The following is a 72089-nucleotide window of genomic DNA, read 5'->3' as shown; positions in this document are numbered from 1 at the left end:
GCCAGAGGAAAGACGTCTCTCAATGCCAGAGACTGGTGAAAAGGAAAGGAATTGTTTATTTAAAAGTTACACAGACTTAGAGTAATGACTTAATGTCTTCAATAAGATACTAAAGTCTTCTAGAATACCCACAGATGCACAGTCCGGGGTACCGTGTCTCAGGAAAAGAAGTAGAAGTCCGTGATTCAGGCTCCCGGCACCATCAGCTGTGTGGCTGCTGCAATCTCCAGTTAATCCAAAGCCATGAGGCACCTTCTCATGGCCCACCAGCAAGAGTTCTTTCTCCCCTTTTCTTCCTGGCAAAGTCTCTCCTGCTACCTAAGCCGCGTGGCAAAAAGAAGCACCCCAAAACCACATGGTCCTCTCTACTCTCCTTCAGAACCTCGTGGCCCTCTCCCTTTCCCCTCAGAACCGCATGGTCTTCTCTCTCTATGGCTGCCGGGCCTAGGTTTAAATCCCAGCGCCCATCTTCCTTTGTAGCCCCATTTCCGACTCCTCCTACAGTCAGTTACAGCTGCCAGCATCCCCGTATTCTTCCAGCTTTTCGGGGCTGCCATAGTAAGTCTGGGCAGGTGTGGCCCCATGGCGTGGAGCCAATCATCTCCAAGCTCTCCCACAGGCCCTGTAACCAGGGGGAGTTGCTTCCCAGTCCCATCTTGGGTGGAATTTGGTCCCATCCTCCTGGCTCAAAGCATGGCCACAGCTATTTAACATATCTATGAAACCAGTTAAAGGTTATAGATATGTTAAATGACTGTGCCAGGGGTTAGCTGCAAAGCTCTTGCTACCCAAAACAGCTCTGAATGGCCCTGTTCCATGTGTCCCATCCCCCCTGGTTCAGGCTTGTGGGGGTGAGGACATCCTACATACCTTTTTCTAATATTTCCTGGACACCTTGAGTTCTGGACCCCATTACAAATCCCTTCTTGGGGCCCTCCTCTTGGCTGCATCCTGCTTCAAGGTGACTTCTAAATTTTCTTATATTTATTTACTCATTTTAGTCCATCTCTTTGTTTTTAATTCTACTTTTGGGAAATATTCTCAACTTTATCTTCCGCCGTCTCTAATGGATTTTAAAATTTGGCTTAGTATCCTTTACATTTATAACAGCTCTTCTTCTTGAATCATTGTTGTTTGTCTTTTAAATAACATCCTGGATTTCATAGGTTCATTTTGAAATTTTTCTACTTTATGGATTGTCTAGTTGCGCCGAGTTGTTTGTTTATTTTGTTCTTTTATCTCGGAGACTTTCTTTAGGTTGGCTCTCCATTGCAAGTAATGGCTATGCACAAAAACATTGATAAGCTCTTTAGGAATGGTGTTCAAAACTGGTGTTCTTCATTGTAGGGAAATTATTAAGGAACCAGCTGTCAGTATCTGTTACTCCAGAGATAAATGTTTCATTCTTCCTGGGTAATATAAATTGGCTAAAAGCATTCTGAGAGCCAAGCAGGACCTACACGTAAGTCCTTGATTCTCAGCCTAGTGTCCCTAAGTTATTCAACTCCTGCAGAGTATAAAGATAAACTTCCCTTCTCCCCATACGGAGGAGAAATAGCCTGAATTTGCAAGGAGGGAGAGGAGACCTGGTATATGCTTCCTGTGCTGTAGACTCTACCATCCCCCTTGGAATCAAATGATGAGTGAAAAACACATGTAGTCTTGTTATTATCATGATAACCTGTGCTTGTAACTTAAGGAATTTGGAGCTTTGTTTCTTTCCAGCTTATAGAAAAAGATATTCTAATTAATGGCAAAAAGTAATGTAATATTGTAACTGAGACAAGTGCTAGGAAGGAAAAAGGAACAGGTAAAAATAAAATCAATAACAACGGCAATCATAGCCATAACAACCTCTTATTCCTATACTGGAGAAGTAGGGACCGAGAGGTTTGACCTAGGGTGGGAGTGGAGGCATTAGCCAAGATCTGAAAGCAGAGAAGGAGCTGATGAGGGCGCAGGGAGGGGAGAGCACAGATCGCCTCCAGAAGGAACAACTTCTCCCAAATACCTGTGGTGGGAGGCAGTGCAGGGAGACCTGCAAGAAGGCCAGCGTGCCTGCGATGGAGTGAGAGTGAAGCTACATGCGGTTGTGACTGCGTTAATGTGCACTAATTAAAACTCTGAAATCAAGGTTGTTTTTTAAGCCTTTCGTTCAACACAAAACCTTGTTATTTTATTCATAAACCCAGGATTTCTGCACAAAAATAAAAATCACTTTCACTTGTTCTTTGATTAACTCTTGATAGACTTTGATTTAAATTCTTATCCTAAATACACTTACAAATTTAATATATTTGATTCCCGTAAACATTTCAAATGCTTGACAGGGAAATGTTATGTACCTAACAAGCAAAATATTTCTAAGCCCTATAGCTATGCTTATAAAGTTAGTTAGCCAAAATTATACTGAAAATAAATTACATTCTGATAAGCATTCAAATACACACAACACAATTATCTTAAAAATTATCTTACCCATGTCAGTAGTTTAATAATAATTAAACACTTAAAATTAAAGATAACAACTTTAGGATCTCTAGTATGTTAAAGTCTATTAAGTGTTTTAAATTCCCTAAGCTACAAAGATTATCATGATAATAATAAAATATATTCCTAAAGTGAAAACAGTTTATTGAGGGTTTGATTTGCTTTGGAATTTATACACATTTCTGTATCTTATAGACTATTTGGATCAGGGGTGTCAAAGTCATTTTCACCGGGGGCCGAGTCAGCCTCGCAGTTGCCTTCAAAGGGCTCATTGTAATTTTAGGGCTGTATACACGTCACTCCTCCTTAACCGTTAAAAAGTTGAAATTGTACTTCAAGATTGTGGCCATAATATGATTACAGGGTCAAGCATTTGTGAGCATAATATGGTTACAGATTAGGGATCTTAGTCAAAAATGAGAGACGTGCGTGCCATTTTAGGGATGATTCTACCGAAGTCATAATTGAACTTGCTTGTCTATTTCACATACCTCAGTTTGACCAGCTGTGTGAACGGTGACCCCAAACCCATGCATTTTAATGGGGATGTAGTTTTTCAGACCTGGATATCATGGGTTCTTTGGATGTCTTTTATTTTTAATTATGTGTTTTTAATGATTTTTTGTATCATTGACACTATTATAGATGCCCCGTTTCCTCCCCCTTTGCCCACTCCCACCTACCCCTGCCCCTCTTCCCCTCTGGCCATCACCACACTGTTGTCTGTGTCTACAGGTTATGCATATACTATATTTCGCCATGTATGATGGGCACTTTTTCACCTGGATTTTTGAGGAGACAATAAGGATGTACATGATACGTGAGTAGTACCTGAAATTCCTTCTATCTGTTCTTGTGTTTTACAATTATGTGTTACATAAAATTTCTGATACCACAATAGGTTTAAAAATAAATGCTAAAATTCCTTTACAATACAAAAAATAAGTATCTAAATGTAAAAAAATAAAAAATCAATTTAAAAAATTAAAACAAAAGATATTTTTCCTGAAAGTTTGGGCCAAAAATATGGGTGTGCATTATACGCAGCAAAATAACGGTATGTTCTGTGTCTAATCCCTTCACCTTCATTCATCCGGGCCTTTCCACCCTCCCCTCTGACAGCTGTCGGTCTGTTCCATGTTTCCATGCCTCTGTTTCTACTGGGCTCATTAGTTCATTTTGTTCGTTAGATTCCACATATAAGTGAGATCATATGGTATTTGTCTTTCTCTGAATGGCTTATTTCACTTAGCATAATAATCTCCAGGTACATCCACGCTGCTGCAAAAGGTAAGATTTCTTTCTTTTTTATGGCTGAGTAGTATCCCGTTGTGTAAATGTACCACAGCTTTTTAGTCCACTCATCTGCTGATGGACACCTGGGCTGCTTCCAGGTCTCAGGGATTGTATGGTAAATAATATGGGTGTAATACTTTATCATTTTAATTTGAACATTTCAGCTAAAATGTCATATGGCGTGCTTGAGTGTGATATTGTTATGTTACAGAATTACATGCTTATGATTTTGTTGAAAAAGATTTTGTAATAAAAAGGGGGTGTTATTTGTGCCTGGACCCTGTATTCTTTTGAATTGGTATTTCGGAATTCTAAGGATAAGTTCCCAGCAGTGGTATCACTGAGTCAAAAGGCAGTTCCATTTTTAGTTTTCTGAGGAAACCCCATACTGTTTTCCACAGTGGCTGCACCAGTCTGCACTCCCACCCACAGTGCACCAGGTTTCCCTTTTCTCCGCACCCTCGCCAGCACTTGTTGTTGATTTACTGATGGTAGCCATTGTGGCAGGTGTGAGGTAATGTCTCACTGTGGTTTTAACTTGTTTCTCTTTGATGATTAGTGATGTTGAGCATCTTTTCATATGTTGACCCAGTGTATGTCCTCTTTGGAAAAGTGTCTATTCAGGTTCTTTGGATATCTTTTAGATTTTACTATAACCTAACTTTTATTGTAACTGATTTAAACTTTTTATTTCATTGGAGTCAATAGAATTGTATGATTTGGCGAAATCCTGCATTACCCAGCTACCCCCTTGTCCCAAGTCTGACCATAGGAGACCTTAGAGGCCGTTGGAATAATTTAGCTTTGTCACCCCTAAGAGCAATGGGGAGCCAACGCAGAGTTTCAGCAGCAGCATGTCATAAAATTTGTGTTTTTGAACAAAAAATGGTTGCCGTATGTAGAATTAACAGGAGGAATTTGAAGTAAGTGACAGAGACCACTTATGAGGCTTTTGCAGTAGAGGAACTGAGAGATGATGATAAACTTGGTTTATGCTGATGAAGAAACATGACAAATGGGAGTTACTTTGTGAGCAGCATCAATAGGACATGGTGATGGATTGAATATACGCAGTCACAGAAAGAGAGGTGTCCCCTGTGACTCCCAGGTATTTGGTATGAGTGACTGGATGAATATTGACACTGTCTGTCTAGGTATTAAGTAGAGGAGAAGAGCAGTTGGTTTTAAATTTTTATTTATTTTGCTTTGTTCCATTTTTGTCAAGGGAGGGGAGAAACGATGAGCCCAGTGTGGGCAAACTGAATTGAAGGAACGTGGAGCACACAAGTGCAGATGGTCTGTAAGCATCTGGAAACGCATTTCTAGATCCTCCTTTGGTTTCCAGCTATGGTGATAGAACCCAGAACTTCCCACAGTGACGTAATTACACACATAATTTGTGTTTTCAAAGGCTTTCTCTGTTGGCCATGTTTCACAAAAGAAACCTGTAACGTGCAATGTGTCCAAAATAAACTTCAGCATTAGAGCTACTGTTCTGACCTTGGACTTTCTGCTCTCTTGTTGATTAGTGATGGCACTTTTTCTTCTTCTTTTTTTTTTCACTTTTTTTTTTATTGTTGTTCAGTCATGGCATTTTTTAAATGTCACTTAATTGATAGGCACAAGGTTGTAATCCTATTTTGGGAATAATGTATGAGGTTTTTGCGACATTGATATAACCTGGCAGCCAAGGAGAGTGGGCTGGAATGTGCAGGTTTGAACAATGATGACTTCGCTGTACTAGTCAGTGGGGGCGGTAGATGCCACTGAGTGAGCATGTGTACTGTGTGGCCATCACATTCAAAATGATTGAGCGAGTAGAGCAATGAATCTGCATCAAATTTTGCATTAATCTTGAACATTCCCCTGTGAAACTATTCGGATGACTCAGAAGGCCACAGTTATGGGCAACTGGTGATTGGCAGCTTCACCCTAACAATGCGCTTGCTCATGCACCACATCTCTTGTGCAGTTTTTTGACAAAACATCAAATCACCCAGGTGACTCAGCCCCCCTACAGCCCAGATTTGGTGCTCTGCCACTTCTGGCTTTTCCCAAAACTAAAATCACCTTTGAAAGGGAACAGATTTCAGATTGTCAATGAGATTCAGGAAAATACGACGGGACAGCTGATAGCAACTGGGAGAACTGTGTGAGGTCCCAAGGTGCCCGCTTTGAAGGGGACTGAGGCGTCATTGTCCTGTGTACAGTGTTTCTTGTATCTTGTATCTTTTTCAAAAAATGACTCTTTTTCATATTACATGGCTGGATACCTTCTGGAAAGACCTCATATATTTATTTGAACTGATATTCAGAACACTGTTTACATGACTTTATTTAGTCTTGAATTCTGTGTGTTGTTACTTTGTTTAATGATGCCGAACTATTTAGAAGTAGGTAAATAATAAATCTTTAAGCTTGGGTGGCCCGTTTACAGTCAATTGACTTCTACCTTCAGGAGATGGAAAATTAATGAACTCCATCCCTTCTGTGACAACAGGTTTTACTCGGTTCTTTCCAAGTTTTTGTGAGGAATTCTTTACCTTCTTTACTTAGCCAGGTCTTCCTGACCATGTTTTTAACTTACGGAGTCCCTGCCATTCAAGACATGGGTTTCTGGTTTGTGCTCTTTGCCGGTACACTTCCTATGCACAGTGGCTTGAGTGACATTTTGGTCTGTCACATACTTCGTTTTTCCAAGCCCGAGCATCTTTCGTTCTTATTCAGAATAAGTAGTTGGAGCTGTTCATGGCAGTTCTCTCTTCCTTTTCTTTCTTCCTTTCTTTCATTTCTTTATTGTAAGATATCTGAGGGTATTTGCGAGGATGGAGTCCTAAAAATAGCTTGTCACTAAAGCAAACCTTTATAACATGGTAATTATTTTGATTTTTATACAGCTGTGGGAAACGATTTATCTGTTCTATTCAAACTATTTTTCTGATTACTGAAAATGAGAATATAATTATTATTTATTAACTACCATCAGCACTTTTTCCGGGATACAGAGTATTGCTCTTTCTATACAATGCAACTTTTGACTAATTAATTAGAATGTATGCCCATATTATCAAGAGTGTTTATGTCTATATTTGGAAAGAGGACAAGAACACTTTGAGACTTCTTCCATGTAAATTATTTGCAAGTCTGGTTCCATAGGTTGTATGGGCCTTGACGAATCACCTCGAGAATAAATTGGTTACTGACAATAGATGATGAATAATAACTCTTAAGTATTCAGTGTCTGTTAACGCGAAATCTTTGCTTTGCAAATGGTGAGTGCTTAGCAGAAAATGAAAGGCAAACCACTATATGATTTAAACAGTTCTTCAAATTAGTTGTGATACAGTTTTCAGGAACCAGGAGAATATAGCAAGGAGTCTTCCTAACCTTGCAGTTACTTTTTGGAGCGTTGTTAGCTAGAGGAGGACAGGGGGTGAGATGATTCCAATCCAATTTTAATAATATACAGTGAACCAAGCTAGAGAGGGTTGGGAGTTGAGATCAGAGATGGAAGAAAAATGAAAAAAAGCCCTGAGAACTGCAGTTCAGAGGGACAGACAACATATGAAGTGCAGATAAAGCAGAAAGGTCCCCAGAAGAGGGGAAGCAAGTCCAAGTGAGGCTGTAATACTGTAAGAGACCACATTGCCTGGGACTGGCATCTACAAATCTACAACCTAGGCTTAAAATTTCCCTTTCCTTACCTAGTCATGGGAAAAGCCCCCAGGGATCATAGGCGCAGGTCGAGGGAAACATAGCAGTGTGAGAGGGGGCAGCTTCAGGTGGTTAGCACTCTGTCCATGCAACTTACTTCTGCTTTCAGAGGCCGGAAGTTAAGTTTGACACCTGGTCAGTAGAGGCCCAGTAGGCAAAGAGGTAAAAAATTAGGCTGTGGTTTTTTCTGAGTGACTGACATTATATGGAAGAATAAGGGTGCTTCAACATGGGGAAGCAGAGAAGAGTGTGAAGGAAGCTGAGGGGATCTCCTAGTTATTTGTTCTGCAATGCCCAGCGGTAAAGCAATGTAGCCCATTACTGGAAGTAAACAGGGAGACTGAGAGCTCAGACCCTGCAGCAATTAAAACTAGACCATACCTCCCAGGAAAACATCCTCAGTAGCAAATAGCTGACTACTAGGAGTATTGATAAGTACAAGAAAAATGATTTTATGTTTTATGAATTATACATTTTTTGCATATTTAATCCGAACAGTATTAAGGAAGAAGTGTTTAAATAGTAATATCCCCAAACTAGTTTGCCTTGTTTGGTGGTAAACTATGTTTTAGTGTGTTACCCAGGAAGTATCAGAGCGCTTTAGAAACAGAAAACTTTTTAAGTTTGAACTCCAAGTAGGAAGAGACTGCCAGTCAGAGCGAATATACACTCCTGTCTGTTCCTCGCCCCCCTGCCCCGCAGTTCTTGTCACTGTGTTCAGGACCATGTGCTGTGTTGGGGAAAGAATAAAGTCATCCAAAAATCCATGAGCACAGAACGCTCATGTTAAGGAAATTGAGTCATTCTTGCCCTTGAATCCCCACTTCTATCCTCTCCTGAGGTCTTCGGTTCTTTTTCGCATGGCCTACAATACGGTTAGCATGTGCCTTGAATCTCTCCCGTTAGATGCGGATGGCTGACATCACAAATGAGTTAGGACATCTTTCCCACTGAAGTAGACTGTCTGCACATTGCTCAGCCTGGCGCTCCACACAGTGACTAGTATCAATCCTGAAATGTGTCAGACGGAGAAAGACAAATGCCATATGATTTCACTTACATGTGGAATGTAAAAAATAAACAGAACAGAAAAAAAACCCCTCAGAGATACAGAGAACAAATGGATGGTTGCCTGATGGAAGGGATTTGTGGAGATGGGTGAAAAAAGGTGAAAGGGATTAAGAAGTACAAATGGCCAGGTATAAAAATAGTCATGGGGATGTGAAGCGCAGCATAGGGAATATAGTCAATGATATTGTAATAACTGTGCATGGGGACAGGTGGGTGCTAGGCTTATCGGGGCGATCACTTTGTAGGTTATATAAATGTCTAATCACTATGTTGTACATTTGAAACTAATATAATATTGTACGTCAGCTGTATTTGAAAAATAACATTTAAAATTGGGTTGGAACTTCATGTAAAATCTATTTGATATCTCCAGTCTCCAGTAACAAGAAAAAGAATTAGATGCTCTGACCAGTATCACTCCGTTGCTTGGGCATCGTCCCACACAGCAAAAGGTCAGCAGTTCAGTTCCCAGTCAGGGCACATGCCTGGGTTGTGGGCCAGGTCCCCGGGATGGGGTGCATACAAGAGGCAACTGATCGATGTTTCTCTCTGGCATCAATATTCTCTCCCTCTCTTAATCCCTCCCTTCCCCTCTCTCTAAAAAATTAAATAAATAAAATATTTTTTTAAAAAGAATTAGAAAAAACTATAGGAAAGGCTAATCCCCTGCTCACTCATTTCTTACTGTGCTGACAGCAAAAGTATCAGGACAGACAGTTGTGTCTGTGTGTTCTAATGCTAGGGAACAAAGGAAAATACATTCAGAGTGAGGGCAGTAGAGCAGAGACCAAAACAATCTATTAACTGCGCTGGGCCAGTGTTTTCTTTCCCAATTCACCCAGTACCAGGAAGGCCTGCTTAATAAGCACCTATTGTGTAAAAGCAATGGGTTATTATCTCATGTGATAAAATTGACAAATTAAGAAGTGCTTGGACGTGCAATTATATGACTAATCATTATTCAGAGGAAAGGTAGGGTGATTAAAATCATACATACTACACCATGCTTAGAAAGTACTTCAATTACACTATGGGATTATAATACAAATAACTAATGACAAAAATACACTATTAAGAATACCACGAGCCAGAAAAGAACCAGACAAAACACACTAATTTCCTTTGATGTTAATCCTAAGTAAACTTTATTTTCCCATTATTGAGCTACAGGAACCATACCACTAACCGTCAGCATCAATGGAGTTGAGATTCTTCAGACCTAGTTTTCTATTCCAGCTTCACCAGACTCAATAGCCTCATATTTTCTGAAACCACACTAAGGAGAAAGTTTTCTATAGAGCTCACCTCTGATAGGGAGCAAAAGCTGAATATTTCTACACTATTTTAATTCAGTGGACACTTTTATGTCAGCAAGGTTGCAAAGGATGAATATAGTGCTTAAAAAATCAGAACCCTTACTTTCAAAATGATTCCATGAGAAAACCACATACCAATATAAACTATGCAGCAGACAAATGAAATGTTTTTGAAACTTCTTCCTGGGAACTGCTTCATAGCGTGCCTATGAGCCAAAGAAGTAAACATAGCCGTATCATATCATTCTTAACCTAAAATGATAATGTCCAGTTTATTCACCTTGTCTTTACTATCCTTGGCTCTGAGAGAGTTTTAGTGTTTTCAAAAAGGTAAATTCGTCCCTAAAAACCAAAGAGGGCAAACTGTGGGCCCCAGTATTTGAAGACAATTATAATGAAGGTCTGCCAAAATACTTTGTGGAATGGTTACTCCCCGGAAACGCTGGTAGCTTCCCAATGTAAGAAATGTGCAGTATCTACTTCCGGTCAAGATGAAGGTGTAGCTAAACATGCTTCACCTCCTTGTGCAACCGCAGAAAGGATTACAACTAACCTCAAAACAAATAACACCCAGAACTGTCAGAAAGTAGAGCTGTATGGAAGTCCAATAATGAAGGATTTAAAGAAGCCACATTCATCCAGATGGGCCGAGTAGCTGGGAGAGGCAGCATGGTGAGGAGAGGTGGCGGGGGGAGAACAGGCGGTCCCACATTCACGTGTGGTGGGTAAACATCAGGACAGACACCTTGGGAGCAAGCGATCGCAGCCCCAGGCCAGACCGCAGAGCCCAGGGTTCCAGCACCGGGAAGATAAACCCCTATTACCACTGGCTGTAAAAACCAGTAGAGGTCGGGACTGCAGAAGAAACTGCCGGATTTTTAGAAGAGTCTACTTAGAGGACCTGCATAGACTTAGAACTCATACTACTTAACCTAGCTTAATTATTAGAGTTAATGAACGGTACAATTAAAGAAAGTGCGATAGACAAAGGAGTTGGACTATAATTAGGTGGCTTGCCATTTCCTGCCTTCATAGAACTGAGGTAGAGTACCCCTCTTAGTACTGATTGCTATTAGGAGTTAGAATATAACAGAGTGAAATACTGGGTTGGCCAAAAAGTCTGTTGTGTGTTTTCCATAAAATAAAAGACATATTTTTCATTTTTAGCAATAACTTTATTGATTTGGATATTTTGAGTATGTAGGCTATCTCTTGCTATTATTGGCTTCGAGGCCAGGGGGGCTGCTAAACATCTTTCAATACATAAGACAGCCCCCCAGCAAAGAATTACTTGGTCAAAATGTCAGTAGTACAAGAAACTTTGCAAACCACTTTTGACACGTTTCATCAGTCACAGCACCTTCTCCATACACTGCACAAAATTTTATTGCATTTCAGTTGCATTTTTACCTTTCTTGAAATAATAAAGCATAATATGCTGAAAATGTATATTTTCTTTCATCTTTAATACTAAAGTGACTGCACAAAAATTAACCATGCTGATATGATTTTTTAAAAAATGCAGGCTGATATGACAGCTGTCACAATACAATCTAACAAAAATGCTTTGAATGAAGTTAAAGACAGCTAAACACTACTGGAGCCATCATATGGAAAAAACGTAACCGACTTTTTGGCCAACCCAATACTTAGTTTCTCTGACTCCATCTTGTTCAAGCCTGCTTTGTTCCCATGGCCTTCAGGCTAATAGCTTCTGATCAGTCTTGCATGTGAACGTGCTAATCATTAGCGGAATTCTGCCTGCATCTTGAGTTTTATGAAAACAAACCCCTTACCAGAAAGCGCCTCTCCTGAGGCGAGAAGCAGAGTGTGTATTGTTCATCAAAGATCTGTAGGAACCTCTTGAGTGGACTCCCTTCAACTAGGGTCAACAGACTAAGCACAATCTCTGTCTGACCCCTGCTGGCATCCAGATGTCTCCGGTTGTCAATCACCTCTTGCCCCTCCCGTTTCCACTTCCCTTGACATAAAGAAGCCTGAATTCTGTACTTTCTTAAGATGGGTTTGAGGCACCACTAGGCCTCCCATCTTCTTGGTTGGTGCCTTCTCGCCGAATAAACCTTGCCTTGCTCTAAACACTGACATGTTGAGTTTTGGCCTTTTGAAGCCACAGACTGGTTGGGCTCACGGATTTTGGTTTCCGCCCACATGACCCCAGTGGGCCAGTAACTCACTTATTCTGATTTCCCTCCGTTAAATGAGCACAATAGTAGTAATTCTACCTGCCTCATTGGGTTAACGTGAGTTTCAAATAAGATGATTCTTGCACATGTATTTTGGAAACTTAAAGCCATTTACGAACTACATGCTGTGTGGTGTTGAGGTTTAGTTGTTTCATTGACATTAGCAGTTTTGTTTCCCCGATGTGATTATAAGTACCTTGAGCATAGAGATGAACTTTAATGTTTTTATCTTCACCTCCATATAGTGCTGCATATATGATAAATATGTGGAGCATTTATTGTTTTAATATTTTCACTTACGTGTCTATAGTGCTTCATAGTTGCAGAGCATCTTCACATGCATTCTATCCATGGCGCATCTCCATTTTTACATTCCGGAGGACTGAGATTTGGGGAGACACAGCTACTTTCCCAAGGCTACGCTGTTGGGGTTGTGGGAATTGGCACACAGGTGCAGTCTATGGCTCTCTTCAGAGTGTGATTAGACCTTGTGCAATCCGAGTGCTGCCAAAGAGGTGCTTTATTCTGGGGAGTTCATGAAGTTTGGGTTTTAGAAGGAATTTGACTTTGTTAACCATGTCAGTTCCCTGGGAGTGACATTTACTCATTCTCTGCTTTACAGCTGGCTGCAGCTGTGCCTTTGACAGCTTTACTTTCTCTTGCATTATAACAACAAGTGTAGTTGGTATATGGCACATGCCCAGACTGATGTGTGGTTTGGGGCTTCTCCATTTCAATGCATCTCAGTTTTTAATTTTTGAGATTGTAAATTTCCCCAGGTCTCTGTTGGGCTATTCTTTTCCTTTTCTGCTGCTGCCCGGTTTTTGTACTTGTCACTGTGAGCTAGAATTCCCATCGGAAAGTAACCAAGCACGGGCGAGAGAGGGTGACCGATTTCAGTCCTAAAATGTGATACTTTTTCACCAAATTGCACAAAATGTTGTAGATACGAGATTGGAGTTTTTGAACAAATGTGCATTTTTAAATTATCTGGATACTGCCCCCTCCGTGTGCTCCTAGTCCTCACTTAGTACTGCTTGTGCTATCCAAATTAATCCCAAAGAAATGTAAACGGTCAGCGAAAAACATTGTATCCTAACGTTAAAACTGAAATCTGAATTTAGGTCAAAATGTGCTCCTCAAAATCACCCTAGAGTTTTATTAGGAATAAGGGTATTGGTGATGCACTGGGCTGCCGACAAGCCCTTCATGCAATTCTCATCAGTTTCTATAATGATTTTGACATTTCATCAAAGCTCAGGAGGAAATCAGGAGTTATTTATTTGACTTTAAAAATCACGGCATGTCAGAATGTACGCAGGTGACTACAAATGCAATGCTTTGAAAGAGAAGAACTGCAGTGGGTGTGCGTCACAGCGAAAATGAAAACAAGTGTCAATGTGCCAGCCACAAAGTGACAGCCTTACACAAGGTGCTTAAGTTTAATGAATTATATTTCATTTGGCTAGAGTGACCAGGAAATTGCAGAGATGGGAGCTCATCATAGAAAAGAACTACTTAATTATTTTTGGATTTTAGACTTTATTTTACTTTTTTAAATGTTTTGTTATTCTATTATAGTTGTCCTAATTTCCCCCCTTTTCCCCCCTTCCACTCAGCCCAGCCCCCGCTCCCACAGTCCATTCCCACACTGTTGTCCATGTCCATGGGTCATTCATACACGTTCTTTGACTAGTCCCTTCCCCTTCGAAAAGAGCTACTTAAGAAAAAAGCAAACAAAATATAACCAGAGACATGGAAGTTCAGAACAATATAACAATAGCCAGGGGAGAGTGGGGAGGGGACAGTAGGGAGAGGGGATTAAAGGAACTACTATAAAGGACACATGGACAAAATCAAGGGGGAGGGTGGGGGGGGGGAGGGTGGAGGTGGGGGAGGGAGGGGGTTCGGCTGGGGTGGGGTGGAGGGATGGGGAGAAAAGGCACACAACTGTAATTGAATGACAATAAAAATTAAAAAAAAAAGACCTACTTAAAACAAGAGTCTAGAGGAAGCTAATGTAGTTTGAAAAGCAGCAAAATTATATCACTACAGTGTTAGGAATAATAAAGCAACTGCGATTTATTTGGTGCATCAGTGGGCCAGATACTGCACACCAAAGCATGCCGTCTGCACTCTCTCTGCTCTTCCATTTAACCTTGTGAGCGTGCTCCATTTACTACTGAGCATACAGACTCAGGGAGTGAAAAGTTGAGATTTGAACCCAATACCTATCACATTTCAGAGCCTAACCTTCTACCCTTCAACTATTATACATGGGTGTTGTGTCAGGTGTGACCTTGGAGAAGAACTTCCCCTCTCTGGAAATTGATCCATACTTATAATGAGGAGACTTGACTGTGGGTTTTCTTAACTCTAAAGTTTTTTTTTTTTTTTTTTTTTAAGAAACAATGGGTACGTGGCTCTTCAGATGGGATGATGTGTTGTAAAGAAGTGGGGAGAGCTGATGTGAAAAGAGTGTGCAGGCTCGGTAGGAACTGAGAGCTTGCATGGACACTCCAGCTCTGTGATGCGAGCCCTTCCTCTACTTCTGGCCAGTTTACATTTTTCTCACCACCCTCGTTTGTTCTTCTGGGCTTGAGAAAGGCCTAGAGGGATGGAGAAGAGTATCTAGACATGAGAAGAGAAGATTCTCCATTGTCATTTCCTCTTACTAGCGCACTAGTCCTTGGAGGTGAGCACACCCGACTGGAGTGGATCCAAAGGAATGAGGACAAGGAGAAAGCGCTATAATGAGAGTCAAGAAACTGGCCATTGAGAAATGCCGATGTGGAGACGAAGAAAATAGTTTATTTTTTCCCTCTCTCCCAAGTTTTCAATGTAATTTAACTGTAATACAGTTTTAGATATTTACTTTTACAGAAAAATTAGATTATATATGTAAAAAACAAAAAATCATCCACAATCCCACTGTTTAGAGAACTCAGTATTTTTATGTATATTGTTCCAGATTTTATCAATGTCCAGATTTAAAAAATCTTACTAGGCTATCATTAGAGCGTTTCATAATAGGATTTTCCATTTGAGCAAACCTTTGCAATCAATCACCTTTGTAACTGTATTCCAGGGCCTCGAGTGATGTAGAAATACATGTTACACCATTGCCCTTAATATTGTAGTATGGAGTACTCGTTACCTGCCCAGATAAGAAATTCTACTACGGGATATTCCTGTGGAAGGTTCCAAAGACGAGTATGTGGCATATTATGAGGCATTTTCCTTTCTCATTCTGATATTTCCAGAATGCTTCTCCGTTTCTCAGCGCCTTCAGGCAGCAGTGGTGATGGAGTGGGGGAAACAATTCCCATTACTCAGATTGCTATTCTATATGGTGAGAGTTTGATATTAGTAATCTAGACTGAAAACGGGGAAGATGGCATGGGTAATTCCCTATTATCAGCCTCTGACCTGTGGCTGGCAGCTCATTGCTTTTTTATTCACCAACTGTCTTTGCTGAGCATACTTTTGAATCAGTTACGGACTAAAATATGTAGTTTTATTTCTCATCATATCTATGAAAAGGAAATTCTTCAAGAAGGTACTCCAAATTATATATTTTTTTCTTATTCTCTATTTGCTTTCTCGCCTGGTATTTTTCCTTTTCCATTTTTTTTTTTTTTTACATTTTAGCCAATTTAAATTTTTCTCTATTGATATTACTAGCCCCGCAGCCATGAAATAGTAAGATTTAGACTGATGTTTATTCTCAGTCAGTGCAGTTGAGGTATGTTGTTGCTGAGTGTATTCGTTACCTGAGGTTGGAATAACAAATTACCCTGAAATTCATGCCTTAGAACAACAGAGTTTTTTCTCTCTCACATCTCTGAAGACTGAACGTCCCAAATCAGGGTGTTGGCAGGAACATGCTTCAGCAGCATAACTCCAGCCACTGCCTCCATCTTCACAGGGTCTTCTTCTGTGTGTGTGTGTGTGTGTGTGTGTGTGAGAGAGAGAGAGAGAGAGAGAGAGATCTCCCTCTCCTTTCTTTTTAAAAATTATTTTTATTTTCTCCATTACCATTTATCCCCCTTGTACTCCCTCCCCCCTGCAATCACCACACTGTTGGTGTCCATGTCCATGAGTCCTTTTTCCTTTTTGCTTTATCTCTCCACCCCATAGCCTCCTCCCCACTAGCTGTCAGCCTGCTCTCCATCTATGAGTCTGTCTCTATTTTGCTTGTTAGTTCAGTTTGTTCAATAGATTCCACATATGAGTGAAATCATATGGTATTTGTCTTTCTCTGCCTGGGTTATTTCACTTAGCATAATGTTCTCTAGGTCCATCCATGCTGTCACAAAGGGTAAAATTTTCTCCTTTTTTATGGCTGATTGTTATTCCATTGTGTAAATGTCCCACAGTTGTTGTATCCACTCATCCACTGACGGCCACTTGGGCTGCTTCCATATCTTGGTGATTGTAAATAACACTGCAGTGAACACAGGGTGCTTGTGTTCTTTCAAATCAGTGTTTTGGGTTTCTTCAGATCTATTTCTAGAAGTGGAATTGCTGGGTCAAAAGGCAGTTTCACTTTTAGTTTTCTGAGGAAATTCCATACTGATTTCCACAGTGGCTGCACCAGTCTGCATTCCCACCAACAGTGCACTAGGGTTCCCTTTTCTCTGCATCCTCACCAGCACTTGTTGTTTGTTGATTTACTGATGATGGCCATTCTGACAGGTGTGAAGTGACACCTCATTGTGGTTTTAATTTGCGTTTCTCTGATGATTAGTGACATTGAGCGTCTTTTCATATGTCTATGGGCCCTCTGTATGTCCTCTTTAGAGAAGTGTCTGTCTACTCAGGTCCTTTGCCCATTTTTTTAATTGGATGGTTTGTGGTTTTGGTGTTGAGTTTTATAAGTTCTTTATACATTTTGTATATTAAATCCCTTTCCTATTCTTTTTGCGATTGTAAATGTTTGCGATCTTTGCGTATCCTTCATATCAATTGCTCATTGGTTTTATTTACTTACGCATTTATTTATTTATTTTTATTTGGCAATTACAGTTGACATGCAATATATTAGTTTCAGGTGATTTTCAAAAGAGTAATTGGTGTTAATTTGCATAGCCATTGTTCTCTAAGGTGGGCCTCTTTTAATTTTTAAAGATGTCTTTAGTGTTCTCAAGGTCAGGCCGATTTTACAATACAGTTTTCTTGAATATTGTATCATAGTGTTCTGAGAGAGGCAGGATTAACACTCCTGAGGAGCAAAGATTTCTGAAAACCCTTTTGATGGAAACGATCATTCACCACGATCAAAGTCTCCTCCTAATCTGTACTTATTTTGAAAAGCTTAAAACACATTGTTCCCCGCAGCGTGTCCCCTAGAGACATACTTGCATATCTGAATAGAAGGCATGTACCCGAATATTCATTTTAGCATTATTAAGGATAACAAAAAATTACACGTATCTTCAGTGTTCTATCGGTAGGAGAACAGATAAGTTACATATATTCATATACGGAATGAACTACAGCTACATCCATCAGCGTGAACGCATCTCAGAAGGGTCAAACAGTTGCTGCATGATAAGCATGGTAGGGTACCACTTTGACAAAGTTTAAAATCATGCAAATTGTATCCATTCGAATGAACTGGGTTATCCTTCTTTAATGAACATTCCCAAATCTCAGGGGCTTAAAGCCATGGTCTGTGCAGCACAGATTATCTGGGGCGTCTGCTCTTGGGTGACTCGGAGGCCCAGGCTGATATAAGCTTCATCTTGTCACATGCTTCACCGATCACTTCCCCAATGGGAAGGAGATAAAGTGACTTGTATGGTAGTTCTCAAAATTTCTGCCGAGAAGTGACACATTTCATTTTCACTCACATTTCATCATTCAAAACAAGTCACGTAGCCACACTGAACTCGAAGGGGACTGGGAAGTCAAATCTTACCATGTGCTTTGAGTGAATAACTACCTACCAGAGAAAGTGTACTTTATAGTGCATATGGGTGTATACAGTGTGGTAGAGGTATGCGGAGGTGAATGGAAATACTGAATAACCAAATTCAGATTAGTGGTACCGCTGTGCAGGGCAGAGAAGAAGGGCACGGGGTGGGATGGGATGGGAACGGGATAACTGGTGTGCAGTCTCCACCCTGCCCGCTCTGCTCTCTGCCTGGGGACGCTGGCCTGTATGAACGGCATCACTGGGTTCTCTGTGTTCTCTAACTTCATGTTGGGCTTAGATAATGGGGGACCTAGAAAGACATGAGAGAAAGGGAGGGAGGGAGGGAGAGAGAAGGAGAGGGAGGAAGGAAGGAAGGAAGGAAGGAAGGAAGGAAGGATCCTTCTGGCTTCCTCTCTCTGAGGTCACCTCAAATGGACTATGTCCCTTGACAAGAGATCTCTGCTACTCTCAGAGTGGCCAGTTTCGCATGATTAGCCTTTGGATTCCAGGCCCCTCTCTCTTTCTTACCCATTTGGTCCTAGGAGTGGTAATAGTTTAGTTGCTACTCATCCCAGGTTTCTGCACTATCCATTGTAGTTCGCTTATACCCATGACTTTGTAAACAGTCCCCTTTCCCTCAGACGCTCCTGGAATGACCCCATACTGTGTGTGTCACTGCGTTTCTTATTGGGACTCTAATGGACACATGATGATAAATAGGGGGTTTCATTTACATCCATGATGTTTATTTCATATGCTCAATTATTGGCACATAGCTGTTCGTTATAATAGTTTCTATGCTTTTGTATGTAAAAATATTTCATAGTTAAAAAACAAACTGCACAAATTGTGTTAAAACACACTGTAAACATCATAATGCCCTCACCCTAAAAAAACCCCTTTAAAATGTCACTTTTAAACCTATTCTATTTAATTTCTGCAGCATGGTGATTTCAGTTGGTTTCCATTCCTTTTTCTTTTGTGATTTTTTTCAGTTTCATAAAAACATGTAGTAGGAGTGCTGTTAGGTGACCTCTGGTTAGTCTACAAAACACGTAATACTCACAATACATGCCAAGGTCATGGCTGGTTGGCATCTCCTTGTGGCTCTTTACCCTCCAGTTGAGTTGTATGCTGCCCAAGAATCATTTGTATGTTCACAAATCTTTTTGTATACTCATTACATATGATATTATAATTATTAAATTAAATGTCATAGAAATCAATGAGACATAACTATAAAAATAAAGGTCTTTTTTTGTTTTTCCCTGGCTAGTGTGGCTCAGTGGATTGAGCACCGGCCTGTGAACCAAAGGGTCGCTAGTTCAATTCCCAGTCAGGGTACATGCCTGGGTTGCGGGCCAGGTCCCTGGTTGGGGGTGTGCGAGAGGCAACCACACATTGCTGTTTCTCTCCCTTGCTTTCTCCCTCTCTTCCCCCTCTAAAAATAAAAGACAAAAGACTTGCAGTTTCACCCTGACTGGTGTAGTTCAGTGTGTTGAGCTTCATCCCGCAAACTGAAGGGTCGCTGGTTTGATTCTCCATCAGGGCACATGCCTGGGTTGCGGGCCAGGTCCCTAGTTGGGGGCATACAAGAGGGAACCAATCAATGTTTCTCTCATACATTGATGTTTCTCTCCCTCCCTTCTCCTCTCTCTAAAAATAGATAGTTTTTTAAAATATATTTTATTGATTATGCTATTAGAGTTGTCCCATTCCCCCCCCCTTCTCTACCCTCTTCCCTGCACACCCCCTCCTGCCCACATTACCCCCCGTAGTTCATGTCCATGGGTCATACATATAAGTTCTTCAGCTTCTACGTTTCCTATACTATTCTTACCCTCCTCCTGTCTATTTTCTACCTACCATTTATGCTACTTATTCTCTGTACCTTTCCCCCCCTCTCCCACTCCCACTCCCCTGTTGATACATAGTTTTTTAAAAATAAAAGACTTGCAGTTTTTTAAGAAAACTAAACATACAGTCAGCCCTCTGTATCCATGGGTTCCACATCTGCAGATTCAATCAATGGCAGATAAAAATCATTTGAAAAAAGGTTGTTTCTTACATGTACTATGTAGTTGGGCCTATGATGGCTGTGTCTGTACTGAACATGCACAGCTTTTTTCTTGTCATTATTCCATAGGCAATACAGTTATTTAAATAGAATTTTCCATTGTATAGGTATTATAAGTAATCTAGAGATGATTTAAAGTATATAGGAGCATGCGCATAGGTTATATGCGAATTCTTCGAGCATCCGTGGATTTTGATATTCACGGTGAGGGAGGAGGGCTGTCCCGGAACCAAATTCCCACAGATACTGAGGGCCTCTTGTCATATGATCCAGAAATCATGCTCCTCGATATTTATCCTTAATAACTTAAAAATTGTATTCACACAAAACCTTGCATATGGATATTCATAACAGTGCTATTCATAATTGTCAAATGGGAAATCAACCAAAATGTTCTTTAGTAAGTGAATGGATAGTAAAGTTTGGTACTTCCAAACAATGGGCTATTGTTCAGTGATAAAAAGAAACAAGCTATTAAGCCATGAAAAGACATGGCGGAATCTTAAATGCGTATAACTAAGTGAAAGAAGCCCATCTGAAAAGGATATATACTGTATACTCTAAAAAATTTATTTAAATATTTAGTATAACTTTTATTCCTATTTTAAGTGTCAGGACTGCTTACATTAAATACGATGTGTTCTATATTTGTATAGAAAAATACTTGAGAAGAACTGGATCAATATTTTAAAGATCCTTTTTCCTGGGCCATACAGTACAGGTGAATATTTATTTTCTGTACATGTTTTTTATTTTTCACATATTCTATAATGAACATTTACAATTTAAAGGGTTATCTTAAAAATAATGAAAATAACATGGAAGAGTACAAGTGGTTTAGACTACAGGGTCATTCTTTAGTATTTACCTCAGGAATTTTTCTATTATTCTGCTAGTTGCCACGTTTAAAGTATATTTGAAGATAATATCCTGTCCCAGTATAACTACTTTGATATTCCAGCAGGTTTTTGGTTTGTTGTTTGTCCTTTGGCCACGAGGAAATACAGCCTGGAGTTTCTTTCTGTTGTCTATATGATGTGTTATGGATTCTAGAAATTTTATTGCCTATTTGTGGTAAATATGAGTTTGTTAGGAGATATTCATGATATCAGGTTTATGCCCCATCTGTAAATCCACTCCCTCTTTTGCTTGAAGATATACTTGGAAATAGAATGTTTCATCACTTAAGTCATTTTCCATAAAATATCGGAAATAAATAAGAGGCAAAAGGCGTACATGCTAGTGAAATGTGTTGAATATAATTAAGTAACTGTGCTACAGAAATGGAACTTGGGAAAGATCAGATTTCTCACAAGATGCTCCAAGGGATATAGAAAATACTACATTTGAGTATAGACAGAAAGTTAGAAATGAAGTATTCAAAAGCTGAATCAACCAATGGGTGCAACTTTTAATCATCTATGTGTTGCTCATAAAACATGGTAGCCAGTGCGAGAATGAAGCTAGGATGTGGCTTGGGTATTCTAATGCTGAGAGCAATCTTTGGTGTCCCCATCTAACTTTATTTCTGCCCCTCGAGTACTTATATTATGTGTCAGTCTGTACGCTTAATTCTGGAATGTAGAGTCGAGAACAAAAGACTCACTCACATGCAAACAGATCGTGCCAAGCCCAGGCAAACTGTGATCGGCAATAGAAGGGCAAAGTGTTGCCGGTACATTCGGGCAAAGAGGGAGCGCAGTGTGTAGAACGGAGAGGAAGGCAGTAGCATGAGCTGAACCTTGAAGGGCCATATGCACTCAGGGTCTGGTGAGAAGCACATTTTGTTTGGTGTAGTGGCTTTCTGAAGCTTGATTATCTCACAAGACTAATTAAGTTTGATTTTTGAGTCAAGGTAAGAGCTGGTGAGAGTTGGCACTTTAAGAAAAATGCTCTACTCTTGGAGTGCATTACTGAAAGGGCGAGACTGAAGAAATCACCTTTTTCTGTTAACTCTTTAACCCTATCACACCACACTCCAATCTGCCTCCTTTGGCTTACTCGCCGAATGAGTAAAAAAAAAAAAACAAACCAAAAAACCCAAAAAAACATACACTCTGTTGAGTTTATATCTAGTATCCTATTTTGGATTAGATGCTCACTATGCAAACATTCTTCAGATTCTCATTTACTGGATCCTGTGGGTCCAAGTGAAAAAACACAGCCATGCCGTCTTTTTAAAAACTATCAGGAAGATCAGAGGTTCCGGTTCCAGCCTTCACCCTCCCTATCTACAAATACATTACCCGAGTATAAAGAATTATTGAAAGCATAGTGTGCGGGGGTTTTCTGAGTGCGGAGTTTCTATTGTTGTTTCTCATTTGTTTTCTTTGAATAATTTTTTTGGCATCTGTAGTTAGCCCTTTATTATTAGATTGAACGGCAGTACATGAAGGGTGGACAACTCAGAGACAAATAATTACAAACCTTTGTTATTCTGACTTTGGGAATCATTCTTGACATAGCCCTTCCTCATATCAGAAGAATAGCCCGAGGATAGGAAAAGCAAGAAACAAATTTGCCATCTTCCACTTAGGAAGAATAAAGCATGGGCTTCGCTAGCCTCCCTCTATATTTATAAAATGTTGGGAAATGTCTGACATTTGTTTGGACACTATGCCTCTGTAGTTGCTATTGCCTGATTCATTGTCTCAGCGTGTCTTCCCAGTGGGGAACATCTGCATCTTCTTGGAAGGAAATTGTTTCTTCCTCCCAATTAAGCCAAGTTGTTCTCAAATAGCATCTTGGTCACAGTGGCAGGCGCACGAGAGGGAGAACGGGAACATTAGACAGGGCAGCCGGGTGGTATTTAAGGTCTCAGATCCAACGGCTCTGAGGCCAAACACATCCTTTGGTTTGATTATTTGAACCATTCATTTTCCTCATTTGTAAAAGGTTAGACGGGAGTTTCTGTTACTTATAAGAGAAGGCTGAAGGGATTAAACAAGAAAATAAGAGACAGATTCATGGACACAGACAACAGGACGGTGATTGCCAGAGGGAATGGAGGGTGAAGGGAGGTAGAAGAGGGTAAAGGGGGGTAAATGGTGATGGAAGGAGACTTGACTTGGGGTGGTGAACGCACAATACAAGATACAGATGATGTATTGTAACCTATGTAATTTTATTAACCAATGTCACCCCAATAAATTCAATAATAAAGAAAAAAAGGGATGTCGAAGAAAACATTTTTGATCTGTTCGCTCTTTTTCATTCCTGCCACAAATATTCTGAGGACCTCTTACTTCTACTGTTAAAATAGTTTCCCAACAAGCCTATCCGCGTTCACTGAGGAAGTGAATATTTCACTGTATTTCAGTTTATCGCAGGTCTGTCCTCATGCCTGTGTGATCCATGCAGATGCATAGAGTCCCATTCTTACAAGGGTCCTGTGCTTTGTTTCACACTCTGCTGCTGATATCTTGAAATTCATTTTGTCTTTAATCTTGTTTCCTGTCAGTGATGTGCGATGGGAAAATGAGATATGTGTATCCACAACGGGGCCATGCCAGGCACGGGCTTAGCACTACAGGCTCAGCGGGCCGCAGGCAGTGTGCCTGCTGAGCAATGGGCATGGCTGTGTGGTGCGCACACTTACACGTGCCTAGTGCAAGCTGGGGTCCCCAACAGGGTTGTGGGGCTGGAATCTGGACTCGGATTAGGGGCAGCAAGCAGCGGCAGAATTAGCAATAGTGACGGCAGCAGCTGCAGATCGGGGGGAGAGGTAACACACCACACGGGGGAAGTTCTGGCTTTCAAGCTCGAAAGTCGACTTACGTGTATTTCCTCAGAGCCGGTCCCTGTAACATACGGACAAATATTTATTTACTGGCTGAACGTCTGAACAGGAGCTTCTGGACTTAAGCAGTAAAGGTGTTAGTAAATTATTATAAAATAAAAGCACATACATGGACATTGTCCTAACTGCTTTTGGGGAGTTATTAGAATTTTTTAAAAAGTTTAGCATTTCTGGTTTTGAAAACTGCTGCAACACTGCAAAGAGAATATCCACAGGCTTAGAAATAGAAATCAAATTTATATACCACTGCAAAGAAGGCTATTTTCATAGGAAGACTTGAATCTTGCTGTTTCTGCTGCTTTGGTTGAACAGAGTAGTAGTAATACAATGATCTACAGGGGAAATTAAAAATGTATAGCGCTTCCAGAAGGAAGATACCAAGACAATGAGAGGTCTAAACCAGCACTGAACTTTTCTGCAGTGATGATGACGGAAATGTTCTCTATCGGCGCTCTCCAGTACACTAGCTACTAGTCATGTGTGGCTATTGAGAACTTGAAATGTAGCCAGTATGACTGAAGAAGCGAATATTTAACTTTAATTACTTTATATTTAAATAGCCACATGTGGCTAGTGGTTAATGTAATGGACAGCAAATGTCTAGACTCTATGATATAGGGTGATCTCCTGAACAAAATGAGTATTTTTATTTTGGATAAGAAAGACTTGAGAACTTGTTGGCTATTTTCAAACATCTCGAGGGTTATCATGTGGTTGTTTAGATACACTGGTGATTCCACAAAGCGGAACTAGAACTAACGAATAAAGGGCTATATGGGGACTAGTTATAGCCTTTATAGAAAGAACTTTCTAACAACTAGTGTGTCTAAAACTGAAGTGGATGACTAGACTAGATGCCCTTCAAGGTCTCTTTCCTGTCCTGTGAACCTGCGATTGGATGATCTAAATGTTGGGAATAGTATACTGTGGACAGAATCTGTTTCCAGCTAGATAGCCATGTAATACTAAGGTCATTTAGGACATACAGGCTAAGTGGCCTTACCTATTTTTCTGTTAAATCCTAGGTGAAATATATTCTGTCAATCACTGAGATTAATAGTTCTATTTTCTACTCACCGTTTTTGAGAAAATTCCATTACTAGAGTAATTTGTGGGCAAAAAGAAAACAAACTTTTCGAGACCTTTTTCTTTAGGCTATCAACACAGACATTCAAAGAGCCCTTTACTTTCCAGCCTTCACAGGTTTCTAAGGTCACAGCTGTAAAACACTGACAGGTAAACATTGAGAAGGATGCAATTCCTAGGTTAGATAATGGCTGATGCTAATTAGTTGTAAGACTGTCATCTGACTAGGTGGAAGCAGTTACTATAGTCAGTTTCTGTGTTTACATTTGTGCCATTAGCTCTTTTGTATGATATTCAGCTTAGGAAAACTTATAAAGTTAAAATAATTACATACTTGATTTAACAGTTCAAAAGCATTCACAAATTAAATGATTCAATAACAAATATTTACAGATCATACTCTGATCCAAGCAATATGGACACACTGTGGATACAGTGAGAGACATGGCGTGGTCTTCGCACTCATAGAGCTTATAGTCAAATAAAGGAGACGGGCAGGTAAACCATCAATCGCAGTTTGGGAATTAATGCTATGAGGCAAGAAGAGCATAGAAAGGGTCTGGGGGCCCAGAGAAGGGCGCCTAACCTAGCCTGGACTTTGGAAGTTTGGGGATGGGGACAGGATAGTTATTGAGCACTTTTCTTTATCAATTTAGATATGATTTTTCTCCTTTAATCTGTCAATATGGTGTGCCTGTCCTAGATTTATCTGCCCTCAGACCCATCCCTTGCTTATCCTCTGCTCTGCCCTATAATATGCACAGGCTGAATCCTGCAGGCTGTAATTGCTAGGCTGGCCATCATTGCGCTACCATTTGGGTTCTGCCGAAAGGTGGACCAACAGGAGATTAGAACCCAGCACATTCCCTGTCACTGAAAAAGCATACTGCAATATTTAGAGCAGAAATGGTGGGATGTCTTGGGTATTGGCATTATTCCAGCAGCAGAGGTGGGTGGGTAGATGGGGGTACAGTTAGATTCAGATTGGCCATGGATGGATGATTGTGGAGGCTAAGCATCCGGCAGTTGAGTTCATTATACTATTCTCTCTACTAGTGTGTATATTTTAGAATTTCTATAATAAAAATTATTTATTGTACATATCATGCCATTAAACTTGATATTCTAAGTGAAATGGACAACTTTTAATTTAAAAAACCAAATAGGTTCATCAATAAACAGAGAATTCTCAATGAATAATACAAAGCTCAAGCCATTTTTAAATGCTGTAGAATTAGTGAGATTTGAGATACAATTCTACCAAATGGTCAGGGAGAACTAGATCAACATTTCATCTAATATCACCTAAAGAATACAAAATGATTCAACTATTTCTCCCAGGCTCGCTCTCCTGCATTAAAAGACCAGATGAGGACACCCTGGGAAAGTAACACTTGAGCTGGGCTCACTCACATAGCAGTCAAATTCTTAAACAGACTGACAGCACCTTTAACACGGCAGTGAATTAAATGGAAAAAAACAGACTGTGTCTGAAAAATTAAAACATGACTTAACATTAAAAAATACTTTCAATTGTAATCCCCTACATTAAAAATTAAAGAAGGATATGAGTTAGCTAGGGCTGCCATAACAAAGAATCACAGAGTGGCTTGAACAACATAAATTAATTTCCTTATAGTGCTGGAAGCTAGAAGTCCAAGATCAGTGTGTTGGCAGCGTTGGTTTTCTCTGCAGCCTGTTTTCTTGGCTCGCAGATAGCTGTTGTCTCCCTGTGTCTTCCCACGATCTTTCCTTTATATGTATGTTCTATTACTATTAGGACAACAGTCAGATTAGGCTCCTTCTTATGACCTTATTTTACACCAATAACCTGCTCAAAGGCCATATCTGCAAATTCAGTTGCACCCCGAATTACTCCCTGACCATTTGGGATTGAAGACTTCAACATAGGAATATTTGGGTAAGCAATTCAACCTATAAAAGGAGTACAATAGATTAAATTGATGGGCATACAAAAATAAGGGTAAAATAAATTCAATACAAGCTCATGACAAATCCTGTAGCAAACTAGTAAGATTACAAGGGTAATTCGATTTTCTAAAATCTATAGCAAAGCAAAATTTCCATGAAAGTCAGGGGAAAGACATAGATATGTGCCATCACCTCTACTGTTCAAAACTACACTGGAACTCAAAGCCAGAGTTGCGGTGTCAAAAAGAAAAAGAACTATGAGTATTGAAAAGAAAGAAATATTAATTGGTGATAAGATGATCAACTATGTACAAAACACTAAGGAACAAGCACGTGGAATATTCAAATAAATAAGAAACCTAAAAGGATAGTACAAGTTCATTACAGCGCAAGCAACAAACAGCCTTGCCACCAAAAAGCAATCACTAATTAGTGCCTGTATGAGAAGATGTCCCATTCACAGCAACAACAAATCCAAAAATCTCCCAAAAAGAATCACCAAACAAATGTATGACGACATCTTCATACAGGCGACTAGAAAATATACCGATAGATTCCGGTAAAATACGGCCCAAGTAAACAGGTCTCTCATATTCGTAGATGGAAAACACATCACTATAAAGATGTGAATTCTCATTTACACTCTCAAGCGCCTTACCTGCAGCTGCCAAAATGCCAGTTGAGCTGGGGCTGCTGTCATCTGCTCCCCAAACCAAGCCTGGGAAACCACAGAAGAAAGAATAAAACACAAACCACAACAAAAACCTAAACATGTGAGAAACCTCAGGGGGAGACTGAGGATTGTGTTGAACTGTTACTTCAGACTAGACTGAGGGAGTTCTGCGCCCAGGAGAAGTTGGGGAGAGTTTATAACTTGTCATAGAAGGCAGAGGGCGCGATAGGAAGAGGCAAGGGTTTGAAACTTCTGCTTCTGCTCCACTACAGAAATCCAAGGCAACACCCAAGACCACAAGTGCCAGTGGCCCTGGGTAGTGTCAGGAAAATGGGAAACATGGGAAACATGGGCGTGATGGAGGCAGTAAGACTCCCAGCTGCTAAAAATCACCTAAAACCACTCTAATTAGAAACAGCTGGTCTTCTTTAAAAATACATTATTATAGCAGAACTAAGGCATGAACGAAACATAGATTAGTATTCCCATGAGTCACACACATACACATTTTACATATACACTTGGCAGACACGCACAATGTACAGATTATATCTCAGTATGAACGACGGCCATACAAAAGAAAATCGCTGCCCTGGACAATGTACTGTTAGATAAGCTCAAAAGAGGCAGGAGATCCCAAAATCAACCCATGCAGCCTTTTTGACGTAGAAAATACATTTTTTAGGATAAAATGTATCCAGTAAAAAAATTCTTTCACCCTGGCTGATGTGGCTCAGTGGACTGAGAGCTGGCCTGCAAACAGAAAGGTCCTTGGATCCATTCCCAGTCAGGGCACATGCCTGTGTTGCAGGCCGGGTCCCCAGGGGGAGGCTCATGAGAGGCAACCACACATTGATGTTTCTCTCCCTCTCTTTCTCCTTCCCCTCCCCTCTGTCTAAAAGTAAATAAATAAAATCTTTAAAAACATACTTCCTTCCAAGACAGAGGGGGACCTACAGAAAGCCTCCCATGGTGGCAGCAGGAGCAGTCCCTGGCAGAACAGTCAGGCAGAAGCGATTCCTCCCCTGTGTCCTCCTTCCAGAAGAGGAGTCTCAAGAGAACCAGGGCCTCGGACTGAGGCATGCACCATCAGGTCTGCCAAAGGGAGGACATGGCAGCCCTGTCAGGAGTAAATATAAATCCCTTGGACTGGTCTGGAAGCATGCCCACATTCTCAGATAGAGTGGGGTTTAAGGGGGCCAGGGCTGGAGTCCATTGACCTGCCCTGTGTCAAGCCTGGGTAGCCCTGGCGCAGAGTGGCACTCTGATGCTCAGTCACCACTTCCTCCACCTGACGTTGTCAGGGTGGGGAGCAGCTTGATCCAGGGCTCAGGAACACAGGTACAGAGAGGGAAGCTGCCCAGGCGATGACAGGAGTCAAGGTGAAGACTCTGAGCTAGGACTGAGTAGTTTTTCCGCGCAGACACAGTGGGGGTGATGGTCCCGCCATGACCCCGCAGTCATCCAAAAAGACCCCAGGCAGTATGCCTGTTGGTGGCATTCCGGAACATTCCTCTCAGAAGACTGAGGGACCTGAGGTTTATCTCTGAGTGGTGTGGAGTGAGGATACAAGACAGAGAAGTCCAGCGCCAAGGTGAGGACCTGAGGAAGACAGGGGGACCTGCCACCACAGAGGGTGGGGGCCAACCTCTCCCTGCAGCCTCAGTCCCGGGAAAACCCACGCACAGGTGTTCGGACATGGCGTTTCTGCCTTAAGTTTTTGAGAGCCAGAGGGACAAGAGGCTTCTTCTGAAGGGGTACCACTCAGGTCAGCCCCTTAACGGAGGATCTCAAGGGAGGTGTAAGCGGGGCTCCCAAAGGTAGAGGAGTGTGGCGCCCTCCTCCTGCCCTTACCGTGAACCCTGATACAGCCAGGCAAGTTACCCGGATGTTGTGTTCCCAGAATTCCATCAGCGAGTCTGAGGGTGGCGCTTTTGATGGGCAGATGGGTGGGTCCTAGTTCTGGCCAATCATGAAGGCGAGGATGCTGATGAAGGCGAGGGTGCTGACGAAGGCATGGAGGCACCGCCTACTGCGCTTATAGGCCCTGCTGCTGCAGCTGCTGCAGTCGTCTGGGAGGTGCCCCAGGCCGGTGTCTGGAATTCGGCGTACCTGCTCTTCCAGTCTCAGAAGACCTAGGAACGTGACGTCGGAGTGAGGAAACGAGAGAGAGAAGTCCTGCGATCTGGCAGAAGCCAAGGTGAGGACCTGAGGAAGACAGGGAGACCTGCCACCACAGAGGGTGGGGTCAAGCTCTCCCTGCCGCCTCAGTCCCAGGAAAACCCACGCACAGGTGTTCCGATATGGCATTCCCTGGATGAGGTTTTTGAGAGCCAGAGGGACAAGACGCGTCTTCTGAAGGGGTCCGACTCAGGTCAGCACCTTAAGGAGGACCCCAAGGGAGGTGTGAAGAGGCGCTGCCATAGACAGAGGAGTCTCTCGCACTGCCCCTCCCCCGGCTGCCCTTACTGGGAACCCTGGGAAAGCAGACAGTGTCCCTGAATGTTCCTTTGCATAGTTTGAGGGTTGGTGCTTCAGATAGGCAGATGGCGGTGTTCCGGGCTTGGCCGATCATCCAGGCGACAGCCCTGAGGAAGGCATGCAGGCACCGCCCACTGCTCATACAGGAACTCCAGCTCCTCGCTGCCCCTGCGGTGCTTCCTGGGGCGCCCCCAACAGGGCTGAGGAGTTTGTGGAGTATCTGGCGCTCTGGCCCCGTAAGTCTGAGGGATGTGAGGTTTTCTTTGAGATGTGCAGACTTAGGGCAAAAGAGGGAGAAATTAGTTCTAGGCTCTGCCTGGCGTGAGGGTGAGGACCCTGAGGAAGAAGAGGGAGCCCTCCGAAGGCAGAGGATGGGGGGGCCAAGCTCCGTCCTGCCAGGGCCCTCAGTCCAGGGCAGCTTCAAGCCTAGGTGGTCAGATGTGCTGGTTCGGTTCTGTTGTCTCGTGACTCTGAGGGGGATGAGGTTTCACCTGCCTGCCCGGTGTTGGGTCCGCAGTTGGAGGAGTCCCAGGCTTTGCCTAGTACCGCCTGATGGAGGAAACCCTTCCACTCCGAGTCCGGGGCCGTGGGGTGGGGCAGAAAGCCCTGAGGTGCACTTGCTATTGCTTCTGAGAGACCACAGGCAGGGTTCCTGACTATGGTGGGTCCCATCCCTCCTTCCATGTTGGGAATGTCAGGGACCTGCAACTGTGTCAGTCGAAGGATTTGCATCAGAAGACAGGGCCCTGCCTCTGCTAGTTCCCTCTGTGAAAGTCCTGCCAGGAGAAAGCAGCGCAGACAGAGTGCCCCAACCTCTGCCTTCACGGCACCCTCACCCCCTGCCACTGCCCTCCCTTTGTTGGCAGCTCTGGTAGCCAAACACTTACAATTTTGGAGTCTGGGGGAACATGAGGCTTTCTCTGAGGGGGGCTGTCTCAGGTCACTAGAGGGAGGAGGCTTAGGCCCCAACAGGCTGGAAGGTAATAACCTTGAGAGAGGAATGTGAGGACCTCCCAATCCAGCTGGCTGCGGCCCCACAGAAGATTGCACCTCCCATCGGCACTGAAAAGACCCAGAAGGAATGGGGAGGAAAGAATTGATCCAACACTGATTTGCATTTTTGGCATCTCAGAGAAATGGAGGCCCTGAGTCAAGGGGATGAAGTCCTTCAGGAAAGTGGGGTCTTGGTTGGAGGGGGAGCTTTGGGTCAATGGAGGGTAGGACAGACCTTGCCAGGAATAGGGATGAGGAAATATTTCGGGGGTGGACAGAGTATATCCCCCATGCCAGAACAGACGCCAGGGAGTGGTGTCTGCATTTGTTGTTGTTTTGCTTTGTTTGGAGTGTCCCAGGAAGGGGAAGGCCTTGGTCTGAGTTGGTGACATCAGCGGAGGGAAGAGTCCCAGGATCTGTGAGGAGTCCAGGTAAGGTAAGGCCCTTGAAGGAGAACTAAGGGTGCCTGGCCCCCAACTCAGACAGAAGGGGCCTCAGAGAATCCCACCCTGTCCCCAGTGTGCACCCTGGGAGGATCTGGGTAGGAGTGCAGAGATGGGGTGCGCCCTCACTTTCTGCATGGCGTGGGTGGACGTGTTTCTGGGAGGTGAAGACTTAGTCTGGGAGGCTGATTTCAAGTCACCAGAGGAGAGAGTCCCAGGCCCTGCCAAGAGTGAAGAGGAAATAGCTTGAGGGATGAAAGAGGGAACCCCCATCCCAGCACAGGTGGGGTTCAGCCCCTGCTGTCAGCCCCAGGAGCCCACGGGCAGCTGGATGTGATGTCTTTTCTTTTTGTCTTCACAGTTTCAGGGAGGAGAGGGCCTTTGTCTGAGTACAAAGGCAGGTCAGCTGCGGAGCCACATCAGGTCTGGAGAGGCAGAGTCACACTTGTAGCACGAGTCCAGGACAGTACCCTTGGTGAGGAACAAAGGTACTTCCCACCCCAGAAAAAAGACTGTATAGAGCCCGGCTATCCTTTGTTCTCAGCTCTGGGAAGACCTAAGCAGGGGTGGCTGGATCAGGGATGCTCTGACTTTCTCCTTGGGTGAAGGAGGTATCTCAGAAATGTTAGGTTATGTTCTCACAAGTGAGGGGGCCTGTCAGGACCTTTCAGGAGGAAAGACAAATACTGGGGTGGGGAAGGATTGGAGATAGTCCCATGACAGAACTGATGGGGCCCTGCCCTTGGCGCCAGCACTGGAAGGACCTAGTAGGGGTATCAATGTATGGTGCCTTGTCAATTTTGCCCTGGGTTCTCAGGGAGGTAAGGGCTTGTCCTGAAGTTGGCCAGAATCAGTAGAGGAGTGAGGGGCCCCAGGCCCCAACAGGCATCTGAAGTAAGGGACCAGGCAAACCCTCAGAGTGGAGAAAGGGGTCCAGGCACCATGAGGAGAGGGCCTTGGTGTGAGGCACTTGTGCCCAGGTCAGCAGAGCAGAGGCGCAGGCAGAGCTAGGAGTCAATGCAAGGTACATGGCCTGAGTGTCTACCAAGGACCCCACCCACAGTCCCAGATCCTACCTGTTCACAGACAGCCCCAGAAGCCTTGGGCCACGCTGGCTGCCTGTACCTTCAGGAGCTTTCTGGTTTCATCCTACAGGATCCTAGGAGACAAACCATCCAGGAAGACAGGAGCTCTCTGAGGCCTTAGAGCATCCCCTAAGGAGGAGACCTGTAAGTGAACCTTCCTCAGCTGCCAAGGGCATGCTTCTCTGCCAAGGCCGCTGACCCTCTCCCTCTCTCCCCCAGGCTCCTGGGATCTCATCTCCATTGCATTGCTCACACTTCTGGCTGCTGCTCCCTAGAAGACTCAACATGCCTCGCTCTTCAAAGTGTCCACGCCTCTCATTTGAGGCCAGCTTTCAGGCCCAAAGGGAGATAGGGTTTCACATACCTGAGGAGGAGGAGGACGACGACGAGATTTCCTGTTGCTCTTTCAGCTTCTCCTACCTCTCTAGTTCCTCCTCCTCTCGTTCCTCTCCTGTGATGCCAGGTACCCCAGAGGAGGAGGAGGAAAAGGAGGCAGAGAAAGAGAGGGAGTGGGAGGAGGGGGAGGGGGAGGAGGAAGAGAAGCAGGAACAGCCTGCTGCTGAGACACCAGGTCCTTCCCAGAGTCCTGAGAGTTACGCGGCACAGAGCACATCAGCTGGAGTTTCTGGCGGCCAAGAGAGCAAGGAAACGAGCTCTGTGCAGGCCTCTGCAGACCCCGAATCTTTGCACAGAGATCCGCTAGATGAGAAGGTGGCCAATTTGGTGCATTTCATGGTCCTCAAGTATCGATTGAGGAAGCCTATTACAAGGGCAGAAATGCTCAAAGTTGTTGACCAAAGGGATAGGAGTGAATTCCCTGAGATCTTCAAGAAAGCTTGTAAGTGCTTGGAGGTGATCTCTGGCATTGACGTGAAGGAAGTGGTCCCTACCACCCAGTCCTATGTCCTTGTCAACTCACTGGATCTCACCTATGATGAGATGCTTAGTGACCTCCAGAGCATACCTAAAAACGGCCTCCTGATAATCATCCTGGGTCTGATCTTCTTAGAGGGCAACTGCGCCCCTGAGGAAGACATCTGGGATTTCCTGAATGTGCTGGGAGTGTATGCTGGGAGGGAGCACTTCATTTATGGAGAGCCTAGGAAGCTCATCACCGAAACTTGGGTGCAGGAAAATTACCTGCAGTACGAGCAGGTGCCTAATAGTGATCCTCCACGCTACACGTTCATGTGGGGTCCCAGGGCCCATGCTGAAACCAGCAAGTTGCAAGTTCTAGAATTTTTGGCCAAGATTAAAGGGACTGACCCCATTTCCTTCGCCTGCTGGTATGAGGAGGCTTTAAGAGATGACAGAGAGAAAGCCCAGGCCAGAGTTGCCGCTGTGGGTCGTGCTGCTGCCCTTGCCATGGCACAGCAGTAGCCTGCAGCCGCTCCTTCCACCGCTGAAGAATGAGCCCGAAATCTCACTGTGTGTCTGCAAAGGGCGCTCCCAGTTCCAAGGAGAGGAGGGCCAGAGTCAGGCGCAGGCTGGGGAGCACACAGTGCACAAGGGCTCCGTCTTCCTGTTCTGTACAGGTGACCTGCAGGCTTCCCTTGTTTTTCCCTCCTTTTGGTATGTTTCAAATGCTGTTCCTTTTAGTGGAGAGTTTATGAGCTTTGGAATCTAAGTGGATGAAACAAATTCGTGTCACACGCAGTCCTCTCTAGCAGGTGGAAGAATGAGTTTTGATGTCTTGAGATACCAAAATATTTGGGGGACCTTCCATCTTATTTTGTGACCTGGAAGAAAATAACGTGACACTGGTAAGGGAATTTCCTTGGAAATGTGAAAGACCCCTGGAGAACATTGAGAAAGATGTGTAACGGTGTTGAAGTTTTGTATTTCTTAACCACTTTAGTTTATTCTGTGAAATTAGAAGAGATGTACCTGGATTTGCTTGGCTTATTCGAGGAAGTAGGACTAACCTTAGGAAATGTTAATAAATAAATTTTATAAATGCTCACTGACTCATTTATTTGCCGAACAGTAACGCTATGCCTTCTCTTTGGAGAGCACTGTGTTGACAGCGAAGGTACTGGGACAGGCGGGACACACCGCCGCCCAAAGAATGGTAGGTAGAGCCTAGGAGCAGCGCTCGCATCAGGAAGAGGGTGAGGTGTCCTCTGATACCTAAGGAAGCAGGGGAAACGGGGAGTGAGGAGGTGAGACTCCCCATGCCAGCAGCCAAGTGAAAAGGCACTGAGCCAAGGCAGGCTGGGGCTTTGGGAAAGTGCAGTTCCTCCCGCGGGAGTTAATCACAAGTGACGCTGTGGGTGGTGGCAGGGGCCTGGCTCTCAGAGGGTGTGTTTTCCAAGTAACAGAAAAGCCTGGAAGAGAAAACTGCTTAGTAGTTACTTCTGGATCGTGGATAAGCCAGACAGAAATTGCCACCTGGCGTGGGTATGGAGGGGCTCCTGGCTTCTTGTCCCAGTGCAGCTAACACAGCGCATCAACCAGGTGTTCCCTTCACATCAACTGCAATGACTTCTTGAGGATAGTGTGATAGACCCCTGAGGTGGTCCCCAGAAGCCACTACTAGGCCGGCATTCTTCCCTGGCCTGGGAGAGCCAGAAGTCGCTGCATTAAAGTGACAGTAGAGGTAGGTTATCTTGACTGTCACTAGGCCAACAACTCAGACAGTAAAGCCATGTCTGATTTCGGTGGCGGTGAACTGAATGAAAATAGCATTTTGCATGGATGAGTAGCTGGGAGGAAAGGAAGGAGCCAGCCTGGGACTTAAATACTGGGAACTCTGAGTGATATCAGCTGGGGAAGACTAACCCATACGCAAATTAATATATCCTCTAAGAGGAGAAAAATAGCAAGTTTTATTTGCGAAGCCACATCTTTGCCTGATTTGACATTCTGCCTCCCGTGGAGCTGCATGTTATCTGAGAATGTCCTGTCTGAAAACAAAGTCCCACAGGAGAGGGTAGTAGGGTCTGGGGACAAAGTAATATTAGAAATGCCTGCCCTTCATTGAAGATTCAATCAACGTCAGGTGCTGTGCCAGGTGCTTTCCTCACTTCACCTGCATTCCAGCAGTCCTTCCTGCGAGACAGGGCCTATCCAACCCGTTCAACAGGTGATGAATCTAAGGCTCACAGCGCCCAGTAATTTCCCCACGATTTTACTGCTAATGACAGCGCTGAGACAGGAACCCTGGTCTGAATTCACCTAGGGCCTGCATTGTTCCCATTCCTAGCCTGAGGCAGGTTTTCTGTCTCTTACTCCTTAACTCTTCTCAGTACTGCAGAAAGTCTCTCAGGGGAGAAATAGAAGGACCTGGTGGCAAGGTTCCAGAGGCAGACCTAAAGGAGGAAGGGGAAATGGGAGTAAAACATAATTTGGGAATTGTCTGAGCTGTAGTGTGGCTCCACCCACTCTGAGCCCTGGGGCAGCTGACTCTGCCCAGGTTCCGGCGTTTGCCTGCAGTGCTGGCAGTTGCAGGAGTTGCAGCACCCTGTCCCTGACCTTGCCCAGCCTGGCCTTGTTTTGTACTGACCTCAGCCTACCAATAGCCAGTGTTGTGGCTGGCCCAGCCCTTGTGGTGGTTATGACTGCAAGACATCCTTCAGCAATAATCATCAGGAGACTTGGAGAAGACACAAGTTTATTCCTTACAAGACCTGGACATTACATGGCCCAACTGGGGAGATGCAGAGAGGTAGGGTGGGGGTGAACGGGAACAGAAGGGAGAGGGCAGGGCAGTGAGAATACCTGGGGTTCTGCTTTTGTTGGGGTTGAGTGTGGGTTCCTAGGGTTTCATGGATTCACTCTTTATCATAGCAGGGATCTAAAGCGTAGGAATGAGAGGGGAACAAACCAAGTACCCGAAATGGTCAGTTTACTGAAATCAACCAAGATTTCTAAGACAAAGAAGCCTCAGCTGGTGATTGGGGCGGGGTGGCCTGGCTCTTTATGTAGTCGAGGGCCTGGCAGTGTATTTATTAGAGATGCCACAGATAGTCCTGTTGCAAGTGGTTGCTTTTTGGCCATGGATGCCTGGATGATGAAATCTTAATTCAGGTACTTGTAGTGTAAAAAAAAGTTAATAAATTATATGTTCAGATGTACACTACAGTCCTTCTGTCCATCTCTGGAATGTGGCCTATTGACTAGGTTTTCATTGTGTCTTTCTTTGTATGCTGTGTCCAGCTCCTAGTGGACAACTCAGAACCACCTGCATTCCCCCTGTACAGAACATTCCTACTGACTGCAGAATCTCCCAGGCTGTGACATCAGTCACTGTGGAGCCCCGATAGAAACAGCTCCTTTACGTTAAAAGTTTGATTTGGACAGTGCCGTTTGGATTGATCTATAGTGACTTGAATGCTAATCCCCAAAAATGTATGTCCAAGTCCTAATTTCCAGTATCTGTATATGTATTCTTACTTGGAAATAGTCTTTGCAGATGTAAATACATTAGGAATCTTGAAATGAGGTTATCGTGCATTTAGGATGGGCCATACACACACAGAAAGGGGATGGAGCTTTAACCCGGAGAGACGTAAGAAGGGAGTGTGAAGAATGAAGGCAGTTTGGAGTAATCCATTTACAAGTCAAGGAAAGCCAAGGATTGCTGACAGTCACCAGAAGCTAGGCGAGAGTCATGCAATAAAATTATCCCTCATGCAGGATTCCAGAAGGAATTCCAGAAGGAACCAACCTGTTACAACATTGTTTTTAGACTGTTAACGTCCAGAACTATGAGAGAATGTATTTCTATTGTGTTAAGTCAGCCAGGTTGTGGTAATTTGTTACGGTATTCCCAGGAAGCTACTACACGGTCATTCTCCAGGTGTATTTAACAAAGTCTCTTAAGTGTTTTTCTTTCGTTCTTTTTTTTTAGATTTTAATTATTTACTTTTAGAGAGAAGGATAAGGAGGGAGAAGAAGAGAGTGAGAAACATCAATGTGTGGTTGCCTCTCGCACGCCCCTCCCTGGGGACCTGGAACACAACCCAGGCAAGTGACCTGACTGGGAATGGAACTGGTGACCCTTTGGTTTGCAGGTTGGCACTCAATCCACTGAGCCACACCAGCCAGGGCTGTAAGTGTTTTTTGAATGGGCTTGTGAGGAGAGTGATTTGGGACATAATCTACTGATTATTGGGGTATAACTCTTAAGTTAGATTATTTTTGAAACCACCCTGCCATTTGCAGTAGGATTTTAACGGGATGTCTGTTGGAAATTGACCGCTAAACACATACACAAATGAATGACTTTACTCACATGGTTAAAAACAAAAGCCTCCCTCATTAAGGGTAGATTCGGAAAGACCATGGAAATCTCTGTGTGATCAAACACCAACAGACGCTGAATTCTTACAGTCCTTGGAGTCCTACCAGGAGGCGCAGAACAGTTTCTTAGCAGACATACTAATTGTGATTTAAAAAGAAAAATCAATCATTATTACAGACTGCCTGTTTGTGCCCCCTCAGAAATTCCTGTGTTCAAACCATAACATCCAGTGGGGTAGTGTCAGAAGCTGGGGCCTTTGGGAAGTTATTAGGTTTTGATGAGGTTATGAAGGTGAAGACCTATGATGACATTAGTGTCCTTGGCTGTGCGATAATTAAATGAGAAGATGGCTGTCTGCAACCCAGGAGAAAGGCCTCACCAGACGGTGAGTATGCTAGCACCCTGATCTTGGACTTTGCAACCCCCAGAACTATGAGAAACACATTTCTGTTGTTTAAACCACAAGATATCTTGTTATAGCAGCCTCGGCTGACTAAAACAACTACCCTTCCATTGCCCTTTGTAAACCTGCTCCACAGGAAAAGACACCTGGAGAGGTCTTCAGGAATGTTCAGTCATGCAGAAGGTAGCGGACGATCATAAATTAATATTTTGAACATGCATCATCACAGGGAAAGAGAAAATCCTCAGTGTTTTGAGATTATAAAGGTTGTTGCAAAGAGAAGTGCTATTGAGTGAAGAAGGGTGTGCACTCCCCGCTAGTATATACAGGATCCTGTGTACACTCCCTGCTAATATATACAGGATCCTGTGAAAACTAGATGTGGTCCTGTATTTGAATGCATGTTTCACGTCATAGGCTCTTAAAAAAGTTGGTGAATTTCAAGTAAAAATTGATGTTCTCAAATACTCCTTTAAGAAATGAAGAGGCCCTGGCTGGTGTGGCTCAGTGGATTGAGTGCCGGCCTGTGAACTGAAAGGTCGCCAGTTCGAGTCCCAGTCAGGGCACATGCCTGGGTTGTGGGCCAGGTCTCCAGTAGGGGGCGGGTGAGAGGCCACCACACATTGATGTTTCCCTCTCTCCCTCCCTTCCCCTCTGTCTAAAAATAAATAAATAAAGTCTTTAAAAAAAGAAAAAGAAATGAAGAGGGCTGTTGTCATAACAGATTATAATAGTTGCTTTTTATTGAGCACCTACTATATGACAGTTAATGGGAGAGACTACAAGTGCTCATTCATATCTTTTCTTTCCCTCCTTCGTGGAACATCCATTTGTAGTCAGGCAGGAGCCAGCATGCCATTTCCATGCTTCCTTTGCCATTCAGCAGCAAACATGGAGCCCCCGTGTTGAGATGGTAGAGCTACAAGGTAGAAGCAGCCAGGATCCCCGAATTGCCTGAAAGCAGAAAGTCTCTGCCAACAAACATCAGAATGCACGTGAACAACGGAAAGAAAAAAGGCGTCGTGCAGAGCCACTCATATTTCAGGTTTTGTCTATTGCATCAGCCAGCAGTTTAAACTGATTAACACATACGTGTTTCTGGTTTTGAGCTTATTTAAATACTGTACTTACAAAGGTATATATTCTTGTTAAAAATTCTAAAAGTGCAAATCAATCTCAATGCTCTCCTTTATCAAGTTCCTCCAAAATGTAATCTCCATCTCAGAGGTAATTACAATGAACAATCTGGTCTGTATTATTTTAAATTTATTCTGGGACTTTTCAGAGGTATGTGTATTAAAATATATGCTGTTTTTATTGTAACATACTTGGTAATGATGTATATGTTAACTTTTCACTGGGGAGAGACCCGAGTCAGGAGGCCCCTCTCCCCTGAGCTTGTTTCTCAGTTCTTGTCTCGCTTGCAAGAGAAGGAAGGATTCAAATGACAGGCAACATGTATGGTGGAAATGAAATAGCAAGTTTATTTATGAAACACACACGGCCACAAAGCTGCAAGCAGGCACCCAGCTAGTCTAAATGCCCCACATAAAGAGGAAATAAAGTTGTAAGTTTATGTGATACACTTGAGTGAAGGGTACAAGTGGGCACTCAGCTAACCTGAGCGTGCCGACTATTGGGGTTCAGGTGCTATATGCCTTAGCCGGCTTTTAGGTTCCCCCTCTTTCTTCCCACTTCCAAACCTTGGGAATAACGTACAGCTACAAAGACTTTCTTTCTTGGTGAAATTGCTACTGAGGCTCCCTTTCCCAGCACAGAGTCTCAAGGACTCCCCTCCCCCTGTACTATCCCTGCTTGTGATGTTCGGAACACCAGGCAATCTTATCAGACCAGGCTGAGGATGGCTGAGTTACTGTAATTGGTGACACATGACTTACTTTTGTTTTCAGCCTTATGTTTTCTTTGTTAGAATGTAATGGCAGGGGCTCTGCTTTATTTTCCCCGTGGCCACTCATTTCTAGCTGCTACCTACAGTAACAGGTAATGATGTATATATTAAATTTTCATTAACCTTGTCACTTAAAAAGTGAAAGTAAGATCTTTCCATGACAGTACTTACTCCCTAGAATTCTAAAGTACGTATGTGCCCTGGCTGGTGTGGCTTAGTGGATTGAGTGCCAGCCTGCAAACCAAGGGGTCACCAGTTCGATTCCCGGGTCAGGGCACATGCCTGGGTTGCAGGCCAGGTCCCCAGTAGGGGGCACATGAATGCAACCACACATTGATGTTTCTCTCCCTCTCTTTCTCCTTCCCTTCCCCTGTCTAAAAATAAATAAAACCTTAAAAAAAATAAAGTACATATGTGCCATAATGAATCAGACATTTCTCCTGCTGGTGGACACATAAGTTGTTTCCGATTGGCTGCTATGATTAATAGAACTGAAATCAACATCTTTGAACATGAATTCTTAGGGAAATGTATGTCTTCTAATAAAGACATAAAATAGGAGTTGGGTTAATGTGCAAAGGATATGAATATTTAAACTTTTATAAATATTGCTGCATTTTTATTCCAATATATTTCCTTACAAATTAATGTAATATAAATATCCTACACTTCCACAAACATTATTTTACCAATATTTTAAATTTTGGTAAAATTTTGAGTGTAAAAACGTTACATCAAAGCTATTTTATGTCTCCTATTTTCTCAGTAGGTTAAACAGAAAATTAACTTAATCCTTCACCCATATTAAGCTGGATTTATTCAGTGATGTCCTAAGTAAAAGGATTCCTCTGGGCATGATTTAAAATTCTGAAATTTCAGCAGGGAATTGCCCCTTTACTTTGAGATGCAAGGATTCTGTCAGAATAACTAGGAGCCAGGGAATATGACCAGGTAGGACACCCTAAGTCTGTGAGGGGCACAGAGGGCCACGTGGGGAGAGCAATTTCCAGAGCCCATGAGAAAGACCATGGGCAAAGGCAACTCCAGAGCCCGAGGCAAGCTAGCAGTCAGTGCTATGAGTAGAGAGTTCAGCCTGGGGGACAAGGGTCCAGAAAGAGAGATGGGGGAGAGTATATATGGGTGGTACTGGACAAATTATATAAATAGGCTTGTGAAATATTGAAATCCTCATTAGCAGCTGGATATCATAGTATAGTCTGAATAAATAGGTCATTGGGACATGTGGAGCAGCAGCAAGCCAGAAAACACTCCCTGCCTTAGAGCCACCAATATATCATGTCAGGAAGCACATAGCAGCTCTCTTGCATCATTTCGTTGAGCAATACTCTTGAGTAAGTTAAGGTCCAGGACACCCTTGCCAATGTCCCAGGGATGGAAGCTATCTGGCACTAATCACCATAGTAACTCTGCAGATGCAGGTCTGGGTGTTCACGTGCCTTCAGGGAGATCCAGAGTGTGTCCATCATTCAGGCAGCCTCCCATGATTTCTGAGGTAATCACATTAAAAAAAAACAAACAAACAGCTGTCCTGTGGCTATGAATGCTAGCTTATATTACACCAGATATTATCACACACTGAAAGGCCCTAAACTAGACAAAGAGCCAGGCCGCCCAGCCCCTCCCGCCAACTGAGGCTTCTTTGTCTTAGAAATCTTGGTTGATTTCAGTAACTGACCATTTCGGGTACTTGGTTTGTTCCCCTCTCATTCCTACGCTTTAGATCCCTGCTATGATAAAGAGTGAATCCATGAAACCCTAGGAACCCACACTCAACCCCAACAAAAGCAGAACCCCAGGTATTCTCACTGCCCTGCCCTCTCCCTTCTGTTCCCGTTCACCCCCACCCTACCTCTCTGCATCTCCCCAGTTGGGCCATGTAATGTCCAGGTCTTGTAAGGAATAAACTTGTGTCTTCTCCAAGTCTCCTGATGATTATTGCTGAAGGATGTCTTGCAGTCATAACCACCACAAGGGCTGGGCCAGCCACAACACTGGCTATTGGTAGGCTGAGGTCAGTACAAAACAAGGCCAGGCTGGGCAAGGTCAGGGACAGGGTGCTGCAACTCCTGCAACTGCCAGCACTGCAGGCAAACGCTGGAACCTGGGCAGAGTCAGCTGCCCCAGGGCTCAGAGTGGGTGGAGCCACACTACAGCTCAGACAATTCCCAAATTATGTTTTACTCCCATTTCCCCTTCCTCCTTTAGGTCTGCCTCTGGAACCTTGCCACGAGGTCCTTCTATTTCTCCCCTGAGAGACTTTCTGCAGTACTGAGAAGAGTTAAGGAGTAAGAGACAGAAAACCTGCCTCAGGCTAGGAATGGGAACAATGCAGGCCCTAGGTGAATTCAGACCAGGGTTCCTGTCTCAGCGCTGTCATTAGCAGTAAAATCGTGGGGAAATTACTGGGCGCTGTGAGCCTTAGATTCATCACCTGTTGAACGGGTTGGATAGGCCCTGTCTCGCAGGAAGGACTGCTGGAATGCAGGTGAAGTGAGGAAAGCACCTGGCACAGCACCTGACGTTGATTGAATCTTCAATGAAGGGCAGGCATTTCTAATATTACTTTGTCCCCAGACCCTACTACCCTCTCCTGTGGGACTTTGTTTTCAGACAGGACATTCTCAGATAACATGCAGCTCCACGGGAGGCAGAATGTCAAATCAGGCAAAGATGTGGCTTCGCAAATAAAACTTGCTATTTTTCTCCTCTTAGAGGATATATTAATTTGCGTATGGGTTAGTCTTCCCCAGCTGATATCACTCAGAGTTCCCAGTATTTAAGTCCCAGGCTGGCTCCTTCCTTTCCTCCCAGCTACTCATCCATGCAAAATGCTATTTTCATTCAGTTCACCGCCACCGAAATCAGACATGGCTTTACTGTCTGAGTTGTTGGCCTAGTGACAGTCAAGATAACCTACCTCTACTGTCACTTTAATGCAGCGACTTCTGGCTCTCCCAGGCCAGGGAAGAATGCCGGCCTAGTAGTGGCTTCTGGGGACCACCTCAGGGGTCTATCACACTATCCTCAAGAAGTCATTGCAGTTGATGTGAAGGGAACACCTGGTTGATGCGCTGTGTTAGCTGCACTGGGACAAGAAGCCAGGAGCCCCTCCATACCCACGCCAGGTGGCAATTTCTGTCTGGCTTATCCACGATCCAGAAGTAACTACTAAGCAGTTTTCTCTTCCAGGCTTTTCTGTTACTTGGAAAACACACCCTCTGAGAGCCAGGCCCCTGCCACCACCCACAGCGTCACTTGTGATTAACTCCCGCGGGAGGAACTGCACTTTCCCAAAGCCCCAGCCTGCCTTGGCTCAGTGCCTTTTCACTTGGCTGCTGGCATGGGGAGTCTCACCTCCTCACTCCCCGTTTCCCCTGCTTCCTTAGGTATCAGAGGACACCTCACCCTCTTCCTGATGCGAGCGCTGCTCCTAGGCTCTACCTACCATTCTTTGGGCGGCGGTGTGTCCCGCCTGTCCCAGTACCTTCGCTGTCAACACAGTGCTCTCCAAAGAGAAGGCATAGCGTTACTGTTCGGCAAATAAATGAGTCAGTGAGCATTTATAAAATTTATTTATTAACATTTCCTAAGGTTAGTCCTACTTCCTCGAATAAGCCAAGCAAATCCAGGTACATCTCTTCTAATTTCACAGAATAAACTAAAGTGGTTAAGAAATACAAAACTTCAACACCGTTACACATCTTTCTCAATGTTCTCCAGGGGTCTTTCACATTTCCAAGGAAATTCCCTTACCAGTGTCACGTTATTTTCTTCCAGGTCACAAAATAAGATGGAAGGTCCCCCAAATATTTTGGTATCTCAAGACATCAAAACTCATTCTTCCACCTGCTAGAGAGGACTGCGTGTGACACGAATTTGTTTCATCCACTTAGATTCCAAAGCTCATAAACTCTCCACTAAAAGGAACAGCATTTGAAACATACCAAAAGGAGGGAAAAACAAGGGAAGCCTGCAGGTCACCTGTACAGAACAGGAAGACGGAGCCCTTGTGCACTGTGTGCTCCCCAGCCTGCGCCTGACTCTGGCCCTCCTCTCCTTGGAACTGGGAGCGCCCTTTGCAGACACACAGTGAGATTTCGGGCTCATTCTTCAGCGGTGGAAGGAGCGGCTGCAGGCTACTGCTGTGCCATGGCAAGGGCAGCAGCACGACCCACGGCGGCAACTCTGGCCTGGGCTTTCTCTCTGTCATCTCTTAAAGCCTCCTCATACCAGCAGGCAAAGGAAGTGGGGTCAGTCCCTTTAATCTTTGCCAAAAATTCTAGAACTTGCAACTTGCTGGTTTCAGCATGGGCCCTGGGACCCCACATGAACGTGTAGCGTGGAGGATCACTATTAGGCACCTGCTCGTACTGCAGGTAATTTTCCTGCACCCAAGTTTCGGTGATGAGCTTCCTAGGCTCTCCATAAATGAAGTGCTCCCTCCCAGCATACACTCCCAGCATATTCAGGAAATCCCAGACGTTTTTCTCAGGGGCGCAGTTGTCCTCTAAGAAGATCAGACCCAAGATGATTATCAGGAGGCCGTTTTTAGGTATGCTCTGGAGGTCACTAAGCATCTCATCATAGGTGAGATCCAGTGAGTTGACAAGGACATAGGACTGGGTGGTAGGGACCACTTCCTTCACGTCAATGCCAGAGATCACCTCCAAGCACTTACAAGCTTTCTTGAAGATCTCAGGGAATTCACTCCTATCCCTTTGGTCAACAACTTTGAGCATTTCTGCCCTTGTAATAGGCTTCCTCAATCGATACTTGAGGACCATGAAATGCACCAAATTGGCCACCTTCTCATCTAGCGGATCTCTGTGCAAAGATTCGGGGTCTGCAGAGGCCTGCACAGAGCTCGTTTCCTTGCTCTCTTGGCCACCAGAAACTCCAGCTGATGTGCTCTGTGCCGCGTAACTCTCAGGACTCTGGGAAGGACCTGGAGTCTCAGCAGCAGGCTGTTCCTGCTTCTCTTCCTCCTCCCCCTCACCCTCCTCCCACTCCCTCTCTTTCTCTGCCTCCTTTTCCTCCTCCTCCTCTGGGGTATCTGGTATCACAGGAGAAGGAGAGGAGGAGGAGTTGGAGAGGTAGGAGAGGCTGAAAGAGCAAGAGGAATTCTCGTCGTCATCCTCCTCAGGTACTGGAATCCCCGTCTCCCTTTGGGCCTGAGAGCTGGCTTCAAATGAGAGGCGTGGATACTTTGAAGGGCGAGGCATGTTGAGTCTTCTTGGGAGTAGCAGGCAGAAGTGTGAGCAATGCAATGGAGATGAGATCCCAGGAGCCTGGGGGAGAGAGGGAGAGGGTCAGCGGCCTTGGCAGAGAAGCATGCCCTTGGCAGCTCTGAGGAAGGTTCACTTACAGGTCTCCTCCTTAGGGGGTGCTCTAAGGCCTCAGAGAGCTCCTGTCTTCCTGGATGGTTTGTCTCCTAGGATCCTGTAGGATGAAACCAGAAAGCTCCTGAAGGTACAGGCAGCCAGCGTGGCCCAAGGCTTCTGGGGCTGTCTGTGAACAGGTAGGGTCTGGGACTGTGGGTGGGGTCCTTGGTAGACACTCAGGCCATGTACCTTGCATTGACTCCTAGCTCTGCCTGCGCCTCTGCTCTGCTGACCTGGGCACAAGTGCCTCACACCAAGGCCCTCTCCTCATGGTGCCTGGACCCCTTTCTCCACTCTGAGGGTTTGCCTGGTCTCTTACTTCAGATGCCTGTTGGGGCCTGGGGCCCCTCACTCCTCTACTGATTCTGGCCAACTTCAGGACAAGCCCTTACCTCCCTGAGAACCCAGGGCAAAAGTGACAAGGCACCATACATTGACACCCCTGCCTAGGTCTTCCCAGAGCTGAGAACAGAGAATAGCCGGGCTCTGCACGGTTTCTTCTTTCTTGGGTGGGAAGTACCTTTGTTCCTCACCAAGGGTACTGTCCTGGACTCGTGCCACAAGTGTGACTCTGCCTCTCCAGACCTGATGTGGCTCCGCAGCTGACCTGCCTTTGTACTCAGACAAAGGCCCTCTCCTCCCTGAAACTGTGAAGACAAAAGAAAAGACACATCACATCCAGCTGCCCGTGGGCTCCCGGGGCTGACAGCAGGGGCTGAACCCCACCTGTGCTGGGATGGGGGTTCCCTCTTTCATCCCTCAAGCTATTTCCTCTTCACTCTTGGCAGGGCCTGGGACTCTCTCCTCTGGTGACTTGAAATCAGCCTCCCAGACTAAGTCTTCACCTCCCAGAAACACGTCCACCCACGCCATGCAGAAAGTGAGGGCGCACCCCATCTCTGCACTCCTACCCAGATCCTCCCAGGGTGCACACTGGGGACAGGGTGGGATTCTCTGAGGCCCCTTCTGTCTGAGTTGGGGGCCAGGCACCCTTAGTTCTCCTTCAAGGGCCTTACCTTACCTGGACTCCTCACAGATCCTGGGACTCTTCCCTCCGCTGATGTCACCAACTCAGACCAAGGCCTTCCCCTTCCTGGGACACTCCAAACAAAGCAAAACAACAACAAATGCAGACACCACTCCCTGGCGTCTGTTCTGGCATGGGGGATATACTCTGTCCACCCCCGAAATATTTCCTCATCCCTATTCCTGGCAAGGTCTGTCCTACCCTCCATTGACCCAAAGCTCCCCCTCCAACCAAGACCCCACTTTCCTGAAGGACTTCATCCCCTTGACTCAGGGCCTCCATTTCTCTGAGATGCCAAAAATGTAAATCAGTGTTGGATCAATTCTTTCCTCCCCATTCCTTCCGGGTCTTTTCAGTGCCGATGGGAGGTGCAATCTTCTGTGGGGCCGCAGCCAGCTGGATTGGGAGGTCCTCACATTCCTCTCTCAAGGTTATTACCTTCCAGCCTGTTGGGGCCTAAGCCTCCTCCCTCTAGTGACCTGAGACAGCCCCCCTCAGAGAAAGCCTCATGTTCCCCCAGACTCCAAAATTGTAAGTGTTTGGCTACCAGAGCTGCCAACAAAGGGAGGGCAGTGGCAGGGGGTGAGGGTGCCGGGAAGGCAGAGGTTGGGGCACTCTGTCTGCGCTGCTTTCTCCTGGCAGGACTTTCACAGAGGGAACTAGCAGAGGCAGGGCCACCCTGTCTTCTGATGCAAATCCTTCGACTGACACAGTTGCAGGTCCCTGACATTCCCAACATGGAAGGAGGGATGGGACCCACCATAGTGAGGAACCCTGCCTGTGGTCTCTCAGAAGCAATAGCAAGTGCACCTCAGGGCTTTCTGCCCCACCCCACGGCCCCGGACTCGGAGTGGAAGGGTTTCCTCCATCAGGCGGTACTAGGCAAAGCCTGGGACTCCTCCCACTGCGGACCCAACACCGGGCAGGCAGGTGAAACCTCATCCCCCTCAGAGTCACGAGACAACAGAACCGAACCAGCACATCTGACCACCTAGGCTTGAAGCTGCCCTGGACTGAGGGCCCTGGCAGGACGGAGCTTGGCCCCCCCATCCTCTGCCTTCGGAGGGCTCCCTCTTCTTCCTCAGGGTCCTCACCCTCACGCCAGGCAGAGCCTAGAACTAATTTCTCCCTCTTTTGCCCTAAGTCTGCACATCTCAAAGAAAACCTCAGATCCCTCAGACTTACGGGGCCAGAGCGCCAGATACTCCACAAACTCCTCAGCCCTGTTGGGGGCGCCCCAGGAAGCACCGCAGGGGCAGCGAGGAGCTGGAGTTCCTGTATGAGCAGTGGGCGGTGCCTGCATGCCTTCCTCAGGGCTGTCGCCTGGATGATCGGCCAAGCCCGGAACACCGCCATCTGCCTATCTGAAGCACCAACCCTCAAACTATGCAAAGGAACATTCAGGGACACTGTCTGCTTTCCCAGGGTTCCCAGTAAGGGCAGCCGGGGGAGGGGCAGTGCGAGAGACTCCTCTATGGCAGCGCCTCTCACACCTCCCTTGGGGTCCTCCTTGAGGTGCTGTCATGAATCGGAATCCCTCAGAAAAAGCCTCTTGTCCCTCTGGCTCTCAAAAGCCTAATCCAGGGAATGCCATATCGGAACACCTGTGAGTGGGTTTTCCTGGGACTGAGGCGGCAGGGAGAGCTTGGCCCCCACCCTCTGTGGTGGCAGGTCTCCCTGTCTTCCTCAGGTCCTCACCTTGGCTTCTGCCAGATCGCAGGACTTCTCTCTCTCGTTTCCTCACTCCGCGCCCCCAGAGAGAACGTCGCGTCCCTCAGTCTTCTGAGACTGGAAGAGCAGGTACGCCGAACTCCAGACACCGGCCCGGGGCACCTCCGAGACGACTGCAGGGGTGTGCAGCTGCAGCAGCGCCTATAAGCGCAGTGGGCGGTGCCTCCATGCCTTCGTCAGCATCCTCGCCTTCATGATTGGCCAGAACTAGGACCCACCCATCTGCCCATCAAAAGTGCCACCCTCAGACTCGCTGATGGAATTCTGGGAACAGAACATCCGGGTAACTTGCCTGGCTATATCAGGGTTCACGGTAAGGGCAGGAGGAGGGCGCCACACTCCTCTACCTTTGGGAGCCCCGCTTACACCTCCCTTGAGATCCTCCGTTAAGGGGCTGACCTGAGTGGTACCCCTTCAGAAGAAGCCTCTTGTCCCTCTGGCTCTCAAAAACTTAAGGCAGAAACGCCATGTCCGAACACCTGTGCGTGGGTTTTCCCGGGACTGAGGCTGCAGGGAGAGGTTGGCCCCCACCCTCTGTGGTGGCAGGTCCCCCTGTCTTCCTCAGGTCCTCACCTTGGCGCCTGCCGGAGCCCAGGACTTCTCTGTCTTGTATCCTCACTCCGCACCCCTCAGAGATAAACCTTAGGTCCCTCAGTCTTCTGAGAGGAATCTTCCGGAATGCCACCAACAGGCATACTGCCTGGGGTCTTCTTGGATGACTGCGGGGTCATGGCGGGACCATCACCCCCACTGTGTCTGCGCGGAAAAACTACTCAGTCCTAGCTCAGAGTCTTCACCTTGACTCCTGTCATCGCCTGGGCAGCTTCCCTCTCTGTACCTGTGTTCCTGAGCCCTGGATCAAGCTGCTCCCCACCCTGACAACGTCAGGTGGAGGAAGTGGTGACTGAGCATCAGAGTGCCACTCTGCGCCAGGGCTACCCAGGCTTGACACAGGGCAGGTCAATGGACTCCAGCCCTGGCCCCCTTAAACCCCACTCTATCTGAGAATGTGGGCATGCTTCCAGACCAGTCCAAGGGATTTATATTTACTCCTGACAGGGCTGCCATGTCCTCCCTTTGGCAGACCTGATGGTGCATGCCTCAGTCCGAGGCCCTGGTTCTCTTGAGACTCCTCTTCTGGAAGGAGGACACAGGGGAGGAACCGCTTCTGCCTGACTGTTCTGCCAGGGACTGCTCCTGCTGCCACCATGGGAGGCTTTCTGTAGGTCCCCCTCTGTCTTGGAAGGAAGTATGTTTTTAAAGATTTTATTTATTTACTTTTAGACAGAGGGGAGGGGAAGGAGAAAGAGAGGGAGAGAAACATCAATGTGTGGTTGCCTCTCATGAGCCTCCCCCTGGGGACCCGGCCTGCAACACAGGCATGTGCCCTGACTGGGAATGGATCCAAGGACCTTTCTGTTTGCAGGCCAGCTCTCAGTCCACTGAGCCACATCAGCCAGGGTGAAAGAATTTTTTTACTGGATACATTTTATCCTAAAAAATGTATTTTCTACGTCAAAAAGGCTGCATGGGTTGATTTTGGGATCTCCTGCCTCTTTTGAGCTTATCTAACAGTACATTGTCCAGGGCAGCGATTTTCTTTTGTATGGCCGTCGTTCATACTGAGATATATTCTGTACATTGTGCGTGTCTGCCAAGTGTATATGTAAAATGTGTATGTGTGTGACTCATGGGAATACTAATCTATGTTTCGTTCATTCCTTAGTTCTGCTATAATAATGTATTTTTAAAGAAGACCAGCTGTTTCTAATTAGAGTGGTTTTAGGTGATTTTTAGCAGCTGGGAGTCTTACTGCCTCCATCACGCCCATGTTTCCCATGTTTCCCATTTTCCTGACACTACCCAGGGCCACTGGCACTTGTGGTCTTGGGTGTTGCCTTGGATTTCTGTAGTGGAGCAGAAGCAGAAGTTTCAAACCCTTGCCTCTTCCTATCGCGCCCTCTGCCTTCTATGACAAGTTATAAACTCTCCCCAACTTCTCCTGGGCGCAGAACTCCCTCAGTCTAGTCTGAAGTAACAGTTCAACACAATCCTCAGTCTCCCCCTGAGGTTTCTCACATGTTTAGGTTTTTATTGTGGTTTGTGTTTTATTCTTTCTTCTGTGGTTTCCCAGGCTTGGTTTGGGGAGCAGATGACAGCAGCCCCAGCTCAATTGGCATTTTGGCAGCTGCAGGTAAGGCGCTTGAGAGTGTAAATGAGAATTCACATCTTTATAGTGATGTGTTTTCCAACTACGAATATGAGAGACCTGTTTACTTGGGCCGTATTTTACCGGAATCTATCGGTATATTTTCTAGTCGCCTGTATGAAGATGTCGTCATACATTTGTTTGGTGATTCTTTTTGGGAGATTTTTGGATTTGTTGTTGCTGTGAATGGGACATCTTCTCATACAGGCACTAATTAGTGATTGCTTTTTGGCGGCAAGGCTGTTTGTTGCTTGCGCTGTAATGAACTTGTACTATCCTTTTAGGTTTCTTATTTATTTGAATATTCCACGTGCTTGTTCCTTAGTGTTTTGTACATAGTTGATCATCTTATCACCAATTAATATTTCTTTCTTTTCAATACTCATAGTTCTTTTTCTTTTTGACACTGCAACTCTGGCTTTGAGTTCCAGTGTAGTTTTGAACAGTAGAGGTGATGGCACATATCTATGTCTTTCCCCTGACTTTCATGGAAATTTTGCTTTGCTATAGATTGTAGGGAATGGAATTATCCTTATAATCTTACTCATTTGGTACAAGATTCCCCATGAATTTATATTGACTTTGTTTCTACTTTTTCTCCTATACCCTTTGATGTAATCCAATTCTCTTCATGTATTGGACTGAATTATGTACCTCAATATTTGTATGCTGAAATGCTACACCCCTGTTGTTGGGCATGTGACTGAATATGATAAGGTCAGTTCTGGGGCATATTTCTTCACGTTCTCAAATTCTCTTCAGGCCCTCATCTTTCCCATGGCTTTGTGTAGAGTCCTCCCTCTGGTAAGTGATGTCTGATATTCTAAGATGAAGTCTCTACCTTCCTGAAATGCTCAAGCTGGAAAGAAGGGAATTCTTCAGCCTGAGACCCCTGTTGGAGTCTGCTAGGGTCTCATCAACAGTGAGGCAGGATCCTGTGGGGTACCCTCTTCTGTTATGTTTGCACTCTTCAGTCCTCTCCTTGTGAGGCTCCTCATCTTGTATCCTGGTTTCTCAATTAAATCCTATGTGGGAATTAATTCCTCTCTTCCAGTTCTGACCATTTGCTCATGTGTAACTGTTACAGAGAATGGTTTTGGGTTCCAGACTAGATCCTGGTTGGGGCGTCCTAGCACTCATGACAGAGAAGAAACACAAATTTGCATAGGGTCTCTTCCTCAGCCTAACTTAGGCAATTGAAATGTTTCATTCTTAAAATAATTAGTTTTTAAGCCCTGGCTGGTGTAGCTCAGTGGATTGAGCACGGGCTGCGAATCAAAGGGTCACCGGTTTGATTCCTGGTCAGGGCACATGCCTGGGTTGTGGGCCAGGTCTCCCGTGGGGGCCACGTGATTGGCCACCACACATTGATGTTTCTCCCCCTCTCTTTCTCCCTCCCTTCCCCTCTCTCTAAAAACAAATAAATAAAATGTTAAAGAAATTATTACTTTCTTTGCAGAAGTGACTAAACAACTTGATTTTGGGAAGTCCTGCCTCTTTTGATCTTACCTAACATTGCATTGTCCACTTCAGTGACTTTCTTTTTTATAAGCCCCATTCATAGTGAGAAATACTTTGCCCATTGTGTATCTCTACTAGGTGTGTATGGAAAATGTGTGTATATATGCACATAAACATATATTTGCCTATTATTTATCTATCTAGTTATCTATTTAATGAAAGACTTGCTTAACTTAGTATGGGTGGTTCATTGTGATACTTACTGTTCAATTTTCAGTCTATTTTTCAGTTCTGCTAAAGTAATATTATTTTACAAATTAGTTCTTACCAACTTGTGTGGTTCTGGTGATTATCAGGAGACGAAACACATGCTGTCTCAATAACCTTCATCTTTTCTACTATCCTGACGTTACTGCGGGGCTGGTAGCACCTGTAGTTTGAGGGTGCAACCTCAGATAGCTGCAAGGAAGCAGGAGCAGAAGTTTATGCTTTTGGTTTCTGAATGTCCGACTATTCTGAGATCTGTTTCTCCCTTCTTAGCCATTAGCTTGTAGTTGTTAACCCATTTTAGTTTTACCTATGTGATAGACCACTCCATACATTGCTATGCCTTTTTCTTTAAACTCTCAATTATCTGCGAAATACATTTATGGAATAGGGAAAACATGTTTTACATTTTCCTGGGCACTTGCAATTATATTATATCAAGGAGCTGAAATTTTCACGTAATGTCCTTCACTCTTTGTGTAGATCCATATTTCTATCTGGGTTCTCTTTTTCTGCTTGGAGGACTTCCTTTAACATTTGTCATAGTGCCTATGTGTTGGTGATGAATGATTTCAGGTTTTCTAATTCAAAAAATATCTTTAGTTCACCTTTGTTTTTGAAATATATTTTGATGGTGTATAGACATCTAAATAGACAGTTTTTTCCTTAAGTACTTTAAAGATATTGTTCCACTTTCTCTGGCTTTCTTTTTTTGTTATTCTTATAAAATTCACATAGCATAGAATTGATCATTTTAACAATTTGAAAGTTTACAATGCAGTGTCTTTTCATGTGAAAGCATCATCACTCTCTAGTTTGACAACTTCTTCACGATCCCAAACAAAAACCTCGTACTCAGTGGGCAGTCACTCACTTTCCCCAGCTCATGGCAACCACTAATGTGCTGTTTCCATGGATTTTCTTATTCTGGAGAGTTCATATGAATGAAATCATGTAATATTTGATATTTTGTGTTTGGGTTTTCTTTATTTTCACACAAAAAATACTGTCATGTTTATCTTTGCTCCTCTGTAGGTAAAAAGTGTTTTCCTTCTCTACTCTGGCTATTTTGATGATTTGTCTTCGGCAGTAGTTTTAAGCAATTTTATTATTATGTACATTGGCATAATTTTCTTTTTTTAGCTTTAGTAAGGTATATTTGAGAGATAAAATTGTAAGATATTTAATGTATCATGATGACTTGATATATGTATACGTTATGAAAGGATTTCGCCCCATAGTTTTCCTCTCTTGGGCATTGCTTTAGCTTCTTAGATCTGTGAAATTATAGTTTTCATCAAATTTGACCATTTTTCATGCACTTATTTAAGTATTTTTTCTGTCTCCCTATTTTTCTCTTTTGGGATCTCCCAATGTATGTATATTGAGCCATTGGAGCTTGTCTCAGAGCTTAATAGTGTTTTACTCATTAGTTTCTTTCTCTTGGATTTATGATCAAAAAGTTTCTATTACTGTACGTTCAAGTTCACCAGTCATTTTGTCTGCCTTAATCCAAACCAGTGTATTTTTTCTCCTCAGACATTTTAGTTTTCAGCTCTCAATGTTCATTTGAGGGTGTTTTTCAATATCTTCCACGTCTGCATTTAATAAGCTTAAACGTTCTTATTTCTTGAAAATATAGCATTCAGCTATAATAACTATTTTAATGTCCTTACCTACTAATTATATCAATTATGTCATTTTTACGTAGTTTTGGTCAATAGTATTTTCTCTTCATTAGGGACCTTACTTTCCTGCTTCTTTGCATGCCTGGAATTTCAATTGGATACTAGACCATGTGAGTTTTACCTTATTGAGTGCTGAGTATTTTTATATTTTTATAAATAATTATCCTTGCTGGGGTGGGGTGGAGGGATGGGGAGAAAAGGCACACAACTGTAATTGAATAACAAAAAAAAATTAAAAAAAAAGATTTTCTCATGAGAAAGGCGCATTATTTGTGCTGGACTCTGTATATGAATAAATCTGAAACATTAAAAAAATAATAATTATTCTTGAGCTTTGTTCTGGGATATAATTAAGTTACTTGGAAATAGCACGGTCCTTGGGGTTGTAGTAGTTTCTAGGGCTGCCGTAACAAAGTACTGCACACCAGGTGCCTTACGACAACAGATATGTTGCCTTACAGTTCTGAAGGCTAAAAGGCTAAAATCAAGGTGTCAGCAGGGTGGGTTTCTTATGAGAGCTCTGAGGGAAAATCCATTCCATGCCTTTCTCCTGGCTTTGTTGATGACCAGCACTCCTTGGTATTCCTTGGTTTCTAGATGTATCACTACAATTCCCGCCTCCACCTTCACGTGGTATTCTCCCTTTGTGTCTCTATCTCTCTTCTCTCAGAAGGACGTCAGTATGACCTTATCTTGACTCAATGAGTTACATCTGTAACAGCTCTATTTCCAAATAAGGTCACATTCACAGATAATGGAGGTTAGTATTTGAACCTATCTTTTTGGTGGACACAACTCAACCTACCACACAGGTCTTGTTTTTAAACTCTGTTAGGAAAGATCAGAGCAGTGTTTATTCTATAGCTAATATTTTCTCATACCTAAGGCAGCATCCTTTGAGTATTCTAACCAATGAATCATTAGTTTTCCCCTCTGATGGGAACAGGAACTATTTCTAGCCCTGTTTGAGCTCTGGAGTTTTCTCTCTGTACAGCTTTTTCCTTTCTGGTTTGCTGTCCTACAAAGTCTGGCATCCATGGACTCCTAGCTCCATCTCATCAACTGATGGTGACCGCCAGGCACCCTCTCTGTACGCTGTGTCACGCGTCCTCTCTCCAGTCAGTAAGCTGCAACAGTTGTCAGACTCATTGGTTTACATCTCTGAGATCGTTGTCCTTTGTTATCCAGTATCCAATAAGTTGAAAATCATTGTTTCATCTATTTTGTCATCTTTGAGCTCTTTCAGATAGAGGTAAAAATTTGGTCCTTGTTATTCCATCTTGGGTAGGAACAGAAATGAGGGGCTACAACCACAAGGACACGAATTGTTCCAGCAATCACAAAGCCCACATAAAATTGTAGCTGCAGGCTATACTTTGCGGCCTGATGACACCGTGAGTAGGTAATCCAGTTACACTATGCCCAGACACCTTACTTTCCGTGAGGTAATAAATGAAGGTTCCTTGAAGCCTCTAAAAGTGTTGATAATTTACTTTGTAGCAATAGAAGCCTACTATAGGAGAGTATGGATGAATTAATAAGAACCATGAAGTAATCATGGTTGAAGCTGGGTGATGAGCCCATGCTTTTCATTACGCTATCCTCCCTACTTTGATATATATTTGACGTTTCTACAAGAATTTGAAAAATTCACAAGATGTTTTATACGCCTAGTGCTTGACTTGTGGGAGTTGGCAGAGAGATGGCATGGTCTCTGTGGTTGGCTGTATTCTCACAGAGGGTGGAATCTTAGACCCAATCGTCACACTTCTTTAAAAAGAAGCAGACCTGGTATATTTACCTAAAATTGAGCCAGCCTTTTGCTTTGCTGGTCATTCTTTAGTTTCTTCTCCTACTTATGGTAACTGTGAACTTTTGATACAGGAGGGTTGGGGGTGAGTGTGTTATGTGTGTTTATGGGCATGTGTGTGTATGAAACTGATGAATAAGCCAGTAACAGATAAAATAACAAAAGTAGAAATCAAAATTGCTTTTAACTTTAGGCATTGTTCAGAGCAGGGGTGTCCAACCTTTTGGCATCTCTGGGCCACACTGGAAGAAGAAGACTTGTCTTGGGCCACATGTTAAATACACAAACACTAATGAAAAAAAAATCTCATAATATTTTAAATAAATTTACGATTTTGTGTTGGGCCACATTCATAGCCATCCCGGGCCGCATGTAGCCCTTGGGCTGCGGGTTGGACACCCCTGGTTTAGAGAGTTAAAATGCTTGAACTCTACCTATAAATCTATAAACTCAGCTTTATACAGGTAATAAAGTCGTGTGGTGGAAAAATGTGGAAAAGGGGATCAGTATCTTACTTGGGTCTACCAGCCTGTTAAAGGTGAAAACTTAGGCCACATAAACTATGCTTTCTCCTTCTATAAAGTATCACCTGTGCTAAATATTGAACTCTGTAGTGTTAGGCCACCCGACCTTCCATTTTTCCTTATACAAAATAGGACCAGAACTACCTGCCTTTTCTAACTGATCTGGGCTTTGTGTGTGTATGTATTCACAACTGGCAGAAAGTAAAACTCCACATCTATCTCTCCTTGAAAAAAAGAATTATTTAAGAATTATATGTACAATTTATATCATGAAGTGACAGAGATGAAGTTGCTTTCAAAAACATCCATTCACGGAGACACGGAAGAATACAGTCTACTCTAAGCAAGAATTTTCTTAGTAATTTCATCAAGAAGTTAAACATTTTCCATTAGGGAGAATGCACTGTCCCCTGAGCAGCAGGAGCAGCAGCAGAAGTGGCTTGGTGACCTTTAGCTCCCCCCTCTAGCTTCCCCCATCGCGAATATCCATCCCTTTCCCTCCATTAATGGATATGGACAAAAGATGTTTTCAAGATCCTTTATAAATTGCTATGCAAATGTAGCTTCCAATCCAGTCCCTTAGGATCCTCTTGTGACTGGAGTGCCATCTCTAAATCTATCCCACATGAAAATTATCAAGCCGTCATTATTTTTCAGAAAGCAAGCTAGGTCTTAGTCCAGTTTGACCATTAGAATGCATATTCTGACATTGAACCAAAGTTTATTTCATTCTTAACTCTGACCCTAGTCCCGGTTTTTACCATATGTAAAGTATAACTCTCATGTGTGCTTCAAATGGCAAGTGAGAAATGGTAAATTTGGACATGAATCACATAATTATTGCCCAATTGATAAGGTTGGACCATACTTGTAACCATTCCCAATAAAAAGGAAGCTCCCAGTGGGTCTGAGAGGAGCATCTGGAACAATTAAGTTAATAATATAAACTTCTGGGAGAACCATCCATCACAGCAAGAAAATCTAAAACACGATGCTCCAGAGGCCAGATTTATGTTAACAACACAAATCACAGAGCTGTAAACAACTCTACAAACATGTTAGGGAGAGTGGGGTGGATATCCTTGGAGGACTATTAAGGTAGTTGTTTGAAGGTAACATATGACTATGACAAAAAACCCAGAAGCATCCTGGAGAAAACAAGAATCACTTCGGGGCTACAGTGAAGCTATAAATATTTCACATCATGCTGTGAAAGAAATTTCTTGGATTTCTGGCACCTGGCCCCCCCTTCTTATGTAACTTACTCCGCATAAATGGTCAGACGTTTTCTCAATGGCTGAGGCATTTGAAACAGCAAGAGAAAACTGAAGGCCGGGACTCCATAAACACCTCTAAATAAGGAAAAGGATGGTTTAAACCCCTCATTTTTACCTGTGTGAGCTTGGCTGTGATGATGCCAGTGAGCACCAAGATGAAAGTGATTTAGACTGAAAGAGAATATAAAGGAAAACCCCAAATCCAAAGACTTCCCCTTGAAGCATCACAGTTTTGCCTTTTACCTCCTGTGGAAATAGAGGCCAAAGTCAGGATTCTCTTCTTCAGATCTGAGAGCCCGTTTGTTTTAATTATATTTGCAGTTTTTGAAAAGGACCATCTTGCTTGATACCAACATGCAGGGAAGGACACTTAAGGATCCTTTCCTCCTGTTTGTAAATGGTGGTGATGATGATGATGATGCTACTACTACTGATAAAGCTTGTACGTCAGGCAAGTATCTCTAAAATGCATATCATTTCCACACTAAGAATAGCCTAGGCATAAAAAAGAAAGAATGCTTTAGAGTAGATGTACATTAAATTATGTTTAAAAATATTTCATCTTTCTCCAACATTTGCCTACCATGAATTAAGTGCTATGGTGGGCACTAGATATAAAAAAGGCACAATTCATAGCATTAAAGAACTTATAGTATAATAGAAGAGACAGATATATAAATTAGTTCTTATAATACACTGACAGGCCCTGGCTGGTGTGGCTCAGTGGATTGAGTGCTGGCCTGCAAACCAGAGGGTCGCCAGTTCGATTCCCTGTCAGGGCACATGCCTGGGTTGCAGGCCAGATCCTCGGTGGGGGGTGTGTGGGAGGTGACCACTCATTGATGTTTCTCTCCCTCTATTTCTGCTTCCCTTGCCCTCTCTCTGAAAATAAATACATAAAATCTTTAAAAAATACACCAAGAGAATTGTTATGGACTGACAAAATGTAAAGTGTTGTGGGAGCACAGAAAAGATGATGCTTGGAGGACCGAGTCATAGAAGAAATGATGCTATTGCAGAATCATGAGAAATGCTGTAAGTTGGCCAGGAGAAGAGATGAGGAGACAGAATAATAGATATGTAAAGGGCACAGAGGTCTGAATAAAATAATGTACTGTGGAAATATAACATATGGTTTTCTGTGATTGGGTGCATAAAATATATAAGGGGAAGGGGGTTTAAAATACGGTTTTTGAAAAGTAAGAAGAGAGAAGTCAGTGTGGGTGGAGCATGGAAGGAGAAAGGCACAAGATAAGATGGAGGCTTCTTCTACAGCACTCTTCTTCTCCCTCTGGGACTTCCTGAAAATCCCCTTTAGCAATGTAATCATGGTAATGGAGACTTTTTTTAAAGCGTGCACCTCCAAACTCTTCTCACCTCTGCTCATAACCCAGTTCCAAAGCCAATGCCTCAGTTTTTAGATATTCGTTAACAGCAGCAACCCCATTTACAGTACCAATTTCCTTAGTTCAGTCAGGCTGCCAGAACAAAATACCACAGACTGGGTGGCCTTTAAAAAACAGAAATTCATTTCTCACAGTCCTGGAGGAAGTCCAAGGTCACAGTGTTAGCATGATTGGCTGAGGATCCTCTTCTGAGTCACGGACATCTCATCACAGGCGGAAAAGGGCAGGAGAGCTTTCTTGGGTCTCATTTATAAGGGCATTCCTCTCGTCTGTAAGGGCTCTGTTCTCATGACCTTTGTTCCCAAAGGCCCCAGCTTCTAATACTATCGCATGGGATGTGAGGATTTCAACATATGAATTTGGGGTGGGGGCACAAACAATCAGACCACAGTAAGCTGTTGGTAGTATGAACAATTGGAGGGTGGCAGTAGTAAAAATAGGGAGACCTGTCAAGAAAGTATTTTTATTAGTAAAGGAAAGAGTTCATAAGAATCTGAACTAGAGTGACAGTGGAAATAGAAGAGTGGAAAGATTAGAGTACACTCACCACCCCTCACTTTCGTCAGCCTTTTAAATTTCAGCCATTTAGTATGTGTGTAACGGTATATCACTGTGATTGTAATCTGCATTTTCTAAATTACTATATTGAGCATCTTTTCACGTGCCTGTTGAACATACACATATCTTATTTGTTGTGTCTGTTCCATTTTTCAAACCTAGTTTTATTGGATCATTTGTTTTCTTGTTGAGTTTTGAGAGTTCTCTCTATATATTAGATAGAAGTCATTGGCTGAATATGTGATTTTCCATATTTTGTCCCAGGTTTGGCTTACCTTTTCATTCTCTTAACAATGTTTTTGAGAAAATTAATTTTTTTGGTTGAAGCCCAATTTATCAATTTATTTTTAGAAGGATTTGGTGTTTTGGTATCATATCTAAGAAATTGTTGTCTAACCTAGAAATCACAAAGATTTTTTTTCATGCTTTATGCTAGAAGTTTCATAGTTTTAAGGTAGACATTTAATTCTGTGTTTCATTTTGAATTATATTTTTATATGGTGTAGTATATGGTGTTTTCTTCACTCATCTACTGATGGACACTTGGGCTGCATCCAGATCTTGGCTATTGTAAATAACACTGCATATATATATATTCTTTTGAATTAGTGTTTTGAGTTTCTTTGGATAAATTCCAAAAAGTAGAGTGGATGGGTCATAAGGCAGTTCCCTTTTTAATTTTTTGAGGGAACTCTGTACTGTTTTCCACAGTGGCTGCACCAGTCTGCATCCCCACCAACAGTACATGAGGATTCCCTTTTCTCCACAACCTCGTCAACACTTGTTGTTTGCTGATTCATTGATGATAGCCATTCAGACAGGTGTGAGGTGATATCTCATTGTGATTTTAATTTGCATTTCCCTGATGATTAGTGATGTTGAACATCTTTTCAAATGTCTGTGGGCCATCTGTATGTCCTCTTTGGAGAAGTGTCTTTTCAGGTCCTTTGCCCATTTTTTAATTAGATTGTTTGTTTTTTGGTGTTGAATTGAAAAGTTCATAAATTTTGAATATTAACCCCTTATTAGATGTATCAGTGAATATGTTCTCCCATCCAGTGGGTTGTCTTTTCATTTTCTTCATGGTTTCCTTTGCTGTAGTCCCATTTGTTTATTTTTTCTTGGGTTTCCCTTGCCTGAGTAGATATAGCAGAAAAAATGTTTCTATGAGAAATGTCTGAGATTTTACTGCCCATGGTTTTGTCTAGCATTTGTGTGGTTTTGAGTCTATCATTTAAATCTTTAATCCATTTTGAGTTTCGTTTTGTGCGTTGCATAAGAAGGTGGTCTAATTTTATTTTTGCATGTATCTGTTTAATTTTCCCAGCAACATTTATTAAGTAAACTATCTTTAGCCCATTATATATTTTCCCCTCTTTTGTCAAATGGTAATTGACTATAAAGGCGTGGGTTTATTTCTGGACTCTCTGTTCTGGTCCATTGATCTATTTGTTTGTTTAAATGTCAGTACCATGCTGTTTTGATAACTATGGCCTTGTAGTATAGTTTGGTATGAAGTAGAATGATTCCTCTAACTTTGTTGTTCTTGCTCAAGATTGTTGTTGGTATTCGATGCCTTTTGTGGGTTTATATACATTTTTGGAATATTTACTCTAGTTCTGTGAAAGATGCAATTGGTATATCACAGGAATAGCATTGAATCTGTATATTGCTTTGGTAGTATGGACATTTTAACGATATTAATTCTAACGCTCCGTGAATTCAGTATATGCTTCCTCTTATTTGTATCGTCTTCAGTTTTTTTATTCATTGTCTTATAATTTTCCAAGTACAGGTCTTTTACATTCTTGCTTAAATTTATTCCTAGGTATTTAATTCTTTTTGAAGCAATTGTGAGTAAAATTGCTTTTTTAATTTCCCTTTCTGATAGTTCATTATTAGTATGTACAATGCAGCTGAACTGTGGATATTAATTTTGTATCCTGCTACTTTACTGAATCCATTGATCAGTTCTAGTAGGGTTTTGGTGGAATCTTTAGGGTTTTCTGTATACAGTATCATGTCATCTGCAAATAATGACAATTTTATGTCTCCCTTTCCAATTTGGATGCCTTTTATTTCTTCTTTCTGATTACTATGGCTAGGACTTCTAGTACTATGTTGAATAAGAGTGGCAAAAGTGGACGCCCCTGTCTTGTTCCCAATCTTAAGGGGAATGCTTGTAGTTTTTCCATTGAGTCTGATGTTGACTGTGGGTTTTTCATATATGGCCTTTATTATGTTGATGGGTGTCCCTTTATTCCCAGTTTGCTCAGCATTTTTATCATGAATGGGTGCTGGATTTTGTCAAATGCTTTTTCGACATCTATTGTTATGATCTTGTGGGTTTTATCCCTCATTTTGTTTTTGAGGTGTATCACATTTATTGATTTGTGGATATTGTACCAACCTTGCATTCCCAGAATAAATCCCACTTGATCATGGTGTATGATCTTTTTGGTGTATTGCTGTATTTGATTTGCTAATATTATGTTGAGGATTTTAGTGTCTATGTTCATCAGTTATATTGGCTTATCTTTTTCTTTCTTTGTAGTGTCTTTAACCTGTTTTGGAATTAGGATAACATGGCCTCGTAAAAAGAGCTTGGAAGTCTTCCCTCCTGTTGAATTTTTTGGAATGGTTAGGGAGGGAGAGGTGTTAAATCTTCTCTGAATGTTTGGTAAAATTTACCTGTGAAGCCATCTGGTCTAGGGCTTTTGTTTGTTGGGAGATTTTTTAATTACTGCTTCAATTTCACTAGTTGTAATCTGTCTATTCAGATTCTCTGATTCTCCTTTAGTGTTGGAACATTGTATGTTTCTAGGAATTTATCCATTTCGTCCAGATTGTACAATTTGTTGTCTTATAGTTTTTAATAATGTATTTTTATAATCTTTTGTATGTCTTTGATGTCCGTTGTTACTTCCTCTCTTTCATTTCTGATTTTATTTCTTTGGGTCCTCTCTGTTTGTTTTTTTTAAGATTTAATTTACTTATTTTTAGAGAGAGGGAAAGGGAAGAGAGGGAAAGGAACATTGATGTGAGAGAGAAACATCGATTCGTTGCCTCTCATACATGCCCTGACCGAGGATTGAACCTGCAACTCAGGCATATGCTATGATCAGAAATCAAACTCGCCACCTTTTGCTTTGTGGGATGATGCCCAACCAACTGAGCTACATTGGTTAGGGTTCTCTTTTTTCTTGATGAGTCTGGTTAAAGGTTTGTCAATCTTGTTTTTTCAAAGAACCAACTTTTGGATCCACTGATCATTTGTTTTGTTTTTTAGACTCTATGTCATTTATTTCTGCTCTGATCTTTGCTATTTCCTTTCTTCTACTCACTTTTGGCTTTGTTCACTGTTCTTTTTCAAATTCCTTGAAGTGTAAAGTTAGATTGTGTATTTGAGCTTTTTCTCGTTTCTTTTTATGTATGTATGTATGTATGTATGTATGTATTTATTTATTATTGTTGTTGTTGAAGTACAGTTGTCCCAACTTTCCCCTCACCACTCCTCCACACCCCACCCATCCCCGCCTCTCACCCTCAAACCTACCCCCTTTGGCTTTGTCCATGTGTCCTTTATATATGTCCCTTGATGGTGCTTTCCCTATTTCCCCTCCCCTCCCCCATCTCCTCTGGTTACTGCCAGTTTGTTGTTTATTTCTTTTTTTGTTTGTTTGTTGTTTGTTGTTTTTTTTAAATTTTTATTGTTATTCAATTACAGTTGTATGCCTTTTCTCCCCATCCCTCCACCCCACTCCAGCTGAACCCACCTCCCTTCCCCACCTCCACCCTCCCCCTTGATTTTGTCCATGTGTCCTTTATAGTAGTTCCTGTTGTTGTTTATTTCAATGTCTGGTTATATTTTGCTTGCTTGGATTTTTTTTGTTGATTGTGTTCTACTTATAGGTGAGATCATATGGTATTTGTCATTCAATGCCTGGCTTATTTTACTTAGCATAATGCTCTCCAGTTCCATCCATGCTGTCATGAAGGGTAGGAGCTTCCTTTTTTCTGCTGCATAGTACTCCATTGTGTAAATGTACCACACTTTTCTGATCCACTCATTCACTGATGGGCACTTAGGTTGCTTTTAGCACTTGGATATTGTAATTTGTGCTGCTATGAACATTGGGCTGCATAGGTTCTTGTGAATTGGTGTTTTAGGATTCTTAGGGTATAATCTTGTTTCTTGAGCTAGGCCTACAATTCTATGAATTTCACTCTTGAGACTGCTTTCACTGTGTCCCACAGGTGTTAGTTTGTTGTATTCTCATTTTCATTTGTTTCAAGGTATCTTTTGATTTCTTCCTTGGTATCATTGTTAACCCATTCATTGTTTAGTAACATGTTATTTAGCCTCTGCGTTTTTGTGTGTTTTCGGTTTTCTTTTTGTGATTTATTTCTAGTTTCATATCATTATGGTCAAAGAAGAATCTTGGTATGATTTCAATCTTCTGAAATTTACTGACACTTGTTTTGTGTCCTAACATGTGGTCTATTTTCAAAAATGTTCCATGTGCATGTAATAAGAATGTATATTCTTCTGCTTTGCTGTGAAATGCTCTGAAGATATCAATTAAATTTATTTGATCTACTGTTCCATTTAAGGATGCTGCTTCCTTGTTCATTTTCTGCCTGCAAGGTCTATTCTTTGATGGCAATGGAGTGTTAAAATCCCTTACTATGCCCTGGCTGATGTGGCTCAGTGGATTGAATGCCAGCCTGTGAACCAAAGGTTGCTGGTTCGATTCCCAGTCAGGGCACAAGTCTGGGCTGCAGGCCAGGTCCCAAATTGGGGGTGCACAAGAGGCAACCACACATTGATGTTTCTCTCCCTCTCTTTCTCCCTCCCTTTCCCTCTCTGAAAATAAATAAATAAAGGGGATTTTATTTTCAGAGAGAGGGAAAGGGAGGGGGAAAGGGAGGGAGAAAGCGAGGGAGAGAAACATTGATGTGCGAGAGATACATCGCATGGCCCCAGCTGGGGACCTGGCCTGCAGCCCAGGCATGTACCCTGACTGGGAATCGAATCAGTGACCTTTTGGTTCTCAGGCTGGCACCCAATCCACTGAGCCACACCAGCCAGGGAAAATAAAATATTTTTTAAAAAATCCCCTACTATGACTATTTCTGTCAGTTTCTCCCTTTCTGTCCATTAAGAGTTGCTTTACATACTTAGGTGCTCTTATATTGGGTACATACATGTTTACTAGTATGTTATATCCTCTTGTTGGATTGTTCCCTTTAACATTATGTGGTATCTTTCTTTGTCTCTTACTATAGCCTTGATTTTAAAGTGTATTTGGTCGGATATATGTATTGCTACCCAAGCTTCTTTTCCCTTTCCATTTGTGTGAATTATCTTTTTCTAGCCCTTTACATTTGGTCTGCGTGTATCTTCCATTCTGAAGACAGCATATATATGGGTCTTATTTTTTATCCAATCAGCTACCCTATGTCTTTTAATTAGAATATTTAAGCCATTTACATTTAAAATGATTATTGATAGATATGTATTTATTGCCATTTTATTTTTTCAGCTATGTTCCCCTGTTTTTCTCTTCCTCTTCCTCCTCCTCCTTCTCCTTCAGGCAAGCCCTTTAACATTTGTTGTAATACTGGCTTACTGGTAACAAACTCCTTTAGCTTTTTCTTGTCTTGGAAGCTATTTATTTCTCTTGCAATTTTAGATGGTAGATGTGCTGGGTTACATAACCTTGGTTGCAGGCCCTTGCTTTTTCATCACTTTGAATATTTCATGCCAATCCCTTCTGGCCTGAAATGTTGCTGTTGCGGAATCAGCTGACAGTCTTTTGGGAGCTCCGTTGTAGGTAACTAACTGCCTTTCTCATGTGGCTTTTAAGATTTTTCTCTTTGTCTTTAAACTTTGCCATTTTAATTATTATGTGCCTTGGTGTGGGCCTCTTTGGGTCCATTTTGTTAGAGAGTCTCTGCACTTCCTAGACTTGTGTGTCTTTTACTTCACCAGGTCAGGGAAGTTTTTGGTCATTATTTCTTCAACTAGGTTCTTGATCCATTGATCTTTCTCTCTCCTTCTTCTGGTACCACTATGATGAGGATGTTTTTATGCTTTATGTTGTCCCAAACGTCCCTTAAACTATGCTCCTTTTTTAAAGTTATTTTTTCTTTACTGCTCTTATTGGGTGTTTTTTTTTTTCTACCTTGTCTTCCAAATTGCTGATTTGATCCTCTGCTTCACCTGACCTGCTGTTTATTCCTTCCAGAGTAATATTTCTTTCAAATATTGCATTCTTCATTTTGACTGTTTTTAATGTTTTATATGTCCTTTTTCGTGCTTTTGAGCATCCTTATAGTCATTACTTTAAACTCTGTATCTGATAAATTTCTTGCCTCTATCCCATTGACGTCTTCTTCTGGAGAACTCTCTCGTTCTTTTATTTGGGGGCTGTTTCTTTGTCTCCCCACTTGGCTGCCTCTTTATGTTTGTTTCTAAGTATTAGGTAGATACCAAAGACTTTGGTTCAGGCCCATGTCAGGACTAAGCTGTGCACAAAGGGTAGCCTTGACCAGCACTAGTCCCACTGGCGGGTCAGCAAAAGTCTCAAATCACGCATAGATCCACTCCACCTGCTGTTGCTCGTTGGGCTTAGTCATTGAAAGATCCTCTGGCTGTACTCCTCAGTAGGGCTTAAGCTCCCCAGGGTTGGGCAAGGGGGTTTTCTGATGGTGGGGCTATTGCTTTCCTCCAGGCTAATGGTGCATGGAGGGGGGTGCTCTGCCCAAAAAAGATGGCTTCTGCAGTATGAGGGGATGAATGACCACAGGGATTCTGGTGGCCGACCTTCAACTCTCTCTCTTCCCAGAGCCACCAAACCCAGACTCTCCTTACATGGCTGTAGTATGCTCTGACCTCCCTCCACTGGATCCCAGGGTATGTGGCTGCAAACCAAATTTTGTTTGTTGGCCTTTTAAGAGGGTGGCTGCATCTCTAGCAGTCTCTCCTCATTGGACAGAAACCCAGGTACTTTTCACAGCTAGATGTTATATAGGTGACTTTTCCAGTTCTGGTTCTCTAGGCTGGGGAGCCCAGCTTGGGGTTTAGAACTCACACTTCTCAGAGGGCACTCCTCTGCAGCTGGTATTTGCCTCCAGATGTTCACCTGTCACCCGTGGGAGTCCAGCCAGCCATCTTGCACCTCTGCTTTGCTTACCAGTCTTGATGTGGCTTCTTATGTATGTCTTGGTTACAAGACTTCTCTCCAGCTAGTCTTCAGTTGGTTATTCAGGATGATTTTCCTATAATTTAGTTGTAATTCCAGTTTGGTCCTGGGAGGAGGTTAGTGTAGCTTCTACCTAATCCACTAGCATCTTGGGTCAAGCATCCATGTGAATTTTATAGTCAGCTTGTTGATAGCTACAAAATTTTTATTGGTTGTTTAACTGGGTTTACACTGAATCTATAGATGAAGTAAGAAAGAATCAGCATCTCAGCAATATTGAGGTGTCTAGTCCATAACATGGAATGCATTTCTATTTGTATAGCTCTTTTCAAATTCTTTCATCAGTGTTTTGTAAATTTCTGCATGCAGATCCTGCACATATCTCATTAGATTTTTATCTAAATACTTGGTGCTATTGCAAATAACATTTTTAAATTTGAAATTTTAATCTTCACTTTTTATTGCTGGTATATAGTAATGTAAATGAGTTTTGTATATTGTCCTTGCACCCCCCTCATATCCCACAACTTTGCTAAACTCTCTTAGGTCAAGAATTATTTTTTAAGATTCATTGGGATTTTCTATATAGACAATCATGTAGTCTATGAATAGAGATAGTTTTTATTATTTCTTTTTAATGTATATGTATTTTATTTCTTTTTCTTGCCTAATTGCACTGGCTAGGTCTTACTTTTATTTTTAAGTAAAAGGTTAATATTTAGGGTTCTGAGATTAATTTTCAAGAATACATTGGTAGGGTTTCTAGAAGTTATTTACTGAGTGATAAGAGGCTGACTATTCAGAGGGACTGAAATTTTTCTTGGAGGAGATTCTATTGCTGATGATGGAAATTCACTGATGTTCTTCAGTAAGGCAAGAATCAATAGTAAGTCTGTCCCCTGAATGGAAGAGAGGAAACTGGCAAATATTTGAGAAGGTAGTGTGACATGGAATTAGTATTGCACTTCTAAACACATAAGGTGATATTGCTTAACATCTATTATCTCATTTTGGTGCTTAGGATAACTCACAGATGTAGGTGTTACTAACTTCTTTTGCATGTGGGAAAACTGGAATTCAGACAATAGAATGTTTTGCCTAAGCTTACATGGCCTTATAAGTCCTCATTCAATTCTCTAAGAATCACTGATCTATTTAGAGATCCTGGTATATGAGTTGGGGAAGCCCTGACCTCTTCTGTAAATGCTGGGCCCAGTCTACATTGTGTGCTAGTTTTAGATATTGTCCTACTGGTGTGCAAGAGTTGGAATAGGAATTTCTGACAAAATATCTTCTTGATTTTATATAATCAATTGCACATCAGAAAGTTGTGCATTTTCTGACCCCTTGACCCTTTCAACACAACACTGTGAGTGGGCAATTCTTTGATAGTTGAGCAGATAAATGATTTCCAATAGGTTATTCACCCACCCTGCCACCCTATGGTTCTGAGAGTACCGAAAGTCAAAGGATACAGAAGTGCTTCTGATGCATGAGGTTTACAAACACAGAGTTCAGGAACCCCAGGGTTGTACTTGATCTTGCTAACAAGAATAGAAAATGCCAGTTATTGTGTTCTATTTTCACTCAAGAAATATCCAGATGTACTCTTGTGTATGATTGATTTCTTTGCTCCAGTGATGTTGGCTTCAAATAATAGTCCATGTGTGTCTCTTTTTGGCGAAAGCCTTCACGTATTCTATCTCCTTTGTGTTTTGACCTCCTTCTGCAGCTCTAGGACAGCACTTGTCCTTGCTTTACAAAAGAGTTATAGTAGAGATACTTATGTTGCACAGCTTATCTACACCCTCCCCCACCAAGCTGTGTGCTTCTTGAGGAAAGGAGCCCTGTCATATAGATTATTGTGTGACCTATGGTGAGGTCATGGCTTGGAACCAGAGTGGGCACGGAGTAAATATTTTGTTAATGAAATTGAAGATTATGGTTCTAGATATAAGTAGCAACAAAATATGCTTTCAAGTTATTTTCATTATTAGACTTGTTTTCTTAATAGTTAAGCAGAGGATAATATGAAATTTCGGTGGCACATACCTTGAGGCTATGCTTGTAGCTACCCGCCCAGTAAGGAGGAGAAAAGTTGGAATTGTCTGTTTCTCCAGTTGAGTTGTCTCTTGTTGGAGTGTGCTCCTTACAGCGCACTAGACCTTGTAGTCAGGGTGCTCCGTATACCCCCAGTATGAAAGATGATGTCCCTGCCCTCAGAGACCTTGTATTCTAGATGGATTATAAGAAAATAACCCAATAAAAAACCCCAAAATATAATTTCACATTGTTGCATATAAAATAAATGAATAGGGTGGTGTGTTGGGGGAGAGGAGTGTCTGCCGTAAAAAGAATTCTCAGGAAAGACTTCTCTGAAGACATGACATTTGTCCTGAGGTTGAATGGTGAGAAAAAGGCCAGGCACATGCAGAGCTGAGAAAAGAGCACTCTGGGCAGAGGAATCAGAAAGCATAAGATGTTGAAGTGAGAAAAAAAACTTTGCCTCTTTGAGGAACAGAAAGATGGCCAATGTAGTTAAAGTAAGAGGAAGAGAGTTAGAAGATGAAATTGGAAAATTGGAGGGGGCCACATCCTTGGAGGCCATGTAACTCACGAGAAGGACTGGAAATTGTATTCTGAGTGTGATAGGAAGCTACTGATGCATTTTAAATAGGAGAATGACATAATTTGATTTATATTTGGGAATTAATTGCTGTCTGGATATTAGACATTTAGGTGTGAGAGGCAAGAGTAGAAGCAGAAACCAATTAGCAAGCTGGTGGGGTGTAACAATGAGTTGGGTTATCCTGATAGCAGTAAGGATGGATAGAGACATTCATGAATTTGGGGATAATTTGGAAGGTAGGTTAACAAATCTTGTTGAATTGGATATGAATAACTAGAGAATGTAAAGAATTAAGGATGACTCCTTGATTTTTGGTTTGACCAACTGGGTGGCGGATACTGACATTTACTGGGACATGAAAGAATGAGGACTGAGCATTGGTAGTGTAGTGGGAAATCAGGATCTTGGGTCATATTAAGTTTGAATTCTAGTAGATAAATATTGATAATACAGTAATCTGAAGTTCATAGAAGAGGTGAAAGCTGAAGCTATAAATTTGGTATACAGATGATAGTTAAAGTCAAACGCCTAGTCAGATTTTTCAGGGATCAAATATATTCAGCAAAGAGTCCCCTTGCAAATTGGGAGCCTGCATCAATGAAAGGCTAAGAGTAAGGGAACGATACAGCAAAGGAGGCTGAGAATGGATGGCCAGTGGGTGTGAAGAAAATCAGGAGAGTGCAATGTCCTGAGTGCTGAGAGATCAGAGTGTTTTAAGAAACACCCTAGGGTTTAAGACAGGAGCGGAGAAAGGTCCATTGTATTTGGAAACATGGAGATCATTGGTTACCTTAAGGAGAGGATTAGGGAATTCAAGTCAATTGCTTCTAATTTCTCAAAGAATGACAATGTGAGTCCCTCTGCTAAGAATGAGACTGTGGCAGGTTTGAGAAAAGAAGGAAAAGATATAAAATGAATATAGTGAAATCAAATTTGTTATAAAAATATAGGACAGCCAGGCACTGTTGAGTGCCCACGTAAGGTTTACGACAATGAATTGAAAGAGGATTTCCAAAGCAATATTCAGCTGCTAGGATTTACCTGTGAGAAAATTATGTATTTGGGTTCAACCAGGGTTGGGATTTTATTCCTCTCTCGGAGGGATAGAAGGGCTAGGGTATAAAAAAAGATTATAATACTGGATAATGGGATCTAATTTGGGTAAAGGAGTGAGGACGTGGAAACAGTGATGGGACTTGGTAATGTGGTGGGGTCAATAGATTGGAGATTAAAAGTTGATTGAAAATTTATTGGAGTGGGGGTACAGGAGGAAGGATGAGAGTCTGAAATCAAGATTTCAGAAGTGGTGCAGTTATTTGTAATGCTAAACTTGAATATGTGCATGTGGGAATGAGTGAAGTGAGGTGGAGGGAGAGAGGACTGGAGGCAGTTAAGAAGTTGTGATTCTAGAGTATTAGATATTCCATGTATATGGTTATGATATCACTAAACATGACTGGAAAAGAAATGGAAATGAAACCTGGCTGGTGTGGCTCAATGGATTTGAGTGCTGGCTTACAAATCAAAGGGCCGCTGGTTCAATTCCCAGTCTAGGGCACATGCCCGGGTTGCAGGCCAGGTCCCCATTAGGGGGCGTACGAGAGGCAACCACACATTGATGTTTCTTTCCTTTTCTGTCTCCCTCCCTCTCCCTCTCTCAAAATAAATAAATAAAATCTTAAAAGCATAATAAAAAAAAGAAATGGAAATGATGTTAGAGAACCATAGCCAAGGCCTTTAATAGATGAAGAAGAGGCACTGGGGGACCATAGTTGGCAGCAACTAGGAGGGGTAGCATGTGGTTTTATTTGTTGGTATGGGCTTGAAGGGAGCTTGGGATTTTGAGGAAAACAGGAGATGTGATTGCGAAGCAGCAATGAAGAATAAGGCTGCCCCTGGCTCTGGGAATCAAGGATTATGAGAGAAATATGTTCACCTTTGATGGTTGCATGTCCTCAGGTGAAAGGCAGGTCTCACATAAGATGAGAAGGTGGAGGGGGTGGTTTGGGAAAGGGGTTGGAGATATAGGAGAATAGATTGAATGGGAAACAAGTTCCAAAAAGTTTAGAAGGGATAGGAATGGGATTGAGTCAAACTAAGGAATATAGAGAGCAGCGTAGGGAGGAAAGTCTAGGTGAGTGAGGTAAACAGGCATGTGAAACATTATGAAACCAGTCAGTATAAGCTCTAATGGGCAGGTGGGCAATATGTTTAAGTTACTGACCCAAATGCCATAATTAGTACAGTGATTTGGTTGTTGTGGGTTTGAATGGCAAGGAGTTGGGGGTTTGGCGAGTTTTGAAGGCCTTGCCGGTAACTAGGCAGTTCTGTATCTTATCGTGTTGTATCCAGAGCAGGAAGACATGTGGTGAACACCCTCTCTCCCTAGTGAAATATTTGAAACTTTCAAAATGACAAGTAGTGGAAGAGATTCTCTTCATGCTCGTGTGTGTGGTGAAATGACAGTGTCTAATTTAGTGCCACCGAGCTCTGCATACTCTGCAACTTCTGACCACTTGGAATGTGTTTTCTACTGAGAACGTATGACCCACCATAAGTCAAAGAGATATCAGGTAAATGTTCAGCCTTCAGCCACTGACTCCATTCCTTTAGAAATAGAGCCAAACCCTGTTCCAGTAGAGTTATCAATGGTGGTTTGTAAGTGCACCGGAAGGGCACCTAGTGTTGCTATGGGATTACAAGGAAAGGTGGTTGCTTCTTACCCTCCGCTACCTTATGGGTAGATGGCAACTAC

General features: G+C 43.0%; 2 protein-coding genes and 1 long non-coding RNA gene across 3 annotated transcripts; 2 read left to right on the top strand and 1 right to left on the bottom strand.

The window, feature by feature from the left end:
* Positions 1-31414: 31414 nt before the first annotated feature.
* Positions 31415-32708, top strand: LOC123479226 (uncharacterized). The gene is made up of 3 exons (XR_008426003.1): positions 31415-31483; positions 31857-31983; positions 32651-32708. It is a non-coding gene; the product is annotated as an uncharacterized lncRNA (long non-coding RNA).
* Positions 32709-32865: 157 nt separating this feature from the next.
* On the top strand, positions 32866-34550 carry LOC112300000 (melanoma-associated antigen 10-like). Its single transcript, XM_071220324.1, has one exon. The coding sequence runs from the start codon at positions 32866-32868 to the stop codon at positions 33958-33960; it is 1095 nt and encodes a 364-aa protein (XP_071076425.1). The 3' UTR covers positions 33961-34550.
* A 9154-nt stretch (positions 34551-43704) lies between these two features.
* Positions 43705-46412, bottom strand: LOC112300001 (melanoma-associated antigen 10-like). Its single transcript, XM_053917547.1, has 2 exons — positions 46404-46412; positions 43705-45068 (listed from the first exon to the last, which is right to left on the bottom strand). Exons 1-2 carry the CDS (start codon positions 46410-46412, stop codon positions 44295-44297), a joined length of 783 nt encoding a protein of 260 aa, XP_053773522.1. The 3' UTR covers positions 43705-44294.
* Positions 46413-72089: the final 25677 nt, after the last annotated feature.

The sequence above is a fragment of the Desmodus rotundus genome, chromosome X (genome assembly GCF_022682495.2).
Source record: "Desmodus rotundus isolate HL8 chromosome X, HLdesRot8A.1, whole genome shotgun sequence".
Lineage (NCBI taxonomy): Eukaryota > Metazoa > Chordata > Mammalia > Chiroptera > Phyllostomidae > Desmodus > Desmodus rotundus.
The sequence above is the reverse complement of the archived record's forward strand: the minus strand, read 5'-3'. Positions and strand labels throughout refer to the sequence as shown.

Excerpts from the sequence above, each read along its gene's own strand:
- LOC112300000 (XM_071220324.1), top strand. The coding sequence starts at position 32,866 with ATGCCTCGCTCTTCAAAGTGTCCACGCCTCTCATTTGAGGCCAGCTTT.